Raw genomic sequence first — 72,089 nt, 5'->3', positions numbered from 1 at the left:
CATAGTGCTGTTGAGGGCTTTAGAAAGCTGGAGATGAATCTCCTAGCCTTTCTGTCCCAGTACTCTAATTATAGAGGCTAACAGTTTTTTACCTTGTTGATCTTCTTTTGTAGCGATCTGACATTTCAGGGAGCTGTATAGGTTGGACTGTTAGATTTCTTTGGACCTTTACTATTCCTAGATTTAAATAACACCACCTATCAATTCCTTTTGGTCTGAAATAGAGCAGCTTACAATTACCCACACTGAGACACTGTATTGCCCATTTACTTAATCGATCAATATCTCTTTGAATTTAATGTTCCTGTTTACACTCTTACTTATGGTACCACCAATCTATGTGTCATTGGTAAACTGGGATTAATGCCTTGCCTTTGTGTTTTCTCAATCATTAATAAACACGGTGAATCATTGTGAACTCAGCATACATCCTTCTCTGTTACACCAATCACTTCTTTTCAATTCCTTCACAAACCTGGCCTCTGTTCTATGGCCTCACCAATCTTCACATCAGGTCAATAATCAGTTTTCAATTCCATAAGTTTTCATTTGAATGGACAACCTCACTGAATGACTTCTGATTGTTTAGCAATAAACTGTCTTCGATAATAATGATTGGATTCAAATGATAGGTGATGATCCAAAATTTTAAATCCATTTCTCTTTACACTGATGTGTGTGTTTTTCCAGCAGTTACTCATTTTATTTCAGCTTTCCACAACCAAAATTTTACTTTGCATAAACTATATCTATAGACAAGCCTTTCTACAACTTTAGAGCAACACAGAGACACAGGTTGGCATTACTGCCTCAAAGCGCCAGAGAGCCAGGTTCAATTCCACCCTTGGGTGACTGTGTGGAGTTTGCATGTTCTCCCCATGTCTGTGTGGGTTTCCTCTTGGTACTGTAGTTTTCTTCCACAGTGTAAAGATGTGCAGGTTAGGGTGGATTGGCCATGTTAAATTGCCCATAGTGTCCAGGGATCTACAGGCTAGATGGATTAGCCTGGAAAATGCAAGGTTACAGGGATGGGGTGGGTCTGGCTGGGAGCTGGTTGGAGGGTGTGTGTGGACTCAATGGGCCAAATAGCCTCCTTCCTCATTCTATGAGGACTCTGAGGAAATTGAGGTCAATTTGTAAGGGTGAAAGATACAGGATAGGTTCTGATTGAACATTTTCTAAAAAGGCCAGGATGAATGGACAATGAGACTGGGAGATAGTGAGGACTGCAGATGCTGGAGATCAGAGTGGATTAAGAGTGAAGCTGGAAAAAGCACAGCAGGTCAAGCAGCATCAGAGGAGAAGGGGAATCGACATTTCAGATCAGAACCTTTCATCAGAACTGTGTTGACAGAGCATGGAATCAATGGAAAATGCAATCAGTTGCATTAAAATTTAAAATAAGGACAATCAATGAGTCAAAATAAAATGGATACCTAAGTTGGTCTGATAGACAGTGGCAGACAAAAAGATCATCTTTTGAAAAATTAGATGGTGGAGTTTGAAGATTGGAGAGTGTTGAAAGAGGTTGAAAGTGCATCCTGTAGATAATATACCCTGCTGCTCCTGAGCATCGGTGGTGGAGGGAGTGGATGTTTATGGATGTAATGCCAATCAAGCAGGTTGCTTTGTCCTGGATGATCTCAAGCTTCTTGAGCGTTGTTGGAGCTGCATTCATCCAGGCCTGTGGGGAGTATTCCATTACACACCTGACTATTGCCTTGCAGATGGTGGAGTGACTCAGGGAATCAGGAGGTGACTTCAACGTTCCTAATCTCTAACTTGCTTTTACAGCCACAGTACTTTTATGACCAGTTCAGTTGAGTGCCTGGTCAATGATAACCTCCAGGATGATAGTGATGGGTCAAATGATGGTAATGTCACTGAATGTCAAGGGAGGGGTAGTTACATTCTGTCTCTTTGGAGATGGTCATTACCTGACATTTGTATGGCATGTATGTTATAAAACATGTTTCAGTCCAAGTCTGGATATTTTTCAGGTTTTGCTGCAAATGAGCATGACTGTTTCAGGATCTGAGGAATCATGAATGTTACAATTGTACATTCATCAGCAAACATCACAAAATCTGACCTTCTGATGGAGGGAAGGTCTTTGATGAAGCAGCTAAAGATGGTTGGATCGAGGACACTACCCAGAGGAACTTTTGCAGTGCTGCGATGACTGACATCCAACTTCCTATGTGTCATGTATGATTTCAACTAGTGGACATTTTCTCTTGATTCCTATTGACTTCAATTTTGCTCGGGCTCCTTGATTGCACACTCAGTCAAATGTAGTTTTGATGTCAAGGGCTGTTGCTCTCAGCTAAGCTCACGAATTAAGCTCTTTTGTGCCGGTAGGGACCAAAGCTATTGTCATAGCAGAATATGTGTCTTCCCTTTCCTGCCTGTGTTCAGTGTGATCGGTGTGTAAAAGGTGCACCTTTCTTAACCTCAAAATGTGTGGAATACACACAGATACACGATCTTGCACACAGGCATAGAAACAAACACACACAGACGGAAACAGACACACAGACACAGATGAACAAAGACAGACACACACTCACAGATAGATACACAAGTACACAGACACACACACACAGGAACAGACACATGCGCACACACATGAACACACAGATACAAACATGCTCTTGTACAGAAACACATATATATATAACACACACACATACAAAAGCACACTACCTGGTTAGGTCTCTGGTTTGCAAGGTTCACCTCTCTCATACCATTTCCTGCTTCCTTGATTGAAGTCGATGCTTTACAGTTGAAGCAAAGGTCTCGTAAGGCAAAGGATTGTCAGCGAGCTGTGAGGTTTCCTTTAGTTGAATATCTCGGAGGTTGGTTCTCACTGACTGGAACAGGTTGGGGTGACCTGCTCTCTCCTGTTTTCAAGGCAACATTTTTAATTGCGTCGGCTGCTTGAATCACAGTTAATTTGATGGTTTGGGAGGAAATGTCCAAGAAGGACTTCTAGATGATTTCAAAATCAGACAACAACATGACCATTCTGAAAACGACCATCTGCCATACCAGCTGAGTTTTCCTAGAAATTTCTGGTTTTGTTTCAACAATATGGCTCCCTCATCGTGTGACTTTTTAGATATTTATAGAAGATTTTACAATCTGTCTTTGTTGCTTTACCATTTTACCTTTATATTCTGTTCTCTCAGTCTTTATCAATTTCTTTGTCCTCCTTTGCTGAATTCTAAACTTGCCCCAATCTTCAGTTAAGTTGGAAATAGCTTTAGGATTTTAGCCAGCGTTGGAGATAATATTTAGGGATGGGGTTAGGAATATGATTAGGATTGGGGAATATGGTTAGAGTTAGAGATATGGAGATACGGATACATAGTTAATAAGGTTCAACTTATCAACATTTTTAGCACACGATCTCAGTGATGAAAAATCTTAAAGACAGCATCTCTTTAAATGTCAGGCAGTGTAATTTAACTTTAAAATGAACTGGTGAAGTAAACCAGAGTAATACCTGGGACACATTTGTATATTTGGGCTCCTTGATGTCCAAAGATGTGCAGGTTAGGTGGATTGACCATGCTAAATTACCCATCGTGTCCGGGGATATGCAGGCTAGGTGGGTTAGCCATGAGAAGCTCAGACTTATAGGGATAGGGTACAGGGGATGGGTCTGGGTGGGATGCTCTTTAGAGGGTCAGTATGGACTTGATTGGCCAATTGGTCTGCTTGCACAGTGTAGGAGGGGGTTCTATGATTCTCTGATTGAGTCCAGCTTAGAAGCAAACAGGTGTAAAAGGCTGCAAAGCCAATTGGCTAGAAGAATGGTTTGGGGACTAAGCGTTCTGACGAGAGATACAAATTAAAGTTAGAATTTTATGGAAAACATAAGAGCACTCTTTTCCTTCAGTCAAGAGTTGTGTATATTTGGTTAGAAGTTGTGGTGTTGAGTAAGTTGCACCTACTTGGGCTAACTATTGCATAAGTGTGTATTACCCAGCCCTATGCAGCTGCTAAAGGTTAATGCTTATCACTGGTTGCTATTAGAATCCAGGATTAGGGTCAGTTAGTGACTAAAATAATGGCCATAGGTTGAGGATTTCCGTAAGAATCCAGTATTAATGACCAGTGGATCTGACAGAGACAGGAATACCAAGACCAGAGGAATTACCTAAAGAGAGAGGCAAAAGTATAGAGCTGTGACTAAACAGGCAGCTGTGGTGGGTGTGACTTCAGAATATAAGATGGACTGGACATTCCAGTGGTTAAGGTAGACTGGAAAGGTGTGTGTTGAAAAAGGATCCACCAGAGTTGTAGTCTACATGCTGCAAAAGCATTAAATGTACATGTTAGAGTTTAGTTGGCTTAGAGACCAGGTTCAAGTATTCCTTGAAAGTGGAGTTGCAGGTAGATAGAATAGTGAAGAAGGGTTTTTGGTACACTTGCCTCTAATGGTCAGTGCATTGAGTATAGGAGTTGGGATATCATTTTGTGGCTGTACAGGATATTGGTTAGACCACTATGGGAATTCTGCATTCAATTCTGGTCTCCCTGATATAGGAAAGATGTTAAATTTGAAAGGATTCAGAAAAGATTTATGAGGATGTTGCCAGGGTTGGAGGGTTTGAGATACAGGGAGAGGCTAAATAGGCTGGGGCTATTTTCCCTGGAGCATCAGAGGCTGAGGGGTGACCTTATACAGGTTTATAAAATCATGAGAGGCATGGATAGGGTGAATAGCCAAGGTCTTTTTCCCAGGATAGGGAGTCCGAAACTAGAGGGCAGAGATTTAAGGTGAGAGGAAAAAGATTTAAAAAGGATCTGCATTTTCATGCAGAGGGTGGTGTGTGTATGGAATGAGCTGTCAGAGGAAGTGGTGGAGGCGGATACGATTACAACATTTAAAAGGCATCTGGATGGGTACATGAGTAAAAAAGGTTTAGCAGGATATGGACCAAATACTGGTAAATTGGACTAGATTAAATTAGGATATCAGGTTGGCATGGCTGAGTTGGATCGAAGCGTCTGTTCCATGCTGTACATCCCTATGACTCTATGATGAGAGGTACACGATTTGTATGTGCATACATACATATATAAAACATTAGCGTGTTTTGAGAAGATTTGTAGCTCAGATTGAGGTTCTGGATGTAGGTTTGCTTGCTGAGCTGGAAGGTTCATTTTCATATATAAAACATTTTTATCGTTTGGTTTTTAAAATAGTGCCGTATTGCTGGGTTATTTTTCTGAAGGCTTTAAACTAATAATTAAGGCAGACTGTCTATTAGAACAATGCCCTATTCCAATATGTGTCAGAGAGCAGTGACTCCATGAAATGTTGTGGTTTACAACCGATGGAGTATTTAACGCCGTTAGCTTGATCCTCATTCAGGATAATCAACTATCAATTTTAGTTTAGAAACCCCAGAAATTAATTGTTTAGAATAATCCAGATAAGACCTGATCTGACTGAAGACAAAAACAAATATATTTTCTTGCTTACAAAGGAGTACGGGCCAGTTCAGCAACAGCACAGCTCCTTCAGTGTAAACTCTCGGTTTGCGAAACTTCCAAACCAGGGGTGTTGGATTAGAAATGTGCAGGTTATTAAAAACCAAGAAAGTCTAAGCTTTCAGTTTTGAGAGTATTTAAGTAAGAGGACTTTACAGTTCACTGGAAAGAACTGGGGAGAATCAGACAAGTGGGTGGCACGGTGGCACAGTGGTTAGCACTGCTGCCTCACAGCGCCAGAGACCTGCGTTCAATTCCCGCCTCAGGCGACTGACTGTGTGGAGTTTGCACATTCTCCCTGTGTCTGCGTGGGTTTCCTCCGGGTGCTCCGGTTTCCTCCCACAGTCCAAAGATGTGCAGGTCAGGTGAATTGGCCATGCCAAATTGCCCGTAGTGTTAGGTAAGGGGTAGATGTAGGGGTATGGGTGGGTTGCGCTTCGGCGGGGCGGTGTGGACTTGTTGGGCCGAAGGGCCTGTTTCCACACTGTAAGTAATCTAAAAAAAAAATCTAATAAAGATTTGATATAGGGAGGAATTTCCCTGGATCTGAATCCCTGGAATGGATACTGTTGGGAAATGGGATGTGACTTTGTAAGTTGAGTAAATTTCAAATTGTAATCAAATTCAGACAGTTTGCTATTTTAATTGGTTTTCTTTTCTGCAATAAGCAATGGCTCTGTTCTTAAAGAGACCCTTTATCTGTAATCATATGTATTAATTATTGTGATTATTATTGTGACTATGTATCACTTACTGACCTTGATATTATCTATGAAGCAAGATGTCATCCTGGAATTTGACTCATTCAGTCGTACAGCCAGCTGGGCTCCTAACACAAGGAATCAAGATAAGGAAAGGCCAGAAAGAGTCATTCAATACGGAAACAGACCCTTTGGTCCATGTTGACCATAATTCCAAACTAGTCAAGTTTAGAAAAGTGCTGGAAAAGCACAGCTGGTCAGGAGGAGCAGGAAAATCAACATTTCAGGCAAAAGCCCTTCATCAAGAATGCTGGGGTGGCATGGTGGCTCAGTGGTTAGCACTGTTGCCTCACAGCGCAAGGGACCTGGGTTCAATTCCTGCTTTGGGCAACTGTCTGTGTGGAGTTTGCACATTCTCCCCATGGTAAAAACAATAACTGCAGATGCTGGAAACCAGATTCTGGATTAGTGGTGCTGGAAGAGCACAGCAGTTCAGGCAGCATCCAAGGAGCTTCGAAATCGATGTTTCGGGCAAAAGCCCTTCATCAGGAATAAAGGCAGTGAGCCTGAAGCGTGGAGAGATAAGCTAGAGGAGGGTGGGGGTGGGGAGAAAGTAGCATAGAGTACAATGGGTGAGTGGGGGAGGGGATGAAGGTGATAGGTCAGGGAGGAGAGGGTGCAGTGGATAGGTAGAAAAGGAGATAGGCAGGTAGGACAAGTCATGGGGACAGTGCTGAGCTGGATGTTTAGAACTAGGGTGAGGTGGGGGAAGGGGAAATGAGGAAACTGTTGAAGTCCACATTGATGCCCTGGAGTTGAAGTGTTCCGAGGCGAAAGATGAGGCGTTCTTCCTCCAGGCGTCTGGTGGTGAGGGAGCGGCGGTGAAGGAGGCCCAGGCCCTCCATGTCCTCGGCAGAGTGAGAGGGGGAGTTGAAATGTTGGGCCACGGGGCAGTGTGGTTGATTGGTGCGGGTGTCCCGGAGATGTTCCCGAAAGCGCTCTGCTAGGAGGCACCCAGTCTCCCCAATGTAGAGGAGACCGCATCGGGAGCAACGGATACAATAAATGATATTAGTGGATGTGTAAGTAAACCTTTGATGGATGTGGAAGACTCCTTTAGGGCCTTGGATAGAGGTGAGAGAGGAGGTGTGGGCGCAGGTTTTACAGTTCCTGCGGTGGCAGGGGAAAGTGCCAGGATGGGAGGGTGGGTTGTAGGGGGGCGTGGACCTGACCAGGTAGTCACAGAGGGAACGGTCTTTGAGGAAGGCGGAAAGGGGTGGGGAGGGAAATATATCCCTGGTGGTGGGGTCTGTTTGGAGGTGGCGGAAATGTCGGCGGATGATTTGGTTTATGCGAAGGTTGGTAGGGTGGAAGGTGAGCACCAGGGGCGTTCTGTCCTTGTTACGGTTGGAGGGGTGGGGTCTGAGGGCGGAGGTGCGGGATGTAGACGAGATGCATTGGAGGGCATCTTTAACCACGTGGGAAGGGAAATTGCGATCTCTAAAGAAGGAGGCCATCTGGTATGCTCTGTGGTGGAACTGGTCCTCCTGGGAGCAGATCCGGCGGAGGCGGAAGAATTGGGAATACGGGATGGCATTTTTGCAAGAGGTAGGGTGGGAAGAGGTGTAATCCAGGTAGCTGTGGGAATCGGTGGGTTTGTAAAAAATGTCAGTGTCAAGTCGGTTGTCATTAATGGAGATGGAGAGGTCCAGGAAGGGGAGGGAGGTGTCAGAGATGGTCCAGGTAAATTTAAGGTCAGTTGCATTTCTGAGGCTCTTTTGAATGATAATCAGCAATGGAATGGATTGTTTTATAGCACCTTTTTAATCACACAAATATTCTGACACAATCTGCCTTGATCACACAAGGCATGCAATCCCCTATGTGAGCTGTCCGGATGAATAAAGAGAGAATTCAGCTCCAAGGCTTTCACACTCCAAGTCTCGTGTTAAAGAGGTTTTACAAAGGCACAAATCAGCACAGCCTGGCACCACCCCCATCTTGAGGGCTCATGCTCCACCCAGTGGCTGGAGGTAGCAAGTGCAAAATGGTTCACCATCTCATGGCCACCTGGGATTCACAGCTCATGGAGATGGAGGTGTAATGACATCACTTCCTGACTCCAAGTAGCATGTTCCAAGACAGGTAGAGTCTCAATGTACCCATTCTCAGTGGGAAAGTGATTAGCATCTTCAATACCTGAATGAATGATTCCACATAGTGAGTCAAATATTTTTATTCCCATCTCAAATACATTTATGGGATTAAACAGAAGTGCTGGGTTTAAAAAAATAACCAATGATATATTTTCTGGATTACTCAAACAGTGGCCTGAAGATTATATTTGACCAAGTTCTTCTTATCATGTTCTTGTTAGGCAAGGGAATTAGGTGTTATTGGGAAAATGGAATTTGGAACTTAAACAGGTATCCATGATCAAATTGCCTAATTCTCCTCCTCATTTTTGAAGTCATTCACTCATACAGCTCAGAAATAGACCCCTCCCTTCTACTTGTCCATACCAATCAAGTTTCCCAAACTAAACCAGTCCCACTTGAATGTGTTTGGCCCGTATCCCTCTAAACCTTTCCTATCCATGTACCTAGCTACATGTCTTTTAAATGTTCAAAGTTAAAAATCATGCAACACCAGATTATAGTCCAACAGGTTTAACTGGAAGCACTAGCTTTTGGAGCACTTCTTCATCAGGCGGTTGTGGAGTATAAGATTATAAGACACAAAATTTATAGCAAAAGTTCACAGTGTGATGTAACTGAAATTATTTCATATGTAAACCACAAAACTTTTTAAAAAGTTATATTGACAAGTGAACGTTAATAATTGGTTTCATGTTGGTCTAGATAATGTATTGAAGGTGTGTGCCACAATGGTCAGACTGATTCTCATCTAAAAAATGGATTTATAGAATCTTACATGGATTCATGCAGTTTTTGAGCAAAGTAAAATGTAATTCTGCAAGTACAGATTCACCCCCAAACTTATGTGTATGTGTGCATGTGGGTATGTGTGTGTGTATGGGGGGGTGGGGTGCAGGTTATGCTTGTCTGCGAGAGTGTGTGTGTGAGTGTGACTGTAAAGGGGTGTAAGTGTGTGAGAGGGTGCATGTGGGAGTGTATGTATGAGCGTATGAAAGAGAGTCTGCATGAGTGTGTACGTGTCTGTGTGTGTATAGTGCAATGGGGTCCTTTTAAATGTTGTAACTGTACTGCATCTATCACTTCCTCTGGCACTTCATACCACATGCGAACCACTCTGTGTGAAAAGATTGCCCCTCAGGTCCCTTTTAAATCTTTCTCCTCTCATTTTAAAAACATGCCCCCTAGTCTTGAAATCCCCAACTCTAGGGAAAAGACACCTGCCATTCACCTTATCTATACCCCTTATGATTTTATAAACTTCTATAAGGTCGACCCTCAACATTCTACACTCCAATGAAAGATGTCCCAGCCTGTCCTTATAACTCAAACTTTCCAGCCCAGGGCAACATTCCAGTAAATCTTTTCTGAACCTTTCTAATTTAATAACATTCTCCCTATAGCAGGCTGACCAAATATGTACACAGTACTGCAAAAGAGGCCTCACCAACGCCCTGCATAACCTCAATATGATGCACCAACTCCTGTACTCTATGGTGTCAGCAATGAAGGCAAGTGTGTGCTAAACACCTTCTTAACTATCCAGCCTACCTGTGATGCAACTTCCAAAGAACTACTGTATATACTCGTGCAAAAGTCAAACCTTTTAGACTATTTTTAAAGGCTCAATTTATCAGGTCGACTACTACACAGGCACTAGTTTTCATGGGCTAAGATTCATGCTGCAGGTTGAAATACTGTATTATTGGCAGAAATTGATTTGATCGCTCAAATAAGCTTGGGTAAAGAAGAAAAACAATGGATAAAAGCAAGAGAAACAAGAATGGATTACTGGGAGTAAAGTTTATTTATACATACCGGTACAAAAATTTAATATGTGAAAGATACATTCAAATCCTGCAAAATCACACTGCTCAAGCTATTCATGGCCTGGTATAATGGCACACTTAAAATGAAACATTTATTAAATTTGAATGTGTAAGTGTCTTGAACTTTCCCGCCAAATTCTTCTGTCTCCCTCCCGCATACTCTCATATGTAATGAACCTCAGCAACATTATCAAATTTGTCAAAGAATTAAAGAAATATGTAGCAAATATATCTCACATTTAATCAGACATAATGGCACAATTAAAATGATTAACTTTTTAACCACATTAACTTTTGGACATTTGGTGAACAAAGTGCGATAGGTACCGATAAACTTAGAGTCATAGAGATGTACAGCATGGAATCAGACCCTTCGGTCCAACCTGTCCAAACTGACCAGATATCCCATCCCAATCTAGTCCCACCTGCCAGCACCCGGCCCATATCCCTCCAAACCCTTCCTATTCATATACCCATCCAAATGCCTCTTAAATGTTGCAATTGTACCAGTCTCCACCACTTCCTCTGGCAGCTCATTCCATACACGTACCACCCTCTATGTGAAAAAGTTGCCCCTTAGGTCTCTTTTATATCTTTCCCCTCTCACCCTAAACCTATGCCCTCTAGTTGTGGACTCCCCGACCCCAGGGAAAAGACTTTGTCTATTTATCCTATCCATGCCCCTCATAATTTTGTAAACCTCTATAAGGTCACCCCTCAGCCTCTGATGCTCCAGGGAAAACAGCCCCAGCCTGTTCAGCCTCTCCCTATAGCTCAAATCCTCCGATTCTGGCAAAATCTTTGAACGACACAGTGGCTCAGTGGTTAGCACTGCAGCCTCACAACACCAGGGTCCTAGGTTCAATTCCAGCCTTGGGTTGTCTGTCTGTGTGGCGTTTGCACATTCTCCCTGTGTCTGTGTGGGTTTCCTCTGGGGCTTTGGTTTCCTCCCACAGGCCAATAGATGTGCAGGTTAGGTGAATTGGCCATGCCAAATTGCCTGTAGTGTTCGGTGCATTAGCCAGAGGGAAATGGGTCTGGGTGGGTTACTCTTCAGAGGGCAGATGTGGACTTATTGGGCTGAAGGGCCTGTGTCCACACTGTAGGGAATTGAATCTAAAAAAATTTGTTTGTGAACCCTTTCAAGTTTCACAACATCTTTCCAGTAGGAAGGAGACCAGAATTGCACGCAATATTCCAACAGTGGCCTAAACAATGTCTTGTACAGCCACAACATGACGTCCCAACTCCTGTACTCAATACTCTGACCAATAAAGGAAAGCATACCAAACGCCTTCTTCACTATCCTATCTACCTGTGACTCCACTTGCAAGGAGTAATGAACCTGCACTCCAAGGTCTCTTTGTTCTGCAACACTCTCTAGGACCTTACCATTAAGTGTATAAATCCTGCTAAGATTTGCTTTCCCAAAATGCAGCACCTCGTATTTATCTGAGTTAAACTCCATCTGCCACTTCTCAGCCCATTGGCCCATCTGATCAAGATCCTGTTGTAATCTGAGCTAATCTTCTTCACTGTCAACTACACCTTCAATTTTGGTGTCATCTGAAACTTACTAAATGTACCTCTTCTGCTCGCATCCAAATCATTTATTTAAATGACAAAAAGTAGACCCAGCACCAATCCTTGTGGCACTCCACTGGTCACTGGCCTCCAGTCTGAAAAACAACCATCCACCACCACCCTCTGTCTTCTACCTTTGAGCCAGTTCTGTATCCAAATGGCTAGTTCTCCCTGTATTCCATGAGATCTAACCTTGCTAATCAGTCTCCCCTGGGGAACCTTGTCGAATGCCTTACTGAAATCCATATAGATCACATCTACCACACTGCCCTCATCAATCCTCTTTGTTACTTCCTCAAAAAACTCAATCAAGTTTGTGAGACATGATTTCCCATGCACAAAGCCATATTGACTATCCCTAATCAGTCCTTGCCTTTCCAAATACACGTACATCCTGTCCCTTAGGATTCCCTCCAACAACTTGCCCACCACTGACATTAGACACCACTGACATAGACACCACTGGTCTATAGTTCCCTGACTTGTCCTTACTGCCCTTCTTAAACAGTGGCACCACGTTAGCCAACCTCCAGTCTTCCGGCACCTCACCTGTGACTATCGATGATACAGATATCTCAGCAAGATGCCCAGCAATCACTTCTCTAGCTTCCCACAGAGTTCTAGGGTACACATGGTCAGGTCCTCTGGATTTATCCACCTTTATGCATTTCAAGACATCCAGCACTTCCTCCTCTGTAATATGAACATTTTGCAATGTGACACCATCTATTTCGCTACTTTCTATATCTTCCACATCTTTTTCCACAGTAAATACTGATACAAAATACTCGTTTAGTATCTTCCCCCTTCTCCTGTGGCTCCACACAAAGGCCACCTTGCTGATCTTTGAGGGGCCCTATTCTCTCCCTAGTTATCCTTTTGTCCTTAAAGTATTTGAAAAACCCTTTGGATTCTCCTTAAATCTCTTTGCCAAAACTATCTCATGTCCCCTTTTTGCCCTCCTGATTTCCCTCTTAAGTATACTCCTACTTCTTTTATACTCTTCTAAGGATTCACTCAATCTATCCTGTCTATACCTGACATATGCTTCCTTTTTCTTAACCAAACCCTCAATTTCTTTAGTCACCTACCAGCCTTCCCTTTCATCCTGACAGGAATATACTTTCTCTGGATTCTTGTTATCTCATTTCTGAAGGCTTCCCATTTTCCAGCCGTCCCTTTACCTGTGAACATCTGCCCCCAATCAGCTTTCGAAAGTTCTTGCCTAATACCGTCAAAATTGGCCTTTCTCCAATTTAGAACTTCAACTTTTAGATCTGGTCTATCCTTTTCCATCATTATTTTAAATCTAATAGAATTATTGTTGCTGGCCCCAAAGTGCTCACCCACTGACACCTTAGTCACCTGCCCTGCCTTATTTCCCAAGAGTAGGTCAAGTTATGCACCTTTTCTCATGGGTACACCCACATACTGAATTTCCTTGTACACACTTAACAAATTCCTCTCCATCTAAACCCTTAACACCACAGCAGTCACAGTTTATGTTCGGAAAGTTAAAGTCCCCTTCCATGACCACCCTATTATTCTTACAGATATCTGAGATCTCCTTACAAGTATGTTTGTCAACTTTCCTTTGACTGTTAGGAGGTCTATAATACAATCTAAGGTGATCATCCCTTTCTTATTTCTCAGTTACACCCAAGTAACTTCCCTAGATGTATTTCTAGGAATATCCTCCCTCAGCACAGCTGTAATGCTATCCCTTATCAAAAACACCACTTTCCCCTCCCCCCCCGCCCCCCCCCCTTGCCTCCCTTTCTATCCTTCCCGTAGCATTTGTATCCTGTAACATTAAGCTGCCAGTCCTGCCCATCCCTGAGCCATGTTTCTGTAATTGCTATGATATCCCAGTCCCATGTTCCTAACCATGCCCTGAGTTCATCTGCCTTCCTTGTTAGACCCCTGGCATTGAAATAAATGCAGTTTAATTTATTAGTCCTACCTTGTCCCTGCCTGCCCTGACTGTTTGACTCACTTCTGTTCTCAACTGTATCAGTCTCAGATTGATCTCTTTCCTCACTATCTCCCTGGGTCCCACTCCCCCCACCCCCACCCCACCTTACTAGTTTAAATCCTCCTGAGCAGCTCTAACAAACCTCCCTGCCAGTATATTAGTCACCTTCCAATTTAGGTACAAACCATCCTTCTTGTACAGGTCACTTCTACCCCAAAAGAGATTCCAATGATCCAGAAATGTGAATCCTTCTCCCATACACCAGCTCCTCAGCCATGCATTCATCTGCTCTATCCTCCTATTCCTGCCCTCACTAGCTCATAGGATCGGGAGCAATCCAGATATTACTACCCTTAAGGACCTCCTTTTTAAATTTCTCCCTAACTCTCTGTAATCTCCCATCAGAGTCTCAACCTTTTCCCTTCCTATGTTGTTGGTTCCAATGTGGACTATGACCTCTTGCTGGCCCCTCTCCCCTGTGAGAACATTCTGCACCCTCTCTGAGACATCCTTGATCCTGGAATGGATGGATTGAAATGTTCTGTGGTAAACCAAATGGGCTAAGAAGAGTTACGATGAATGAATAGAGATACAATATAGTAAACAAAGAGCTATGAAGAAAGTTACCGGTATAAATGAATGAATGCGATTTCGTTTAAGTGGGTTACCCGGAACATGCAGTTTCCTTTGTAAGAGGTTTATAATGTGAAATAGTAGGGTCGACTTTTACATGGTTAAAAATCACACAACACCAGGTTATTGTCCAACAGGTTTAATTGGAAACACTAGGTTTTGGAACATTGCTCCTTCATCAGGCAACCACCTGATGAAGGAGCAATGCTCCGAAAGCTAGTGCTTATAATTAAACACATTGGACTATAATCTGGTGTTGTGTGATTTTTAACTTTTTACACTCCAGTCCAACACCAGCATTTCCAAATCATGACTTTTACATGAGTATATACAGCATGTACCTGGACCCCTAGGTCTCTCTGTTCAACAACACTACATGGAGCTTTACCATTAACAGTACACATCCTGTCCCTGTTCATTTTACCAAACTGCAATACCTCACATTTATCCAAATTAAACTCCAGGGAGGAACTGGTTAGAATGCAGCAGCTTATCAGTATTTCCTTGCTACTGTATCAGCTTGTTATTTCTTGTTAATACATGCCTCACCATGTTATGGACCAGGGCAGACCCCCTCAAAATATTTTAAGAAGCTAGCCTAGACCCTACCTTTTTCCTATTTTAAAGGCAGATGTGAAGTGGGTATTCCAGGTGTGATGCAGCTGGTCAAACCACTCAGCTTTAAGTAAAACCAAGTTTATTTAAACACTACAGTTGAAACACCTACAAAATAAAATGGAATTTAGAATAACTTAACTATTGGAAAATCCAGCCAACCTGATACAAGAACTTAACTAAGAAGCTGTTCCAATCCCATAAAAACACCCTTTGGGAAAAAGATAATATGAAACACAATTCTTAAGGCAGCGGGAAGAACTTCCAAAGAGATTTCAGAGAGAAAAGTCAGTCAAGGATCATCTGCTGAAGCTTGGAGCCTTTCCTGGACTCCACCATCTTCTGACTGCTACAGCTAAAACCAAACTGAACTGGGGGAACTGGCCACTCCCCTGTTATTGTTAAATTAGGCTCTTCCCAGACCCATCAGGACCTCTGTCTTTGGAACCTCTGTTAAAACAACCCAAATAACCATGTTAAAGTGACAGCATGGTCACAACTGTCACAAAGTTATTTAGACTATCTCTATTTTTTTTTGCTTCTGGCATCACAACCTTGATCTTCTGTTATCATTTAACTTAAATAGCACACATCTTTAGTTTGTGGTGAACACATAATGTTCGCAGAACACAGTGACAGGAGTATAAATTGTCATTTGAACTTCATCTACCTCTACATCTTTAGTTCAAATCCCTTAGCCTCCAGCACAACAAGACCATGACATACACGTGGGCTCTCACTGAATCACTTGTTTGTGACCTGAACAGTAACCTTAATCAATGCTTGATCTGATGGCCAACATCCCCATAATGGTTCTAAAAGAGATAACTGCCCTGGCTATGATCTTCCAACATTCCCTGAATTCTGGAGCACACTCAATAAGTTAACAAAAGTAGCACTTCTACTCAAGAAAGGAAGGAGAGAGTAACCAAGGTACTGGTTTAGTTTGGTATTATGGTCGGCATGGACTGGTTGGACCAAAGGATATGTTTCCGTGCTGTGTGACTCTATTACTCTATAAACGACAGGCCAGTTTACCTGACATTAGTCATCAATGGTATGTTAGAATCTTGCATTAAGAAATTCTTGAGAATGCGCTTAGAAAACCCCAGTGTGACCAGACAAAGACAACATGGTTTTATGAAAGAGAAATCATGTTTGACGTACATATGAGTCTTTTGAGGATGTAATTAATAGGGCTGATAGAGGAGACCCAGTAGATGTAGTACACCTAGATTTCAAAAGGGTGTTTGATAAGGTCCCACACAAAAGGCTAAGAATGCATGGAGCGTATTACCGTAGCTGCTGGAATCTGGATGGACAACAACAAATACAAGAGATCACAGCAGGTCAGGTGGGCATCCATGGAGAGGGAGCAAGCTGTGATGAAGAGTCATCTATACTCGAAATGTCACTTTCTCTCTCCATGGATGTTGCCTGACCCTCTGTGATCTCCAGCATTTGTTGTTTTCATTAAGAATGCATGGCATTGGTTGAGATGTATTGGCATGGACAGAGGACTGTTTAATGAACAGGAAACAGAGAGCAAGTACAAATGGGGCAAAGTTGGTAGACTATGACTCAGGAAGTGTTAAATGGATCAATGCTAGGGCCTCAGCTAATAACAATGTACATTCATTATTTGAATTGAATTGAATGTATTGTCATGTGTACTGAGGCACAGTGAAAGGCTTTGTATTGAGACCAATACAGGCAGATCACACAGTTAAGTGGCATAGATAAGTAACAGCGGCAAAAACAAAAACACAGGGACAGGCGAATGTTGAGAGTTTATGAGTCCATTCAGTATTCTAACAACAGTAGGGTAAAAACTGTTTCGAAATGGGCTGGTGCGTGTGTTCAGTACCTTCTCCCTGATGGTAGAGGTTGTAGAAAAACATTGCCAAGGTGGGATGGATCTTTGAGAATGTTGGTGGCCTTTCCTTGACAGCGGGCCTGGTAGATGGATTCTATAGATGGGAGGTTGGCCTTTGTCATTGTCCAGGCCAAGCTCACCACTCTCTGTAACCGTCTCCGATTTTAAATGGAACAGTTGCCATACCAGGGAGTGATACATCCAGACAGAATGCTCTTGATGGCACAGCTATAAAAGTTGGCAAGGGTGTTCGCCGTCATGCCAAATTTTCTCAGCTACCTGAGGAAGGAGAGACGTTGTTGGGCCTTTGTAACCAGTGTGTCCACATGAAGAGTCCAAGAAAGCTTGTTGTGGATGACCACTCCCAGGAGCTTGACACTCTCCACTCGTTCCAGCTCTGTGCTGTTAATGTGTAGGGGGAGATGAGTAACATCCCGCCAAAGTCAATAATGAGTTCCTTGGTTTTGCCGGCATTGAGAGCTGGGTTGTTCTCAGTGCACTATTTTTCCAGGTCTTGCACCTCCCGTCTGTAGTCTATTTTGTTGCCATCTGAGATTTGACCAACTATGGGTGGTGTCATCAGCAAACTTGTAAATGGCAATAATGTGGCATTTGGCAATGCAGTCATGGACAAAGTGACAGAAAGTAACCTATCTCCTTTTTGCTGGTTATACAAAGCTTGTTGGGAATGTAAAACTGTGGGGATGACACAAAGAGGTAGCAAAGAGATATAAACAGGTTCAGTGAGTGGGCAGCAATGTTAAATGGCGAATAATGTGGGCAAGTGTGAGGTTATTCACTTTATTCAGAACAATAATAAAGCAAAACATTTTCCATTGGCTGTGAAACTTCTAAAAGGTTATGTTCAGAGAGTCTTGGCATATTTGCACAAGGAAAACAATAAGTATGGATACAATAAACAATGAGGAAGGTAAATGGCTTGTTGACCTTTATTTCAAGAGGATTGGAGTACAGGAGTAAGGAGCTCCTGTCCATTGTGTGGGACAATGATGAGACCACATCTGGAATATTGTGTGAAGTTCTGGTCTCAGCAATTAAGGAAGAATATATTTGCTTTGGAGGCACGACAGAGAAGATTCACTGGATTGGTCCCTGCGATGGGAACGTGGTCCTATCATGAGAGGCCGGATAAATTGGGCTTGAGTATACGAAAGATGATCAATTAAAACATTCTGATGGGCCATGTTTTGGGCTGACACTAACAGGGTATTTCCCTTGGGTATAGAAACGAGAAAAAGGAGACACAGGCTTAGGATCATGGACAAATCATTTTGATCTGAGCTGAAGAGAAATGTCTTCACCAAGAGAGTTGTGAATCTTTGGAATTTTCTAGCCCAGAGGGTTGTGGATGCTCCAGCATTGAATATATTGAAGACTGAGATAGACACGTTTATAGTTTCTCAGTGATAAGGAGAGGGAGTAGGAGAGTAAAGTTGAAACTGAGGATCAGCCCTTATTAAGGCAGGCTTGATGATTTAAATGGTCTACTCCAGTTTCTGTATTTTATATTCTTCCTTGATCCAACCTGCTACTTAATCAATATTTCTTGATTCTCATAATCAACTAATTGACTATTCAATTATTTCTGATCCACCCAGCCACGAATCATCATTTTGTTGTTCATCTTTTCAACTAAGAAATATTTCCTGAAATAGCCAATTGTAAATCAGTATTTCCTGGTTCAGCCACTCAACCAATCAACGTGCCCTGAGACACCCTGACTCCCAATCAATCCTTTCTGAATCAATCTGTAAGCTAATCAACACTTCCAAATTCCCCCTGACTGAGTCAGTGCTTCCTGTTCCACCCTGGTACAAACTTGATACTGCCAAAGTCACCCAGAGTGAATACTTTAAGTCATCACTTGACTTTAGCATGAGAAGGGTCTTGTGGTGCGGTGTTCCTGCCTCAATCCTGGAGGATGGGGTTAACGTCCAACCTACTTCAGAGGTTTCTTCGTAACACCTCTGAACAGATTGATTATGAAAATATTATAAAGCGAAACATATTAACACAGGAGCTGAGTTGTAAACCTCTTTTGACTGGGTGCACAGAGATAAAATGGATTCTCTGTCTTCCTTTTCCTCATCTTACCGCAACAGGTTTTCATTTTGTTGAGAAAAAGTTATCTTTGTCGTTCCAGTGAATGCTTAGCTGTCTACACATTGCAATCAAGTAGAAAATCAATCAGACAAGATTTCTTGAGTTTAATAAAGAAGGAGGTTAATTGATTTATTTATTTTAAAAGAATTGAAAGCATATTTGGTTCACTGCATCTTGACTCAGCTGGCTTCAGAGTAAATTCACTTGATGCTTCCAGTTTAACAGCGTAGACACCAATGTTGGATATTCTCCTGGAGACACAGCTATGGAGTTAAATTCTTTCCTTACAGTCTGTTGGCTCATAGAGAAAGTTAGACCAGAACAGACAAGGCCCACCTTGCAAATTGTGGAGAAAGAGAGTGACAGAGAGAGATCAGATTTTTAGATTTAGATTTTGGTTTTATTGTCATTGTGTACTCAAGTACAAGAGTACAGTGATAAGTGTACAATGTTGCCATACACAGTGCCATCTTAGGTACAAAAGTTTAGTTACAGAAATAAAGAGATAGAGAAATAAGTTAAAAATTTCAGCACTACAGTTTTCTTAGCATAAAAGTAGAAAAATAAATAATAAGTTAAAAGTATCAAAAATTACAGTCCTTTCTTGAACCATGGGCCTGAAGATGCTCCAAGCTGGACTTCCCCAAGAGTGCTCACTCTCTCCCTCTCTGGGCTAAGTCCTGCCCAGGCATGGCAGGCTTTGCCACCACTTACAAAGCTTCAGCCCCAATCGCTGCTGACCGTCACTAGCATCCAGGCTCAAACTGGGCTCTAGCCACTGCCATGGTCTGTCAACACTGCTGCCTGCATGGCTCTTGCTTTATGAGTGATCAGAGGGACCACACTTAGCTTCTGAGCTTCTGGCACCATTTTGCTGGGGAAATGTATGCTCAAAAAAGCACAGAGGTGTTCGGCTCATTACGTTTATTATTATTATTTCACTCCAGCTTGCAGTAATTCAAATTTAATTTTATATTCTGGTTGTAACTTGATCAGGTCAGGTTTGGGATATCGTGTAAAAAGGGCAAGATGGAAGATCATTCACAATCCCCAGGGGGTCATTGTCTTTGTAGGGTTTTTTCAAACTGGCTGTGCACTCCATTGGGACTGGAATGGGTGATTTATATTAATGCAAATTAAGGTAATCCAACTTGAGCTGTGAGTTGAAGTCTCTGTTTCTGATTTCTAAAGTTTTAAAAAATGTAATTCCTGTTTACAGCTACTGTATTAAAAGTTAACATATGACAGAAGCATGTCTTCATATCAAAGTATACATGTATAAAGTGAATAAATCTTGTTCAATTTGTTGCTTAATGGTACAGAACTTCAGTGTTGCTAAATAAAGAGACATGCTAAAGATGTTTTTCGTGTAAAATTCATCAGGATAGAATTGCAAGAATGCCAAATTTCAAAGTAACAGCAATTTACACTGCTACTAATTGTTTGTTATGATAGTCATACAGCATACTATATGGAAATGGGCCCTTCAGCCCATCTCATCCATGTGGCCAGCTTTCCTAATATGAACTAGTCTCATTTGCTTGCATCTGGCCCTCTAAATCTTTTCTACTCATGTAACTCTCCAAATGTCACTTAAATGTTGCCTTTGTACCCATCTCTACCACTTCCTCTGGCAGTTCATTTCATATATGTACCATATGTTTACCTCACCCCCAAAAATATTCAGTGACTCAGCCCGCACCATTATCAGGGAAGAGAGTTCCACAGGCCCTGACATCAGACTAGCCACAATCCTACTACATCTCTGCACAAGTTGATCAGAAAATATCTAGATACTGGGAACAGGTCAGACTAGTGTGTGGAAGGAGCTATAAGATTGCATAGATAATAAACTATCCACAGGAAAAAAGGTTAGTTTCTTCAGCTTCAGATGTGTTAACGAGTCTTCGAGACTCAAAGCGTTAGAGTCCACTGATGCTGCCTGACTCACTGTGACCTCCAACATTTTTTGTTTTCAGTACAGATTCCAGTATCTGCTGTAATTTGTCCCCACATTGTGTCCTAGTTTCTGACTTACTTGGACCCATATTGACACTCCATGGCTTATTGCAAGCTTTCCATTAACTCATGACATTAACAAAGTTATTGCCCTGGATCTGAAGGTATGGGACAAAGGCAGTAGTACACTTGTAGACATAGCAACCGAATTTAGACTTTCTATAATTTTGTGTGGCAAGGTTATCTGGAATATTTAATGCCTACTATGTAACAGTGTTTATGAACGGGAGAATACTGAGAAAATATCAGTGGAGATGACCAAGGCAATGGATGGGAAAAGAATTGGACAGCAGGATGGACTGGCTATGGAAGCAGGTAAACCACCTGGTCCAGAGGGCTGGTATGCCAGGGAGCAGAGGTGGTTTACCAGACTGGTTCCGGGGATGAGACAGTAAGCTACATTGTTAGATCAGAGAAAATGGGGTGTTTTCCTTGACTTAAGGGAGATTGACATGGGAGCTTATTGAGGCGTACATGATTCTGACTGGTTTAGATAAGGTAGACAAAGAAATGTTGCTCCCATTAGTTGATGGTGCAAAGATGAGGAGACAACGATTTGGAAGTTCAACAAGAAATATGGGTTAGAATCATAGAATCCCTACAGTGTGGAAGCAGACCATTCAACCCATCAAGTCTGTACCGACCCTCCAAAGAGCATCCCACCCATACCCAACCCCTTACCCAATCCCTGTAACCTGCATTTTCCACATCTAATCTACCCATCTGCACATCCCTGGACACTATGGGAAATGTCGTATGGCCAATCCACCTAACATGCACATTTTCGACTGCATCAGGAAACCAGAGCACCCAGAAGAAACCCATGCAGATACGGGAGAATGTGCAACTCCACACAGACAGTTGCCCAAGGGTGGAATTGAACCTGAGTCCCTGGCACTGTGAGGCAGCAGTGCTAACCACTGAGATAGCATGCCACCCGTGGTTGGAAGTGATGAAGCAAGGTCTTGCAGAGTAATGGAAATGATTGGAACTCAATGCTCAGGAGGATGGTGAAAACAGAGACAGTAAATGATTTCAAAAGATAACTGAATGGGCACTTGAAGGACATCGATGTTCAGGGAAACATGATTAGAGAATGGAAATTGGAATAACTGGATTGCTCTACAGAGAGCTAGCACTGATGTCGTGGGGCTGAATAGACTCCTTTTGTGCCATAAGAACTCTGTTTCACACGGTCATTATAATCAGCACATTCTGACTCAACCAATCACTTCATCTATATTTCCGATCACGCTGGTCAATACTTCCTGATTCATCTTGTTCCATAATCAATATTTCCTGAATCATCCTGACAACAAATCAACATTTTCTGTTTTGTCCTGAGGTGAGGGTCACTCCCCTTGATGACAAGACCACATTTGACCAAGTCTGACCTTGAAGAACCCAAGTAAAACTTGACTCTGTGGCAATCAGAGGGAAAACTGTCCATTGGTTGGAGTCATACCTGGCACATAGGAAGATGGTCATGGTTGTTGGAGGTCAGTTATCCCAGCTCTAGGACATCTCTGTAGGAGTTCCTCAGGGTTGTGCCCGAGGCCCAACTATCTTTAGCTGCTTCATCAATGACCTTCCATCCAACATAAAGTCAGAAGTGGGACTTGCCTTTGATTGCACAATGTTCAGCACCAATTGCAATCTCTCAGATACCAAATGCATGTCCAATTTACAACAAGATTTGGAAAAAATGCAGTCTTTGGATGAAAAGTAGGAAGTAACATTTGTGTGACACTAGTCCGGGCAATGGTCACCTCCAACCAGAGAGAATCTAACCATTGCTCAATGACATAATCATTACTGAGGTCCCCCATGATCAACATTTTGGCAATTACCATTGACCAGAAACTCAACTGGACTCACCACATAAACACATAAGAGCAGGTCTGAGGCTAGGAATACTGCAGTACATAAATCACTTCCTGACTCCTCAAAGCCCGTCCATTTTCCACAAGGGACAAGTCAGGAGTGTAATGGAATACTCCCCACTTTTCTAGATGGGCACAGCCCCAACAACACTCAAGAAGCTTGACACCGTCCAGGACAAAGCAGCATGTTGATTGGCACTACATCCATAAACATCCACTCCCTCCACCACCGACGCTCAGTAGCAGCAGTGTGCTTCATCTATAAGATGCTCTGCAGAAATTCAACCACAGATCCTCAGCCAGCACCTTCCATTTCCATCTAGAAGGGCAAGGGCAGCAGATACATGGGAACACCACAACTTGCAAGTTCACTCACCATCCTGGTTGAGAAAAATATCGCCATTCCTTCACCATTTGCTGGGTCACAATCCTGGAGCTCCCTCCCTCAGGGCATTGTGGGTCTACCTAAAGCACATAGACTGCAGCGGTTCACCCTCACTTTCTCTGGCAAAATTAGGGATGAAGGCATGGAGATAGGGGACGGGGACCTAGTCCAGGTGCCCCTTCCTCACAAGGAGACAGGGCAGTGCTAGGGGATACCCAGCCAGAGAAGGGACCACACACCAGAATGTTCAGTCATTTTCACAGTGGACACTGCAGAGGGGGCAGGACCCTCCACTTCTACCCTGCCTGTCCCGGCCTCCCCTTTGGCAGTTCAAGCCAAGCATGCATCTGCAAGAAGACCCTCCGAATGGCTGGCCCATCCACACAGAGATAATGCCAGGAAAGTAATTTGTGAGTGGGATGTAATTGGCAGACGAAATGGTAGATGCAGGTACAGTTACAACATGTAAGGTAGTTGTCAAGAGTGTGTTGCTGGAAAAGCACAGCAGGTCAGGCAGCATCCGAGGAGCAGGACAATCAATGTTTCAGGCAAAAGCCCTTCATCAAGAATGAGGTTTGTGGGTCAGGGCTGAGAGATAAATGGGAGGGGGGTGGGGTTGTGGGTAAGGCAGCTGAGAAAGCCTCCCCCTCCCACACCATCAAGGACATGCAGGTCCTGGGCCTCCTCCACCGCCAAACCATTACCACCCGACGCCTGGTGGAAGAACGCCTCATATTCCGCCTTGGGACTCTACAACCACACGAGATAAATGTGGATTTCAACAGCTTCCTCATTTCCCCATCCCCCATATTATCCCAGTCCCAAGCCTCCAACTCGGCACTGCCCTCCGTACCTGTCCATCACTGCCACCTTGACCTATCACCTTTTCCCTCACCTTCATCCACCTATCACTTTCTCAGCTACCTTTCCCCAAACCCCACCCTCCTCCCATTTATCTCTTAGCCCCGACCCACAAAGCCTCATTCCTGATGAAGGGCTTATGTCTGAAACATTGATTCTCCTGCTGCTCGGATACTGCCTGACCTGTTGTGCTTTTCCAGCAACACACTCACGCCTCTGATCTTCAGCATCTGCAGTCCTCACTTTTTCCCATATAAGACATTTGTACATGTACAGGAATAAGAAAGGTTTAGAGGAATATGGGCCAAATGTAGGCAAATGGGACTAGTTTAGTTTGGGAAACATGGTCAGCATGGATGAGTTGGACCGAAGGGTCTGTTTCTGCGGCCTATGACTGTATCTTTGATTGAGAGATTGGACAGAGATTATCCACATCAGTCAATCAGTCTACAATTGGTTTTCCCCATGTTGTGAAGACCACATTTTAAGACAGAAACCACGAAATAAATGGAATTAAGTTGCTACTTTGATGGAATGTCAATGAAAATGGAGAAGGTAAAAGGGATAGTTTGCATCCCCTGTTTTTGCATAGAAAATTGCCAAAGGAAACAGGAGAAGTGTTTGGGTGACCCAGGAGCAGTTCACTTCAGTAACAAGTGAAAGGAACAATGCCTTTGGAATGCTGAAAGGGAACTAGAAGGTATGGTTAGTGGTTGAATCATAATGGAAGCGGCAAAAATAACAATGGACATCCATTGTCTGGTGGGGCAAAGGTTAGGATGAACAAAACTGCTGAATAATTCCTGATTCAATTGTCACGTCTAAGGGTGATAAATAGTTGGTAGCTATCAGAATGCAAAAGGAGAGCATCAAGTGAATGTCAGATAGTCACCTGTGGAACCTATGACATCATGGGCTTTGTAAAATGACTCAATTTGGTGACCTGGAAGTGAAACCCTTGAATGTAAGGTCAAGGCTACCTGATGGAATGATACTCATCCCTCCGAGACAATAAACTAAGCTGCAAGCCCAATGCAATGGAAATAATCAGGATCTGGAGTACATATTGGTAAAAATCCACTTCTCTCAGCTGAAACAGGTCTAAGGCTGGTGACCCTGCATGTGTTAGAAGAGATTTGCAGAAACAAAAACAGAAATTGCTAGAAACACTCAGCAACATCTGTGGAGATAATGCAGAGTTAACATTTCAGGTCCAGTGACCCTTCTTCAGAACTGATGGTAGCTAGGGAAAGGTGAGTATATATGATGAATGTGGGGTGTGGGGAGGGGTAAGAATTAATGATACGTGGAGGTGGAGCCCAGAGAGAGAGAGAGAGAGAGAGAGAGACAACACATTTTGGCAGACATTGGAATGGGTAACAGTCAACCTGGTAGAATGAATAGGGACCATTTGTGTCTGACATGGTAGCAGCCCATGTGATGACAAGGCCTTGTGTGTGGGGGTTGGAGTAAGGACATGGGAGAAGGTGCTCAAGCCCTAAGATTATTATACTGGATATTGAGCCCTGAAGTCTGTAGAATTTCCAAGCGGAAAATGAGGTGCTATCCTTCAGCTTGCACTGAGCTTCACTGGAGCACTGCAGCAAGCCTGAGAGAGAGATCTTGGTCAGAGTACAGGGTGGGGTGTTGAAGTGGCAGGCAACTGGAAGCTCAGGGTTAATTTTTGTGGACAGGACATAGGTGTTCTGCAAAGCAGTCACTCAGTCTGTGCTTCATTTCCCTAATATAGAGGAGACCACCAATGTTGCATTGTTTTCTATGGTATTGAGCCATAGAACAGATCCAGTTGCCCTCAAGTCTGGCCTGAAAGGCGAGAGAGAGAGAGAGAGAGAGAAAGAAAGAGGGAGAGAGAGGGAGAGACAGCAGCTGGGAATAATTAAGAAAGTGACAGCTCCTCCAGATTGGATTAGCAGCATGGGAGCAGTGAAAACCAAAACTCTCTGGAAAACTCAGGGTGAACATAGTCCAAAAGGATCCCGGTAAAGCTCTGTAGAGATGTCACTACTCCTATTAAAGAAATGACACAAGTTGCAAAAGCAAAGTTCTTTATCCCACTGGATGTGAAAGGTGTTGACTGAATAGTGAAGCAGCAGTTTCCTAACAACATTCTGGACACTATTCAGGAGATACAGATGGTTATTATGTGCCATTTGGCTTTTCCACTGCTCCAGAAGAGTATCATTGCAGAACAGAAGAAGAATGTGCACGATGAGAAAGAAAGAACTGAATTTAAAAAAATGCAATTGAAGATGCCATAAGTCAAGTACATCGATCATTTAAATGTAATTCACACCCAGATCCCTACAAGGAGAAAGTTGTAGCAGAAACCGGCAGATATGAAGGCAATGCAACAATTTGTTGGATTTGTGATCTATTTAGCAAACTTCTTAAATGTGTCACTAGAGTGTGATCTTCTATGTGATGTCGCTGCTAAGAATGTGCAGTGGTATTAGAGCACAGCAGCTTGAATCAAAAACCCAACAATGTCAGCTCAACTCACACTGGAAGTCTTGAACCCAGCAGGGAGATTGAATCTGAAAGACAAGCATCCTGCTCTGATCCAGCATTCACCACAGGAATGACAGAGACGGAACATCATCCTTGGAATGTACAGATACATTCCTGAAAAACAGACAACTCCCGTGTATGTCATGAAAATAGCTGTACACTTTGGGGATGATGGGTCAAATATATGTGTCAGGACTGATAAAAGCGGGACTGATTAGAATTAACAGTTTTTGTTTATGAATCTCATTGATCATGTATATTTGGTAACTTATACCTGCAAATAAGAGTGAATGCAGTTTTTTTGATAAAGTGGGGATGTTTGGAATAATGCATTTGCACCGTGTACAGCTGTAGTTTGCCAGATGTCTGTTGTAACTTGTCTTATTTTTAAAGTAGTAGCTATTAAAACACAATACTTGAAACATTTGCTCCCCCTAGAGTCGACTATTCCAATGTACTCCTGAATACTGCCCCTGCTCCTAACCTCCTTGAGGTTGACTCAAGCTGGGTGATGATGGCATTGCGGTGTTGTCACTGGACTAGGAGTCCAGAGCATCAGGCTAACATTCTGGTGAAATTTGAATCAACAAAAATCTGGAATTAAAAGCTAGCCTAATGGTCACCGTTGTTGATTGTTGAGAACGCCCATCTGGATAACAAATGTCCTTTCGGGAAGGAAATCTCCAGCTGGTCTGGCCTACATATAACTCCATGTGATATATGACTTCTAATTGCCCTCTGAAACGGCACTGGCAAACCTCTCAGTTCGAAGGCAGTTAGATGTGGATAATACAACACTGACCCAGCCAATGATGGTCATATTCCATAAATGAACTTTTAAAAAAGCTCTATTGTCCGTGACTTAACTCACATTAGGTCTTGCTCCCTTCTCACCTCCACTTGACCTTGAATGACCTTTGCTGCCAGACCAGCAGTAGCTCCACGTTTAAATTCTCGTCCTGGTTTTCAAATCCCTTCTTCCACTGCCATTCTCTGCCTCCATAATCTCCAACTCCACAATCCTCAAAGATCTCTGAATTCTGCATCTTCCGGATCCCTCATTTTAATCTGGTTTACATTAGCAGTGATGCTATCAGCTGCTAGGCTCCAAACACTGAAATTCTCCTCACTATACCTCATCATCTCTCTACCTCACTTTACTCTCGTAGCACAATCTTTAAAACCTCCAAACTTTGACTATGTGACCTAACAATAGTCTCATCTCAGGTACAGGAAAAAGGTAGATGAGTTACTATTGGGGAACGGAAAGGGAACAGGCAGATAACGTAGGGATCCCTTGTGGCCGTTCCCCTCAATAATGAGTAGACTGTTTTGGATACTTGGGGCAGGGGGACCTACCAGGGGAAAGCCATTGTGGCCAGGTCTCTGGCACTGAGCCTGACTCTGTTGCTCAGAAGGGAAGGGGGAAGAATAGAAAAGCACTAGTGGTAGGAGACTCAATAGTTGAGGAACGGACAGGAGATGCTGTTGTTGTGAACAGAACTCCCGGAAGGTATGTCGCCTCCCAGGTGCCAGGGTTCGGGATGTCTCTGATCAAGTCTACAAGATTCTGAAGGGGGAGGATGAGCAGCCAGAAGTCATGGTGCACACTGGCACCAATGACATAGCCAGGAAAAGGGGTGAGGATCTAAGAAGTGATTTCAGGGAGTTGGGTGGGAAGCTAAAAAGCAAGATGAGTAGAGCATTAATGTCAGGATTACTACTGGTGCCATGTGCTAGTGAGGTGAGGAACAGGAAGTGAGTGCAGCTAAACATGTGGCTACAGGGCAGGTGCTGGAGGGAGGGCTTCAGGTACTTAGATCATTGGGGAAGGTGGGACCTGTACATGAAGGACAGGTTGCGCTTAAACTGGAGGGGCACCAATGTCCTAGGCAGTTGATTTGCTCAAGCATTTCAGGAGGGTTTAAACTAGTTTGGCAGGGGGATGGGAACAGAAGCTACAAGTCAGACAAGAGGGTAGTTGTTGAATGGACAGAAATAGAATGCAGAGAGTCTGTCAGGAAGGATACAAAGTTGGTAGGGCAAAGGGATGGGTTAAAGTGTGTCTATTTCAATGCAAGGAGTGTCAGGAATAAGAGTGATGAACTTAGAGTATGGATCAGTACTTGGATCTACAATGTTGTGGCCATAACGGAGACATGGATTTCACATGGGCAGGAATGGTTGCTGGGTGTTCCTGGGTTTAGAAGTTTTAAAAAGAACAGGAAGCAGGGTGAAAGAGGAGAGGGTGTAGGATTGTTAATTAGTGAGTGCATCACAGTTGCAGAAAAGGAAGTGTTGAGGAGGGTTTGTCTACTGAGTCAGTATGGGTGGGAGTCAGTAACAGGAAAGGAGCAGGCAGTGTATTGGGTGTTTTCTATAGACCTCTCAATAGCAACAGAGAGATGGAAGAACAGATCTTGCAAATGTAACAGAGTTGTTATTGTGGGTGACTTCAACTTCCCCAATATTGGTTGGAACCTCATTAGTGCAGATAGTCTGGATGGGCCAATTTTGTCAGGTATGTCCGGGAAGGATTCCTGACTCAATGTATGGATAGGTTGACGAGGGAGGAGGCCATATTGGATTTGGTGTGAGGCAACAAGCCAGGCCAGATATCAGCTCTCTCAATGGGAGAGCATTTCAGTGATAGTGACCACAACTGCCTCACCTTTATCATAGCCACAGAGAAGGATCGGAACAGACAGTATGGGAAGGTGTTTAATTGGGGGAGCGAAAATTATGCTGGTATTAGACAGGAGCTGTGGAGTATAAACTTGGAACAATTGTTCTATGGGAAATGCACAACAGAAATGCGGAGGCTGTTTAAGGAGCACTTATTGTAAGTGTTGGATAACTTTGTCCAACTGAGACAGGCAAGGAATGGTAAGGTGAAGGAGTCTTGGATGACAAGAGAAGAGGAGCTTCTCATTGAGAGGAAGAAGGAAGCTTACTTATGATTAAAGAAGCAAGGATTTGGCACAGCTTTAGAGGATTACAGGGTAGCTAAGAAAGAACTCAAAATGGACTGAGAGAGCTGGGACGGGGCATGAAAAAGCCTTGGTGGGAAGGATTAGGGAAAACGCAAAGGCGTTCTACATGTATATGAGGAATAAGAGGCCAATCAGGGATAGTGGAGGGAACTTGTGCCTGGAGTCAGAGGAGGTAGGGGAGGCCCTAAATGAGTTTTTTGCTTCAGTATTAACTAGAGAGAGGGACCTCGTTGATAGTGACAACATCGTGGACTAGGTTAATAGGCTTGAACAGATTAATGTTAAGAAAGTGGATGTGCAGGAAATTCTGGGAAGCATCAAGATGGATAACTTCCCAGGGCTGGACCAGATATCTCCAAGGTTACTACAGGAAGTGAGGAATGAGATTGCTGCACCTCTGGTGATGATTTTTGCATCCTCACTCTCCACGGGAGTAGTACCGGATAATTGGGGGGAGGTGAATGTTGTTCCTCTGTTCAAGAAAGGGAATTACAGAACCAGTCAGTCTTACATCTGTGGGAAGCAATGTACTGGAAAGGATTCTGAGAGATAGGATTTATGACCATTTGGAGAAACACAGTTTGATTAAAGATAATCAGCATGGCTTTGTTAGGCGCAGGTCATGCCTCACAAACCTTATTGAGTTCTTTGAGGATGTATCAAGACAAGTTGATGAAGGTCGAGCAGTGGATGACGTGTATATGGATTTCAGGTAGGCATTTGATAAGGTTCCCCACAGTAGGCTCATTCAGAAAGTTAGGAGGTATGGGATACAGGGAAATTTGGCTGTCTGGATGCAGAATTGACTGGCCGAAAGAAGACAGCGTGTGGTAGTGGATGGAAAGTATTTCTCCTGGAAGTTGGTGACCAGTGGTGTCCCACAGGGATTTGTTGTTGTGCCTCTGCTCTTTGTACTTTTTATAAAGGACTTGGATGAAGAAGTGGAAAGGTCGGTTAGTAAGTTTGCTGATGACACAAAGGTCGGATGTGTTGTAGATAGTGTTGAGGGCTGTTGGAGGCTACAACAAAACATTGACAGGATGCAGAACTGGGCTGAAAAGTGGCAGATAGAGTTCAACCTGGATAAATGAGAAGTGTTTCATTTGGAAGGTTGACTTTGAACGCAGATTACTGGGTTAAAGGCAGGACTCTTGACATTGTGAAGGAACAGAGGGATCTTGAGGTCCACATTCATTATTCCCTCATAACTGATAGGGTTGTTAAGAAGGCTTATGGTGTTTTGGCTTCCACTAACAGCGGGATTGAGTTTAAGAGCCACAAGGTTTTGCTGCAGCTCTATTAAACCCAGGTTAGAACACACTTGGAATATTGTGTCCAGTTCTGGTCACCTCATTATAGGAAGGAGGTAGATACTTTAGATATGATGCAGAGGAGATTTACCAGGATGCTGCCTGGACTGGAGGGTATGTCTTATGAAGAGAGTTTGTGTGAACGAGGGCTTTTCACACTGGAGAAAAGGAGGAAGAGAGGTGACTGGATAGAGGTGTACAAGATGATGAGAGGCATAGATAGAGTTGATAGCCAGAGACTTTTCCCCAGGGCAGAACTGGCTGTCACAAGGGGTTGTAATTTTAAGGTGATTGGAGGAAGGTTTAGAGGAGATGTCAGAGGTAGGTTCTTTACACAGAGTGTGGAGGGTGCACTGCCAGCGGTGGTAGAAGAGGCAGAGACATTAGGGACATTTAAGCAACTGCGGGATAAGCGCAATGATGGCAGTAAACTGAAGGGTGTGTAGGTTCAGTTGACCTTAGATTAAGATAAATTTGGGAGATCATGTTTTGGTTTTACAGGATTTTGGTTAGACCACTGTTGGAATATTGCGTGCAGTTCTGGTCTCATTCCTATTGGAAAAATGTTGTGAAACGTGAAAGGGTTCAGAAAAGATTGACAAGGACGTTGCCAAGGTTGGAGGATTTGAGCTTTCGGGAGAGGTTGAATTGGCTGGAGCTGTTTTCCCTGGAACGTCGGAGGTTGAGGGGTGACCTTATAGAGGTTTATAAAATCATGAGGAGCATGGATAGGATAAATAGACAAAGTCTTTTCCCTGGGTCGGGGAGTCCAGAACGAAAGGGTGAGAGGGGAAAGGTATATGGGGGAACTTTTTCACGCAGACGGTGGTACGTGTGTGGAATGGGCTGCCAGATGAAGTGGTGGAGGATAGTACAATTACAGCATTTAAAAGGCATCTGGATGGGTATACGAACAGGAAGGGTTTGAAGGGATATGGACCGGGTGCTGGCAGGTGGGACTAGATTGGGTTGGGATATCTGGTCGGCATGGACGAGTTGGACCGAAGGGTCTGTTTCCCTGCTGTATATCTCTTTGACTGACTCTAGCCCAGACATCCCAATCTAACTTAGTCCCACTTGCTAGCATTTGGCCCATAATTCTATTCATGTACCCAACGAGACGTTATTGGGATCAGCTGCTCAGTCCAATGGTAGGAATTGGGCACACACTGGATTCCACACAGACCGTTGAAAGGTGGATGAATCTGGAGGTGGTAGTACTTGATCGTGATGGGTCATAGATTGGAGGTAGCTAATGAAAGGATCCGAACCTAATCAACAACATCGCTCATCTCCACACGTTGTTAACTGACTGTATCGTTGTAACCCATCAGCAGTGAAAATATCAGCAAGATTGATGTTTGCCTTGAGGCGAGGGAGCTGGTGCACATCTGTAAAACAGCAGGACATCCCACTGTTAGTAGATAGAGCCTGCTGAGAGGCAACTTTCAGCTCTGTTAATCACTGCGGCTGAGAATGAATGGGCAGTGTCAAAAAAAGAATTAGCATTAGCTTTATTGTTACATGTACACACATGAGTACAGTGAAAAGTTTTCAAGTCATCACTTACAGTGCCATCTTAGGTATCTAGGTACAGATTTTTAAGTACAAATTCTTAGAGGGGAAAAATTTGAAAAATAAAGAAATAAAATATCCAACAATAAATTAGAAAAATAGTGAAATAAGTGTTCAGAATAACAGTCCTTCCAACTACATGGGCTTCACCTCGAGGCCAGGAGTCCAGGATCACACTGAGGCTGGGAGTGCGGGTCCGCGCTGAGGCCAGGAGCTTGAGTCCACACCGAGGCTGGGAGTGCGGGTCCACACTGAGGCCAGGAGTCTGGGCCCATGCTGAGGCCGGGAGTCAGAGTCCACACTGAGGCTGGGAGACCCCAGATGTCAGCGATACTGCTGAATGATGGGAGGGAGAAAGAAACAGAAAATAAAATCGCAAAGAGAAATAAAGAAAGAAAAGAAATGGATGGAGTGGATGAGCTCCTGCTCAGGAGTCACATTCCGCTGCTCTCTTGGAGAAAAAAATAATGTGGAGAGACCTGCAAATAAAATCATGCCAAAGTAAATTGGAGATGTAAAATTACATGGATTCCCTAAAGCCTCATTCATAAGATTGTTGAAAGAAACACTGACTTCAATTTGTGTGGAATTGTGCAGATCTCTAAAAGTCTTTTGAAGGCAGAGATAGATTCTTGATGACCAAGGGGATGAAAGCTTATTTGGGATATGCAGGAGTGTAAGCTGAGGTTAAAATCAGATCAGCCATGATTTTATTGAGTGGGGTAGCAGGCTGGAAGGGCCGAATGGCCTATTCTTGTTACCTTTTGTCATACATTAATAAAAATGGAAGCCAGAACTGGATCTGGATCCCAGCCCTATTTCTGACATTTAATTTTAATGGGGGGGAGGGGGGGTTGAAGGGAGAAGGGGGGAATGGCGTGTTGGGAGGAGTTGGGGTGATGGTGTGGATGGGAGAGGGAGGAAGGATGTGTGTTGGGGTAGGGTAGTGGGTGAGGAAGGAATGGGTGTGGGGGAGAGTGGGAGTGTGGATAGGGAAAGGTAGGAGTGTGGGTGGGGGTGTTGGTGGGAGTGGGGGAGAGTAGGAGTGTGGGGGGGTGGGGAGGGTTGGGAGAATGGGTGGGTATGTGGTTGTGGTTGGGGGAGATGAGAGTGTGGCTGGGATAGGGGACTGTAGCTGAGGAGGATAGAAGGGTGAGTTTATGGATGAGGGAGAGGTGGTTTTGCGGGAGTATGGTTGGTGGGTGTAAGGGAGTATTGGTGGAGGTGGGGTTGGGGAATGGATGGAGGAGTGTTGATGGGGGTGTGACAGTGTGGGTGGGGATAGGGGGGTGGAAGTGTGGATGTGTGGGTGGGGGAGTGGAGTGTGTGTGTTGGGGAGTGGGTGGATGAGTGTGGGTGGGGGTAGGGGAGTGGTTGAAGAGGTTGGGCGGGGGAGTGGGTGGAGAACATGGTTGTGGAGGATAATGGGTGGAGGTGTGGGAGTGTGGGTGAGGAGACTGGCTGCGGGGTGGGTGGTGAGGGTGGGTAGTAAGGATGCAGGATACAACATTTAAAAAACCTTTGTGATTTTCTCTGGTCACCTTTGGACTGATTTTCTTCATTCTCACAAACTCATATATGAGATGATGCAACCGTGTAGCAGTATTGTCTTTGTGTTGATGTGTGCGATATTCAGACTTTGACAGAGGTAAATTGGAAATAATCCATCAACATCCTCAATTATCAAACCACTGTTAATGTTAAAATCAGAACACACTGGGGAAAAAATTCCATCTCCTACACACGGTGTTTAAATTGGCACAGGAAAATAGGCATAAATTAGCGTCAAACATTTATTTTCAAAACCCACTGACATTTACTTTGACACACACACAAATCCTGTCGATACCTTCCACATTCTGGTGAGGTCACAGCAACTGCATTTCAATTATATTCACACAAAGCTGGAACACTTTCACAGGTACTGAGTCCCCTTTATGAAGGGGAAGGATTCATAAATGAGCTTGACCATGATAACAGAGGGAAATGACCTGAGCCTGACAATTTAAAATAGTGTTGAAATTACGATGGAGAATGTGGAAAGATCTATAAGCATGTACACACAGGGATTAGCAGCAGGAGATGGTGATTTATAGCTTTGAATCCTGCTCCACTATTCATGGCTGATCTGACTACCCTATTAGCCCAATAACCTTTTATTGCCTTGATTTATCAAGAATTGATTCACCTCTGCCTGGAAAAATATTCAGAAACTTTGCTTTTGTGGAAGAGAGTTTCAAAGACTCAAGTCTCTCTGTGAGAAAATAAAATTCTCTTCACTGTGTCTGAATTGGGTAACCCCTGATTTTTAAACAGTGACCCCCCCCCCAGTTCTAGCTTCTCCCAGATCCCTCTCCACATCCACTTGGTCAAGACCTGTCGAGGAATTTATATGTTTCAATCTTATTCTTCTAAACCCCAGCAGATATAAACCAAGTCTGTCCAACCTTTCTTCATAAGACAACCCATCCATCCCAGGATGACTCCAGCAAACATTCCCATTCAGCTTCCAATTCATTGACGTTCTTCGTTCAATCAATCAAGTCGCCATAGTCTTACAAGACTCTCGTTAGAGAGAGACAACTAATGGTGAGTTAACCCGGGACCACCAGACCTCAGGCGAACACACAGTTGAGAAGGAGAGTCCTTCATGATAACCTCAGTTGGTGCCGGAATTGATCCATGCTGTTGTATCACACTACTTTGCAAATCGACTGTCCAGCCAACTGAGCTATTCTACAAAAAACTCTAGATGTGGTCTGATCAATGCATTGTACAACTGAAACATGCTACCCCTACTTGTGCGTTCAATTCCCTTCGTAATAAAACATAATGTTCTATTAGCTTCCTAATTACTTGCTGTAGCTGCACAGCAACCATCTTATTAGATACCCTGTGCCTTTTTCACAACTCACTTTCCTACCTAGTTTTGTACCATCAGCAAATTTAGCTATCATTCCTTTGATCTCTTCACCAAAATTATTTGCATAAATTGTAAAGATTTGATGCTTCAGCACTGACCCTTGAGCACTCGTGCCTATCTGAAAAAATGGCACTTATTCCTACTCTCTGCTTCCTGCTAGCCAGCCAATCTTCTACACATGTCAGTAGGTTCGCCCTAGCATATGATTTTCCACCAATCCTTTGAGATTGCACCCTATCAAATGCCTACTGGAAATCTGAAGTACATCCGCATTTTCCTACATTGCCATTCCATGTGTTATCAAAGAATTTCATGAAACACAACATCATCAACTCAGTCTGATTACCTTCAACTAATCCAAGTGCCCTGCTATTACATCTTTAATAAAATCTTCTAACACTGTCCCTATGACAAATATTAAGCTAACTGGTCTGTAGTTTCCTGCTTTCTATCTCCTCCCCTTCTTGAATAACGGAGTTACATTTGCTTTTTTTTGAATCTAGTGGAACCTTACCCAAGTCTACAAAAGTTTGGAAAATTAAAACCAACACATTGACTATTTCATTAGTCAATTTTCCTAATACCCTCAGAAGAGGTTCATCAGAACCTGGGCATGTGTCAGCCCACTGCTCCAACAAGTTACTCAATACCACTTCCCTGCTGGTTGTAATTTTCTTGAGTTCCTCCTTCCCTTCCATTTCCTGATTTACAGATCTTTCAAGGATGTTATTTGTATCTTCTATAATGAAGTAGAATGCAAAAAAACTTCATCACTTCATCAGCTGTCTCCTTACTTGCAATTATTAATTCCTCAGATTTATTTCTACAGGATCAACACCACTTTTTTTTTTAAATACAAACTGTTACTACCTGTTTTTATTTCCTTTTTAACTTTCCCTTATACCGTAATTTGTCCTAATTTTTCTTTTAGTTACTGCTCTATATTTTTATACATTATTCAATCCTTTGACTTGCCATCAACCTTTGTTTGATTTCCTTTTGATGCTGGCTTTAATATTTATTTTAGTGATCTTCAGTTGGTGGATCCTTCCCTCGAGTCTTTCTTTGTCATTAGCACGTATCTACTCTGTGCATTCTGGACGATCACCTAAAATATCTGCTGCTGATTCTCTTGCGACCCATCCCCAACCCTATTTGCCAGTTCACTTCAGTTAGCTCTGCTTTCATGCCTTTCTAATTTCCCTTATTTAAGTTTAAAATACTAGTCTCAGACTCACTCTTCTGTCCCTCAAACTGAATGTAAAATTGAATTATGTAATGATCGTTAGGGCCATATGGGGTCATATCACAGTAGCATCAAGAGTGTGTTGTTGGGAAAGCACAGCAGGTCAGGCAGCATCCATGAAGCAGGAAAATCGACGTTCTGGGCATAAGCCCTTGATCAGGATGAAGGGCTTATGCCCGAAATGTCGATTCTCCTGTTCCCTGACCTGCTGTGCTTTCCCAGTAACACACTCTCGACTCTGATCTCTAGCATCTGCAGTCCTTATTCTCTCTGATAATCACAATAGCATGTCTAGAATAGGTTGTTCTGTGTTTGGCTTCAGAATGAGCTATTCTAAGGAATGATTCCTAAAATATTCTAGTTCTTCTCATTTTTGCTATCTTCACCCAACTGATTTCTGATTATTTCTTTCTATTAAATCCATCCTCCAAACAGTTACTGTTAGGGAACCTGTGCACCATTCTCACAGGTGACTTCTTTCCTTTATAATTTCACATCGCTACCCAAACTGTTTCCATATCTTGGTTCTCCAGTTTCCTCATTTCCCCTCCCCCCACCTTGTCTCAGTCCCAACCCTCGAACTCAGCACCACCTTCCTAACCTGCAATCTTCTTCCTGACCTCTCCGCCCCCACACCCACTCCGGCCTATCACCCTCACCTTAACCTCCTTCCACCTATCGCATTCCCAACGCCCCTCCCCCATGTCCCTCCTCCCTACCTTTTATCTTAGCCTGCTTGGCACACTTTCCTCATTCCTGAAGAAGGGCTCATGCCAGAAACATCGATTCCCCGGCTCCTTGGATGCTGCCTGACCTGCTGCGCTTTTCCAGCAACACATTTTCAGCTCTGATCTCCAGCATCTGCAGTCCTCACTTTCTCCTTGCTGAACTTAGTTGACCCCTCACATTTACACTGATATGACCATTAATTAACAGAGCTAATCTTCACCTTTACCTAGTTTACTGTCCACCCTAAATGTCCTGTGCCTTTCAATATTTAAGCCCTAATAATAGACTTATACAGCATGGAAACAGGCGCTTTGGTCCAACCAGTCCATGCCGACCACAATCCCAAACTAGTGGGGTGGCACAGTGGCTCAGTGGCTAGCACTGCTGCCTCACCTTACCAACAACCTGGGTTCAATTCCACCCTCAGGCGACTAGAGTCATAGGGCTCTATAGCTCGGAGGCCCAAACTGGTCCATACTGACAAAAATGGATACTAACTCCATTTCCCTGCACTTGGCTCATATCCTTCTAATTCTTTCTTATCCATGTATTTGTCCAAATGTTGTTAATGTACCCGCCTCAACCACTTCCGCTGGCAGCTTATTCTATATGCGTACCACCCTCTGTGTAAAAACGTTGCCCCTCAGGTTCCCTTTTATTCTTTCCCCCTCACCTTAAACTGATGCCTTCTAGTCCTTGATTCCCCAACCCTGGGAAGAAGATTGAGTGAATTTATCCTATCCATGCCTCTCATGATCTTATAAACCGAAAAAAGGTCCCCCCTCAGTCTCCTAACTTGTCCAACATCTCCCTATAACTCAGACTCTTGAGTCCTGGCAACATTCTTGTAAGTTTCTTCTGCACTTATACCAGTTTAATAACATCCTTCCTATAGCAGGGTGACCAAAACTGAACACAATACTCCAAGTGCGGCTTCACCAATGTCCTGTACAACTGCAACACAATTTCCTAATTCGATACTCAATGCCCTGAGTGATGAAGGCCAGTGTACCAAAGGCCTTCTTCACTGCCCTGTCTACCTGTGACTCCACTGTCAGAGAACTATGCACCTGAACTCCAAAGTCTCTCTGACTATCTGTGTGGAGTTTGTATATTCTCCCTGGGTCTGCATGGGTTTCTTCTGGTTGCTCTGGTTTCCTTTTAGAATCAAAAGATATGCAGGTTAGGCAGATTGGCCATGGGAAATGCAGCGTTACAGGGGTAGGTGACGGTTTTGGGTTTTCGGGAGAGGGGGGTATAAACTTGAAGGGTTGAGTGGCCTGCTTCCACATTGTAGGCATTCTATGACTGTCCTTGTCCCACTTGCCTGCGCTTGGCCCACATACCTCTAGACATTTCTTATTCCTGTACATATCCAAACATCTTTTAGACATTGTAATTGTACCTGCATCCACCACTTCCTCTGAAAGTTCATTCCACGTTATGAACGTATAAAAAATAGTTGCCCCTCATGTCTTTTTTAAATCTTTCTCCTCTCACCTTAAAAATTTGTCCCCTAGTTTTGAAATCCCCCACCCAAGGGAAAAGACATCTGCCATTCACCTTATCTGCATCCATCATGATTTTATAAACCTCTGTAAGGTGACCTCTCAACCCCTTCTGCTTGAGTGAATAAAGTCCCAGCCTTTCGTTCTAACTCACATTTCAAATCAAAGTTATCTTGTAGCCATGTCTCTGGAACAGATATCATTTTCCACATTCTTATTTCTGTTTATTCATCTGCTCTGCTTTGAACGTTATCTGTGTTCAGATGTGGAGCCTCCTGTTTAGTCCCTTTATTATTTTTGTAACCTCTATCTGTTAATCTTGTCGTAGATTTGTTCTGTGTATACTTTCATGTTACAGTCTGTTTATCATTTCCCATATTAATACTTTTCCGTCTTGCCTGTCTTGAGCCTGATTTACCACATCTTCAGAAAGTTGATTCCTGAAACCAGACTGCTATTTTACAATATGTCTTCAGAGATGATTCAGGCTTTAGATAAAGCAAGCATCGCTGAATTCGGTCTGTTGTACAGGTGTAATGTCTAAAGGAAGAACAATTCTGCTGTCATGAGACTGTCAAAAAGATCAAGGCAAATAATAGCTGTGTGCCACATTTTGTCAGTGAGTCATAGATTTCAAATCCTACTGAGGGTAGGTAGGGAGTAATAAGTAGTCTTTTTAGAAATAAGAAAACAGTTGGAAAATAAATCAGGAAAACATACAACAGTTTTATACCTGGCAAAGGAACCACAGAAGAATTAGAATTAGGTTTATTGTCATGTGGACTCAAGGAGTACAGTGAAACATTTACAGTATCGTCCCTCACGACACCATCTTAAGTACAAGGTACCCAGATACAAATCTTAAATACAAAATAGAGAATTAAGAAAATAAATTACATTACCTTACAGTGATTCATAGAATAAGTTGGAAAATAATAAATAAAGTTAAAGGATAAACATTACAATCAGATAAACAGATTACAGGTAAACTTTACACAAAGGACAACATAAAGAGGAGAACACAAGGTAAGATGTTGGGGTTGATATGTTGGTCTGAATAGGAGATTGCTTAATAGAGTGAAAGCAGGGAGTACTCACAAATGGTGCATTTTCAAGTTAGCAGGCAGTGACTAGTGGAGTGTAGCAAGGATCAGAGCTGGAGCCTCAACTATTTGCAATGTATATTAATGACTTTGGCAAGGAGATTAAGTTTGTTGACGGTCCAAAGCTGTGTTGAAAATGTAAGTCATGAGGAAGACTAGAAGAAGCTGCAAGAAGATATGGCCAGGTGAAATCCGCGGGCAACAGGGTATCAGGTGGAGTGTACTGAGGGGAGGCGTGAGGTTATTCACCTCAGTGGTGAGAATGGAAAACAGGCTATTTTTGAAATGCATGAAAATTGCAGATGTTCAGAGGGAATTGGGTTTGCTTGTGCAAGTAACTATAAAATGTTACATATGTTAACACATCCTTGCTTTCTCGCTGTATACAGAAGCTATATTGGCTATCCACCTGCAAAGACTTCACAGTCTCTGGCTGAATTTTTTACCAACATTCAGCTAAATGTCAATTTTCAGGAGTTTCGCTGACCTGTGAGCTGCAGTGAATTATCTCTCACTAGTTGGGCACCTCATTATGTATGCACTGCTGTCATGAGCTGGCAGAAATACTCACGGTTGTCAGGACCTTCTGAGATTCACACTGCATTTAAAGCCCATCCACAAGTAGCCCTTCATAGTGCATATTAGGTGAGGGCGCAAAGGTAATGCAGATAATTTCATCAGAAATAGAAACCCACATTTGTAAATGCATTACCTCTTCACATCATCCCCCGTCTGATCGATTATTAATGTAACTGCAGCTACAGGAATGAAGACACAGAGACTACTGTCCTCAGCATTGTACTATATTAGATCTCTGTCTAAGGGAGTGCTACTGTTTCCCTAAAACCCAGTGTAGCACAGCATCTTCTCATTGTTCAATGCTCACAATGTGGTCTCCTGTACATTGGAAAAAGGGCGGTAACCAATTTGCCAAACACCTACGTTTCCAGTTACTTGCCACTTCCACGCACCACTGTGTTGCCATGCCAACATCTTTGCCTCAGGCCTGCTGCCATGCTCCCAGTGAGGATCAATGCAATTTGGAGAAATGTAACCTTACCTTCCACCTCGGTACCTTACAGCCCTCAGGACTCAACATTGAGTTTAACAAATTTTAGAACATGAACATCCTCCTCCATGTTTGCTACTCTCCCCCTACACCGCCCAGATCCTGCCCTGTATGGGGGCTGCTCCCAGCACAGCCAACCGCATTTTGGGTTTATACCTCGCTTGTATCCTACGCAGCTGTTATCTCACGCAGCTTATCATCACCAAACCTTTTGTTTGCCTCTCGATTTTCTCTCTCTCGTTTTCTGACTGTCTTTTTGGTTGCTGTCTCCGTCCCTTTTGATCTGATTTGATTTATTATGGTTGCATGTACCTAGGTACAGTGAAAAGTTTTGTTCTGTGTGCAGGACAGGCAGATCAGACCATACAAAGTACATTAGGGTAATAGAACAGACTAAGGAATACAAAGTTACGGCCACAAGATCAACATTAGATTTGAAATTTGAGAGGTCCATTCAGAAGTCTAATAACAGCGGGGAAGAAGCTGTTCTTGAACCTGGTGGTATGTGTGTTTAAGATTTTGTATGTTCTGCTTGACAGAAAAGGTTGGAAGAGAATACAACTGGGTTTGGAAGGATCTTTGATGACTTGACTGCCTTTCCAAGGCAGCGAGAAGTGTAGATAGAGCCAATGGATGGAAGGTTGGCTTCCATTCTCTCCCCTCCGAAATACCACCATTTTCTGATTATCTCCAGTTATAATGAAAGATTTGAATGAGGTGTGTGTGTTCAGGGGATTGGGCCATAGTTAACGCAGCAGGTTCGGGTGGTGGGGGAGGGAGGGGCAAGGTTTAAGAGGTTGGGAATCCATGGTCAATCAGCTGGGAAGGCTGCACAGAGGTCAGCCTGGGGTCTGATCACTCGTCTGTTGGGGCTGTCTGGCCAGGTCCAGCCACTTCCACGGTCAGTCTTGGGGTAGGGGGGGGGGGTGGTATCTATTGTGGGAGGGGGTTTGTGGAAGTCAGCAGAGGGGACTAAAGGCACCGTGCACGAGTGCAGAGGGGACAATAATTGTGAAGTGAGAAAATGTGTCTGGATTGGAGAAGCAAGGGAATTGGAGCAAATGGTAACTGTGATGGCGGGGGGGGGGGGGGGGGGGGGTGGCATTGATGCCCTCTCTGGTTATACACTTCTGGTTTTGAGACAGTGTCAGTGCAGCACAATGATTTGGGCAAGATTTAAACTGGCTACCCCAAACGGTAGCTGAGCTTCTGGATTAATAGGTGGACCAACTGTAGTGGCACTATGCCATTACCTCTCCGTGTCATACAAGTGTCAGGAAATGACCATCTCCAAAAAGAGAGACCTTATCTGATGCACCTTGACGTTCAATGGTGTTACCATAACTGAATCCCCCACTATCAACACCGGAGGGTTATCATTGAACAGAAATTCAATTGGACTCACCATATAAATACAGTGGTTGAAAGAGCAAGTCAGAGGCGATGAATTCTGCAATGAGTCACTCACCTCCTGACTCTCAAAGCTTGCTCATCATCTACAAGGCACAAGTCAGAAATGTGTTGGAATACTCCCCAGTTGTCTTGGTGGGTGCAATTTCAACAACACTCAAGAAGCTTGACACCATCCAGTCCAAAGCAGCCACCTTGACTGGCACCACATCCAGAAACATTCATTCTCTCCACCACTGACACTCAGTAACAGCAGTATTTACGACCTACACGATAGAAATTCACCAAAATTCCTGGACAGTATCTTCCAAACCCACAATCTCTACTGCCGAGAAGGACAAGGACAGCAGATATATGGAAATACCATCTCCTGCAGGTTCCCCTCCAAGGTACGCAACGTCAATTTGGAAGTATGTCACTGTTCATTCAGTGTCATTGGGTCAAAGTCATGGAATCTCGCATTATGGATGGCAGTGGTGAAGAAGGCAATGCAACATCACCATCTTAAGGGCAAATATGATGGGCAATAAACATTGGTCCAGTCACAGAAGTGTACATCTCCTGACTGAAGAAAAAATATTAATTTACGGAGATATTTGTTTATGGCAAGTCATTGCTTTTTGAAAACATGATTGATTGGAGGTATTACCAGTCAGGGACAAGATACAGATTGATAGATATTGTTAATTGTTGGGTATGTCATTGATCAAATCTATTATTTGATCGGAGATATAAGTGATTATTGGGTGGGTTATTGATGTAAGACATGACTGATTATGAGGGTATATTATGGATCTGAGCTGTTATTGATTATTGGAGATATGATTGATTATTGGAGATATGATTGATTATTGGAGATATGAATGGTTATTGGGTGTATTATTGATACTGGTGTGGTGGGACTGACATGTTTGATAGTGGTCTGACTGTGTGAATGTTGCTGAGCTGAAGGATGAGTGAACAGGCGGGGAATCAGCTGACGGCGCTCCCCGGGACATCCATCCCCCGGGTAATGGGGTCGGAACAAAAACACAGACCACAACTACACCCGGACACCGAGGAACGGACGAGCCTCCGGCGGAAATCACATCCAAGGGGAAGGAGCGGCAGAAAAGTGAAAGGTGCAAAGTGAGAAAGCGGTCAGTAAACCTGTCACTGTGTAACACAGCGGGACAGTACCGGTGGGGACACGTCTGTCTCTGTATAACACTGGGGGACAGTACTGGTGGGGACACGTCTGTCTCTGTATAACACTGGGGGACAGTACTGGTGGGGACAGGTCTGTCTCTGTATAACACTGGGGGACAGTACTGGTGGGGACACGTCTGTCTCTGTATAACACTGGGGGACAGTACTGGTGGGGACAGGTCTGTCTCTGTATAACACTGGGGGACAGTACTGGTGGGGACAGGTCTGTCTCTGTATAACACTGGGGTACAGTACTGGTGGGGACACGTCTGTCTCTGTATAACACTGGGGGACAGTACTGGTGGGGACACGTCTGTCTCTGTATAACACTGGTGTACAGTACTGGTGGGGACACGTCTGTCTCTGTATAACACTGGGGGACAGTACCGGTGGGGACACGTCTGTCTCTGTATAACACTGGGGGACAGTACTGGTGGGGACAGGTCTGTCTCTGTATAACACTGGGGTACAGTACCGGTGGGGACACGTCTGTCTCTGTATAACACTGGGGGACAGTACCGGTGGGGACACGTCTGTCTCTGTATAACACTGGGGGACAGTACCGGTGGGGACACGTCTGTCTCTGTATAACACTGGGGAACAGTACTGGTGGGGACACGTCTGTCTCTGTATAACACTGGGGGACAGTACTGGTGGGGACACGTCTGTCTCTGTATAACACTGGGGGACAGTACCGGTGGGGACACGTCTGTCTCTGTATAACACTGGGGGACAGTACTGGTGGGGACTGGTCTGTCACTGTATACCACTGGGGGACAGTACTGGTGGGGACAGGTCTGTCTCTGTATACCACTGGGGGACAGTACTGGTGGGGACAGGTCTGTCTCTGTATAACACTGGGGGACAGTACCGGTGGGGACACGTCTGTCTCTGTATAACACTGGGGGACAGTACTGGTGGGGACACGTCTGTCTCTGTATAACACTGGGGGACAGTACCGGTGGGGACACGTCTGTCTCTGTATAACACTGGGGGACAGTACTGGTGGGGACACGTCTGTCTCTGTATAACACTGGGGGACAGTACTGGTGGGGACACGTCTGTCTCTGTATAACACTGGGGGACAGTACCGGTGGGGACACGTCTGTCTCTGTATAACACTGGGGGACAGTACCGGTGGGGACTGGTCTGTCACTGTATACCACTGGGGGACAGTACTGGTGGGGACAGGTCTGTCTCTGTATACCACTGGGGGACAGTACTGGTGGGGACAGGTCTGTCTCTGTATAACACTGGGGTACAGTACTGGTGGGGACACGTCTGTCTCTGTATAACACTGGGGGACAGTACTGGTGGGGACAGGTCTGTCTCTGTATAACACTGGGGTACAGTACCGGTGGGGACAGGTCTGTCTCTGTATACCACTGGGGGACAGTACTGGTGGGGACACGTCTGTCTCTGTATAACACTGGGGTACAGTACTGGTCGGGACAGGTCTGTCTCTGTATAACACTGGGATACAGTACTGGTGGGGACAGGTCTGTCTCTGTATAACACTGGGATATAGTACTGGTGGGGACAGGTCTGTCTCTGTATAACACTGGGGGACAGTACTGGTGGGGACAGGTCTGTCATTGTATAACACTGGGGTACAGTACTGGTGGGGACACGTCTGTCTCTGTATAACACTGGGGTACAGTACTGGTGGGGACACGTCTGTCTCTGTATAACACTGGGGGACAGTACTGGTGGGGACAGGTCTGTCATTCTATAACACTGGGGGACAGTACTGGTGGGGACAGGTCTGTCATTGTATAACACTGGGGTACAGTAGTGGTGGGGACAGGTCTGTCTCTGTATAACACTGGGGGACAGTACTGGTGGGGACAGGTCTGTCATTGTATAACACTGGGGTACAGTACTGGTGGGGACACGTCTGTCTCTGTATAACACTGGGGTACAGTACTGGTGGGGACACGTCTGTCTCTGTATAACACTGGGGTACAGTACTGGTCGGGACAGGTCTGTCTCTGTATAACACTGGGATACAGTACAGGTGGGGACAGGTCTGTCTCTGTATAAGACTGGGATACAGTACTGGTGGGGACAGGTCTGTCTCTGTATAACACTGGGATATAGTACTGGTGGGGACAGGTCTGTCTCTGTATAACACTGGGGTACAGTACTGGTGGGGACAGGTCTGTCTCTGTATAACACTGGGGTACAGTACTGGTCGGGACAGGTCTGTCTCTGTATAACACTGGGATACAGTACTGGTGGGGACAGGTCTGTCTCTGTATAACACTGGGATACAGTACTGGTGGGGACAGGTCTGTCTCTGTATAACACTGGGATACAGTACTGGTGGGGACAGGTCTGTCTCTGTATAACACTGGGATATAGTACTGGTGGGGACAGGTCTGTCTCTGTATAACACTTGGGTACAGTACTGGTGGGGACAGGTCTGTCACTGTATAACACTGGGGTACAGAACTGGTGGGGACAGGTCTGTCATTCTATAACACTGGGGTACAGTATCGGTGGGGACAGGTCTGTCTCTGTATAGCACTTGGGTACAGTACCAGGGGGGACAGGTCTGTCTCTGTATAACACTGGGGAACAGTACTGCTGGGGACACGTCTGTCTCTGTATAACACTGGGGTACAGTACTGGTGGGGACAGGTCTGTCTCTGTATAACACTGGGGTACAGTACTGGTGGGGACAGGTCTGTCTCTGTATAACGCTGGGATACAGTACCGGTGGGGACAGGTCTGTCTCTGTATAACACTGGGGGACAGTACCGGTGGGGACAGGTCTGTCTCTGTATAACACTGGGGGACAGTACTGGTGGGGACAGGTCTGTCTCTGTATAACACTGGGGTACAGTACTAGTCGGGACAGGTCTGTCTCTGTATAACACTGGGGTACAGTACTGGTGGGGACAGGTCTGTCTCTGTATAACACTGGGATACAGTACCGGTGGGGACAGGTCTGTCTCTGTATAACACTGGGGAACAGTACTGCTGGGGACACGTCTGTCTCTGTATAACACTGGGGGACAGTACTGGTGGGGACAGGTCTGTCTCTGTATAACACTGGGGGACAGTACCGGTGGGGACAGGTCTGTCTCTGTATACCACTGGGGTACAGTACTGGTGGGGACAGGTCTGTCTCTGTATAACACTGGGGTACAGTACTGGTGGGGACAGGTCTGTCTCTGTATAACACTGGGGTACAGTACTAATGGGGACAGGTCTGTCTCTGTATAACACTGGGGGACAGTACTGGTGGGGACAGGTCTGTCTCTGTATAACACTGGGGGACAGTACCGGTGGGGACAGGTCTGTCTCTGTATAACACTGGGGTACAGTACTAATGGGGACAGGTCTGTCTCTGTATAACACTGGGGTACAGTACTGGTGGTGACAGGTCTGTCTCTGTATAACACTGGGATACAGTACCGGTCGGGACAGGTCTGTCTCTGTATAACACTGGGATACAGTACTGGTGGGGACAGGTCTGTCTCTGTATAACACTGGGATACAGTACCGGTGGGGACAGGTCTGTCTCTGTATAACACTGGGGTACAGTACTGGTGGGGACAGGTCTGTCTCTGTATAACACTGGGGTACAGTACCGGTGGGGACAGGTCTGTCTCTGTATAACACTGGGATACAGTACTGGTGGGGACAGGTCTGTCTCTGTATAACACTGGGGGACAGTACCGGTGGGGACAGGTCTGTCTCTGTATAACACTGGGGTACAGTACCGGTGGGGACAGGTCTGTCTCTGTATAACACTGGGGTACAGTACTGGTGGGGACAGGTCTGTCTCTGTATAACACTGGGGTACGATACCGGTGGGGGACAGGTCTGTCTCTGTATAACACTGGGGTACAGTACTGGTGGGGACAGGTCTGTCTCTGTATAACACTGGGATACAGTACTGGTGGGGACAGGTCTGTCTCTGTATAACACTGGGATACAGTACTGGTGGGGACAGGTCTGTCTCTGTATAACACTGGGGTACAGTACTAGTCGGGACAGGTCTGTCTCTGTATAACACTGGGGTACAGTACTGGTGGGGACAGGTCTGTCTCTGTATAACACTGGGATACAGTACCGGTGGGGACAGGTCTGTCTCTGTATAACACTGGGGAACAGTACTGCTGGGGACACGTCTGTCTCTGTATAACACTGGGGTACAGTACTGGTGGGGACAGGTCTGTCTCTGTATAACACTGTGGTACAGTACTGGTGGGGACAGGTCTGTCTCTGTATAACACTGGGATACAGTACCGGTGGGGACAGGTCTGTCTCTGTATAACACTGGGGGACAGTACCGGTGGGGACAGGTCTGTCTCTGTATAACACTGGGGGACAGTACCGGTGGGGACAGGTCTGTCTCTGTATACCACTGGGGTACAGTACTGGTGGGGACAGGTCTGTCTCTGTATAACACTGGGGTACAGTACTGGTGGGGACAGGTCTGTCTCTGTATAACACTGGGGTACAGTACTAATGGGGACAGGTCTGTCTCTGTATAACACTGGGGGACAGTACTGGTGGGGACAGGTCTGTCTCTGTATAACACTGGGGGACAGTACCGGTGGGGACAGGTCTGTCTCTGTATAACACTGGGGTACAGTACTGGTGGTGACAGGTCTGTCTCTGTATAACACTGGGATACAGTACCGGTCGGGACAGGTCTGTCTCTGTATAACACTGGGATACAGTACTGGTGGGGACAGGTCTGTCTCTGTATAACACTGGGGTACAGTACCGGTGGGGACAGGTCTGTCTCTGTATAACACTGGGGTACAGTACTGGTGGGGACAGGTCTGTCTCTGTATAACACTGGGGTACAGTACCGGTGGGGACAGGTCTGTCTCTGTATAACACTGGGATACAGTACTGGTGGGGACAGGTCTGTCTCTGTATAACACTGGGGGACAGTACCGGTGGGGACAGGTCTGTCTCTGTATAATACTGGGGTACAGTACTGGTGGGGACAGGTCTGTCTCTGTATAACACTGGGGTACGATACCGGTGGGGGACAGGTCTGTCTCTGTATAACACTGGGGTACAGTACTGGTGGGGACAGGTCTGTCTCTGTATAACACTGGGATACAGTACTGGTGGGGACAGGTCTGTCTCTGTATAACACTGGGATACAGTACTGGTGGGGACAGGTCTGTCTCTGTATAACACTGGGGTACAGTACTAGTGGGGACAGGTCTGTCTCTGTATAACACTGGGGTACAGTACTGGTGGGGACAGGTCTGTCTCTGTATAACACTGGGGTACAGTACTGGTGGGGACAGGTCTGTCTCTGTGTAACACTGGGGTCCAGTACTAGTGGGGACAGGTCTGTCTCTGTATAACACTGGGGTACAGTACTGGTGGGGACAGGTCTGTCATTGTATAACACTGGGATACAGTACAGGTGGGGTCAGGTCTGTCACTGTATAACACTGGGATACAGTACCGGTGGGGACAGGTCTGTCTCTGTGTAACACTGGGGTACAGTACTGGTGGGGACAGGCCAGTCTCTGTATAACACTGGGGTACAGTACTGGTGGGGACAGGTCTGTCTCTGTATAACACTGGGGTACAGTACTGGTGGGGACAGGTCTGTCTCTGTATAACACTGGGATACAGTACCGGTGGGGACAGGTCTGTCTCTGTATAACACTGGGATACAGTACCGGTGGGGACAGGTCTGTCTCTGTATAACACTGGGGTACAGTACTGGTGGGGACAGGTCTGTCTCTGTATAACACTGGGGTACAGTACTGGTGGGGACAGGTCTGTCTCTGTATAACACTGGGGTACAGTACTGGTGGGTACAGACCTGTCCCCGTATAACACTGGGATACAGTACCGGTGGGGACAGGTCTGTCTCTGTATAACACTGGGGTGCAGTACTGCTGGGGACAGGTCTGTCACTGTATAACACTGGGATACAGTACCGGTGGGGACAGGTCTGTCTCTGTATAACACTGGGGTACAGAACTGGTGGGGACAGGTCTGTCTCTGTGTAACACTGGGGTCCAGTACTAGGGACAGGTCTGTCTCTGTGTAACACTGGGGTACAGTACTGGTGGGGACAGGTCTGTCATTGTGTAACACTGGGGTACAGTATCGGTGGGGACAGGTCTGTCTCTGTATAACACTGGGGTACAGTATCGGTGGGGACAAGTCTATCTCTGTATAACACTGGGGTACAGTACTGCTGGGGACAGTTCTGTCTCTGTGTAACGCTGGGGTACAGTACCGGTGGGGACAGGTCTGTCTCTGTATAACACTGGGGTACAGTACTGCTGGGGACAGTTCTGTCTCTGTATAAAACTGGGGTACAGTACTGGTGGGGACAGGTCTGTCTTTGTATAACACTGGGATACAGTACCAGTGGGGACAGGTCTGTCTCTGTATAACACTGGGGTACAGTACCGGTGGGGACAGGTCTGTCTCTGTATAACCCTGGGATACAGTACTGGTGGGGACAGGTCTGTCATTGTATAACCCTGGGGTACAGTACTGGTGGGGACAGGTCTGTCTCTGTATAACACTGGGGTACAGTACTGGTGGGGACACGTCTGTCTCTGTATAAAACTGGGGTACAGTACTGGTGGGGACAGTTCTGTCTCTGTATAACACTGGGATACAGTAGTGGTGGGGACAGTTCTGTCATTGTATAACACTGGGGTACAGTATCGGTAGGGGACAGGTCTGTCTCTGTATAACACTGGGGTACAGTATCGGTGGGGACAAGTCTATCTCTGTATAACACTGGGGTACAGTACTGCTGGGGACAGTTCTGTCTCTGTGTAACGCTGGGGTACAGTACTGGTTGGGACAGTTCTATCTCTGTGTAACGCTGGGGTACAGTACTGGTGGGGACAGGTCTGTCACTGTATAACACTGGGGTACAGAACTGGTGGGGACAGGTCTGTCATTGTATAAAACTGGGGTACAGTACTGGTGGGGGCAGGTCTGTCTCTGTATAACACTGGGATACAGTACTGGTGGGGACAGGTCTGTCTCTGTATAACACTTGGGTACAGTACTGGTGGGGACAGGTCTGTCACTGTATAACACTTGGGTACAGTACCAGTGGGGACAGGTCTGTCTCTGTATAACACTGGGGAGCGGTACCGGTGGGGACAGGTCTGTCATTGTATAACACTGGGACACAGTACTGGTGGGGACAGGTCTGTCTCTGTATAACACTCGGGTACAGTACTGGTGGGGACAGGTCTGTCTCTGTATAAAACTGGGGTACAGTACTGGTGGGGACAGGTCTGTCACTGTATAACACTGGGGCACAGTACTGGTGGGGACAGGTCTGTCTCTGTATAAAACTGGGGTACAGTACTGGTGGGGACAGGTCTGTCTTTGTATAACACTGGGATACAGTACCAGTGGGGACAGGTCTGTCTCTGTATAACACTGGGGTACAGTATCGGTAGGGGACAGGTCTGTCTCTGTATAACACTGGGGTACAGTATCGGTGGGGACAAGTCTATCTCTGTATAACACTGGGGTACAGTACTGCTGGGGACAGTTCTGTCTCTGTGTAACGCTGGGGTACAGTACTGGTTGGGACAGTTCTGTCTCTGTGTAACGCTGGTGTACAGTACTGGTGGGGACAGGTCTGTCTCTGTATAACGCTGGGGTACAGTACTGGTGGGGACAGGTCTGTCTCTGTGTAACGCTGGGGTACAGTACTGGTGGGGACAGGTCTGTCACTGTATAACACTGGGATACAGTACTGGTGGGGACAGGTCTGTCTCTGTATAACACTTGGGTACAGTACTGGTGGGGACAGGTCTGTCACTGTATAACACTGGGGTACAGAACTGGTGGGGACAGGTCTGTCATTGTATAACACTGGGGTACAGTATCGGTGGGGACAGGTCTGTCTCTGTATAGCACTTGGGTACAGTACCAGTGGGGACAGGTCTGTCTCTGTATAACACTGGGGAGCGGTACCGGTGCGGACAGGTCTGTCATTGTATAACACTGGGACACAGTACTGGTGGGGACAGGTCTGTCTCTGTATAACACTGGGGTACAGTACTGGTGGGGATAGGTCTGTCTCTGTGTAACGCTGGGGTACAGTACTGGTGGGGACAGGTCTGTCTCTGTATAAAACTGGGGTACAGTACTGGTGGGGATAGGTCTGTCTGTATAACACTGGGGTACAGTACTGGTGGGGACAGGTCTGTCTCTGTATAACACTGGGGTACAGTACTGGTGGGGACCGGTCTGTCACTGTATAACACTGGGATACAGTACTGGTGGGCACAGGTCTGTCTCTTTATAACACTGGGATACAGTACTGGTGGGCACAGGTCCGTCTCTTTATAACACTTGGGTACAGTACTGGTGGGGACAGGTCTGTCTCTGTATAACACTGGGGTACAGTACTGGTGGGGACAGGTCTGTCACTGTATAACACTGGGGTACAGTACCGGTGGGGACAGGTCTGTCTCTGTATAACACTGGGGAGCGGTACCGGTGGGGACAGGTCTGTCATTGTATAACACTGGGACACAGTACTGGTGGGGACAGGTCTGTCTCTGTATAACACTGGGGTACAGTACTGGTGGGGACAGGTCTGTCTCTGTATAAAACTGGGGTACAGTACTGGTGGGGACAGGTCTGTCTCTGTGTAACGCTGGGGTACAGTACTGGTGGGGACAGGTCTGTCTCTGTATAAAACTGGGGTACAGTACTGGTGGGGATAGGTCTGTCTGTATAACACTGGGGTACAGTACTGCTGGGGACACGTCTGTCTCTGTATAACACTGGGGTACAGTACTGGTGGGGACAGGTCTGTCTCTGTATAACACTGCGGTACAGTACAGGTGGGGACAGGTCTGTCTCTGTATAACACTGGGGTACAGTACTGCTGGGGACACGTCTGTCTCTGTATAACACTGGGGTACAGTACTGGTGGGGACAGGTCTGTCTCTGTATAACACTGCGGTACAGTACTGGTGGGGACAGGTCTGTCTCTGTATAACACTGGGATACAGTACTGGTCGGGGCAGGTCTGTCTCTGTATAACACTGGGATACAGTACTGGTGGGCACAGGTCTGTCTCTTTATAACACTGGGATACAGTACTGCTGGGGACAGGTCTGTCTCTGTATAACACTTGGGTACAGTACTGGTGGGGACAGGTCTGTCACTGTATAACACTGGGGTACAGAACTGGTGGGGACAGGTCTATCATTGTATAACACTGGGGTACAGAACTGGTGGGGACAGGTCTGTCACTGTATAACACTGGGGTACAGTACAGGTGGAGACAGGTCTGTCTCTGTATAACACTGGGGTACAGAACTGGTGGGGACAGGTCTGTCATTGTATAACACTGGGGTACAGTATCGGTGGGGACAGGTCTGTCTCTGTATAACACTGGGGAGCGGTACCGGTGGGGACAGGTCTGTCATTGTATAACACTGGGACACAGTACTGGTGGGGACAGGTCTGTCTCTGTATAACACTGGGGTACAGTACTGGTGGGGACAGGTCTGTCTCTGTATAACACTGGGGTACAGTACTGGTGGGGACAGGTCTGTCACTGTATAACACTGGGGCACAGTACTGGTGGGGACAGGTCTGTCTCTGTATAAAACTGGGGTACAGTACTGGTGGGGACAGGTCTGTCTCTTTATAACACTGGGATACAGTACTGGTGGGGACAAGTCTATCTCTGTATAACACTGGGGTACAGTACTGCTGGGGACAGTTCTGTCTCTGTGTAACGCTGGGGTACAGTACCGGTGGGGACAGGTCTGTCTCTGTATAACACTGGGGTACAGTACTGCTGGGGACAGTTCTGTCTCTGTATAAAACTGGGGTACAGTACTGGTGGGGACAGGTCTGTCTTTGTATAACACTGGGATTCAGTACCAGTGGGGACAGGTCTGTCTCTGTATAACACTGGGGTACAGTACCGGTGGGGACAGGTCTGTCTCTGTATAACCCTGGGATACAGTACTGGTGGGGACAGGTCTGTCATTGTATAACCCTGGGGTACAGTACTGGTGGGGACAGGTCTGTCTCTGTATAACACTGGGGTACAGTACTGGTGGGGACACGTCTGTCTCTGTATAAAACTGGGGTACAGTACTGGTGGGGACAGTTCTGTCTCTGTATAACACTGGGATACAGTAGTGGTGGGGACAGTTCTGTCATTGTATAACACTGGGGTACAGTATCGGTAGGGGACAGGTCTGTCTCTGTATAACACTGGGGTACAGTATCGGTGGGGACAAGTCTATCTCTGTATAACACTGGGGTACAGTACTGCTGGGGACAGTTCTGTCTCTGTGTAACGCTGGGGTACAGTACTGGTTGGGACAGTTCTGTCTCTGTGTAACGCTGGTGTACAGTACTGGTGGGGACAGGTCTGTCTCTGTGTAACGCTGGGGTACAGTACTGGTGGGGACAGGTCTGTCACTGTATAACACTGGGGTACAGAACTGGTGGGGACAGGTCTGTCATTGTATAAAACTGGGGTACAGTACTGGTGGGGGCAGGTCTGTCTCTGTATAACACTGGGATACAGTACTGGTGGGGACAGGTCTGTCTCTGTATAACACTTGGGTACAGTACTGGTGGGGACAGGTCTGTCACTGTATAACACTTGGGTACAGTACCAGTGGGGACAGGTCTGTCTCTGTATAACACTGGGGAGCGGTACCGGTGGGGACAGGTCTGTCATTGTATAACACTGGGACACAGTACTGGTGGGGACAGTTCTGTCTCTGTATAACACTCGGGTACAGTACTGGTGGGGACAGGTCTGTCTCTGTATAAAACTGGGGTACAGTACTGGTGGGGACAGGTCTGTCACTGTATAACACTGGGGCACAGTACTGGTGGGGACAGGTCTGTCTCTGTATAAAACTGGGGTACAGTACTGGTGGGGACAGGTCTGTCTTTGTATAACACTGGGATACAGTACCAGTGGGGACAGGTCTGTCTCTGTATAACACTGGGGTACAGTACCGGTGGGGACAGGTCTGTCTCTGTATAACCCTGGGATACAGTACTGGTGGGGACAGGTCTGTCATTGTATAACACTGGGACACAGTACTGGTGGGGACAGGTCTGTCTCTGTATAACACTGGGGTACAGTACTGGTGGGGACACGTCTGTCTCTGTATAAAACTGGGGTACAGCACTGGTGGGGACAGGTCTGTCTCTGTATAACACTGGTGTACAGTACTGCTGGGGACAGTTCTGTCTCTGTATAACACTGGGATACAGTAGTGGTGGGGACAGTTCTGTCATTGTATAACACTGGGGTACAGTATCGGTAGGGGACAGGTCTGTCTCTGTATAACACTGGGGTACAGTATCGGTGGGGACAAGTCTATCTCTGTATAACACTGGGGTACAGTACTGCTGGGGACAGTTCTGTCTCTGTGTAACGCTGGGGTACAGTACTGGTTGGGACAGTTCTGTCTCTGTGTAACGCTGGTGTACAGTACTGGTGGGGACAGGTCTGTCTCTGTATAACGCTGGGGTACAGTACTGGTGGGGACAGGTCTGTCACTGTATAACACTGGGATACAGTACTGGTGGGGACAGGTCTGTCTCTGTATAACACTTGGGTACAGTACTGGTGGGGACAGGTCTGTCACTGTATAACACTGGGGTACAGAACTGGTGGGGACAGGTCTGTCATTGTATAACACTGGGGTACAGTATCGGTGGGGACAGGTCTGTCTCTGTATAGCACTTGGGTACAGTACCAGTGGGGACAGGTCTGTCTCTGTATAACACTGGGGAGCGGTACCGGTGGGGACAGGTCTGTCATTGTATAACACTGGGACACAGTACTGGTGGGGACAGGTCTGTCTCTGTATAACACTGGGGTACAGTACTGGTGGGGACCGGTCTGTCACTGTATAACACTGGGATGCAGTACTGGTGGGCACAGGTCTGTCTCTTTATAACGCTGGGGTACAGTACTGGTGGGGACAGGTCTGTCTCTGTGTAACGCTGGGGTACAGTACTGGTGGGGACAGGTCTGTCTCTGTATAAAACTGGGGTACAGTACTGGTGGGGATAGGTCTGTCTGTATAACACTGGGGTACAGTACTGCTGGGGACAGGTCTGTCTCTGTATAACACTGGGGTACAGTACTGGTGGGGACAGGTCTGTCTCTGTATAACACTGGGGTACAGTACTGGTGGGGACCGGTCTGTCACTGTATAACACTGGGATACAGTACTGGTGGGCACAGGTCTGTCTCTTTATAACACTGGGATACAGTACTGGTGGGCACAGGTCCGTCTCTTTATAACACTTGGGTACAGTACTGGTGGGGACAGGTCTGTCTCTGTATAACACTGGGGTACAGTACTGGTGGGGACAGGTCTGTCACTGTATAACACTGGGGTACAGTACCGGTGGGGACAGGTCTGTCTCTGTATAACACTGGGGAGCGGTACCGGTGGGGACAGGTCTGTCATTGTATAACACTGGGACACAGTACTGGTGGGGACAGGTCTGTCTCTGTATAACACTGGGGTACAGTACTGGTGGGGACAGGTCTGTCTCTGTATAAAACTGGGGTACAGTACTGGTGGGGACAGGTCTGTCTCTGTGTAACGCTGGGGTACAGTACTGGTGGGGACAGGTCTGTCTCTGTATAAAACTGGGGTACAGTACTGGTGGGGATAGGTCTGTCTGTATAACACTGGGGTACAGTACTGCTGGGGACACGTCTGTCTCTGTATAACACTGGGGTACAGTACTGGTGGGGACAGGTCTGTCTCTGTATAACACTGCGGTACAGTACAGGTGGGGACAGGTCTGTCTCTGTATAACACTGGGGTACAGTACTGGTGGGGACAGGCCAGTCTCTGTAACACTGGGGTACAGTACTGGTGGGGACAGGTCTGTCTCTGTATAACACTGGGATACAGTACTGGTCGGGGCAGGTCTGTCTCTGTATAACACTGGGATACAGTACTGGTGGGCACAGGTCTGTCTCTTTATAACACTGGGATACAGTACTGCTGGGGACAGGTCTGTCTCTGTATAACACTTGGGTACAGTACTGGTGGGGACAGGTCTGTCACTGTATAACACTGGGGTACAGAACTGGTGGGGACAGGTCTGTCATTGTATAACACTGGGGTACAGAACTGGTGGGGACAGGTCTGTCACTGTATAACACTGGGGTACAGTACAGGTGGAGACAGGTCTGTCTCTGTATAACACTGGGGTACAGAACTGGTGGGGACAGGTCTGTCATTGTATAACACTGGGGTACAGTATCGGTGGGGACAGGTCTGTCTCTGTATAGCACTTGGGTACAGTACCGGTGGGGACAGGTCTGTCTCTGTATAACACTGGGGAGCGGTACCGGTGGGGACAGGTCTGTCATTGTATAACACTGGGACACAGTACTGGTGGGGACAGGTCTGTCTCTGTATAACACTGGGGTACAGTACTGGTGGGGACAGGTCTGTCTCTGTATAACACTGGGGTACAGTACTGGTGGGGACAGGTCTGTCACTGTATAACACTGGGGCACAGTACTGGTGGGGACAGGTCTGTCTCTGTATAAAACTGGGGTACAGTACTGGTGGGGACAGGTCTGTCTTTGTATAACACTGGGATACAGTACTGGTGGGCACAGGTCTGTCTCTTTATAACACTGGGATACAGTACTGGTGGGGACAGGTCTGTCTCTGTATAACACTTGGGTACAGTACTGGTGGGGACAGGTCTGTCACTGTATAACACTGGGGTACAGTATCGATGGGGACAGGTCTGTCTCTGTATAGCACTTGGGTACAGTACCGGTGCGGACAGGTCTGTCTCTGTATAACACTGGTGTACAGTACTGCTGGGGACAGTTCTGTCTCTGTATAACACTGGGATACAGTAGTGGTGGGGACAGGTCTGTCATTGTATAACACTGGGGTACAGTATCGGTGGGGACAGGTCTGTCTCTGTATAACACTGGGGTACAGTATCGGTGGGGACAGGTCTATCTCTGTATAACACTGGGCTACAGTACTGCTGGGGACAGTTCTATCTCTGTGTAACGCTGGGGTACAGTACTGCTGGGGACAGTTCTGTCTCTGTATAACGCTGGGGTACAGTACTGGTGGGGACAGGTCTGTCTCTGTATAACGCTGGGGTACAGTACCGGTGGGGACAGGTCTGTCTCTGTGTAACGCTGGGGTACAGTACTGCTGGGGACAGTTCTGTCTCTGTGTAACGCTGGGGTACAGTACTGGTGGGGACAGGTCTGTCTCTGTGTAACGCTGGGGTACAGTACTGGTGGGGACAGGTTTGTCACTGTATAACACTGGGGTACAGTACTGGTGGGGACAGGTCTGTCTCTGTATAACACTGGGGTACAGTACTGGTGGGGACAGGTCTGTCTCTGTATAACACTGGGGTACAGTACTGCTGGGGACAGGTCTGTCTCTGTATAACACTGGGGTACAGTACTGGGGACAGTTCTGTCTCTGTATAACACTGGGATACAGTACTGGTGGGGACAGGTCTGTCATTGTATAACACTGGGGTACAGTATCGGTGGGGACAGGTCTGTCTCTGTATAACACTGGGGTACAGTATCAGTGGGGACAAGTCTATCTCTGTATAATTCTGGGGTACAGTACTGGTGGGGACAGGTCTATCTCTGTATAACACTGGTGTACAGTACTGCTGGGGACAGGTCTGTCTCTGTGTAACGCTGGGGTACAGTACCGGTGGGGACAGGTCTGTCACTGTATCACACTGGGGTACAGTACCATTGGGGACAGGTCTGTCTCTGTATAACACTGGGGTACAGTACTGCTGGGGACAGTTCTGTCTCTGCGTAAGGTTGGGGTACAGTACTGGTGGGGACAGCTCTGTCTCTGTATAACACTGGGGTACAGTACTGGTGGGGACAGGTCTGTCTCTGTATAACACTGGGATACAGTACCGGTGGGGACAGGTCTGTCTCTGTGTAACACTGGGGTACAGTACCGGTGGGGACAGGTCTGTCTCTGTGTAACACTGGGGTACAGTACCGGTGGGGACAGGTCTGTCTCTGTGTAACACTGGGGTACAGTACCGGTGGGGACAGGTCTGTCTCTGTGTAACGCTGGGGTACAGTACTGCTGGGGACAGTTCTGTCTCTGTGTAACGCTGGGGTACAGTACTGGTGGGGACAGGTCTGTATCTGTATAACATTGGGGTACAGTACTGGTGGGGACAGGTCTGTCTCTGTATAACATTGGGGTACAGTACTGGTGGGGACAGGTCTGTCTCTGTTTAACACTGGGGTACAGTACCGGTGGGGACGGGTCTGTCTCTGTGTAACACTGGGGTACAGTACCGGTGGGGACGGGTCTGTCTCTGTATAACACTGGGGTACAGTACCGGTGGGGACGGGTCTGTCTCTGTATAACACTGGGGGACAGTACCGGTGGGGACGGGTCTGTCTCTGTATAACACTGGGGGACAGTACCGGTGGGGACGGGTCTGTCTCTGTATAACACTGGGGGACAGTACCGGTGGGGACGGGTCTGTCTCTGTATCACACTGGGGGACAGTACCGGTGGGGACGGGTCTGTCTCTGTCTCTGTATAACACTGGGGTACAGTACCGGTGGGGACAGGTCTGTCTCTGTATAACACTGGGGAGCGGTACTGGTGGGGACAGGTCTGTCTCTGTATAACGCTGGGGTACAGTACTGGTGGGGACAGGTCTGTCTCTGTATAACACTGGGGAGCGGTACTGGTGGGGACAGGTCTGTCTCTGTATAACACTGGGGTACAGTACTGCTGGGGACAGTTCTGTCCCTGTATAACACTGGGGTATAGTACAGGTGGGGACAGGTGTGTCTCTGTATAACACTGGAAATCAGTACTGGAGGGACAGGTCTGTCACTGTAATACTGGGGTACAGTACTGTTGGGGACAGGTCTGTCTCTGTATAACACTGGGGTATAGTACTGGTGGGGACAGGTCTGTCTCTATAACAGTGTTGTACTGTACTGGTGGGGGCAGGTCTGTCTCTGTATAACACTGGGATACAGTACTGGTGGGTACAGGTCTGTTTCTATAACAGTGTTGTACTGTACTGGTGGGGGCAGGTCTGTCTCTGTATAACACTGGGATACAGTACTGGTGGGGACACATCTCTCTCTCTGTAACACTGGGGTACAGTACTGGTGGGGACAGGTTTGTCTCTTTATAACACTTGGGTACAGTGCTGTTGGGGACAGGTCTGTCACTGTGTAACACTGGTGTACAGTACTGGTGGAGACAGGTCTGTCTCTGTATAACACTGGGGCACAGTACTCTTGGGGACATGTCTGTCTTTGTATAACACTGGGGTACAGTACTGGTGGGGACATGTCTGTCTTTGTATAACAATGGGGTACAGTACTGGTGGGGGCACGTCTGTCTCTGTGTTACACTGGGATACAGAACTGGTGGGGACAGGTCTGTTAGTGTATGACACTGGAAATCAGTACTGGAGGGACAGGTCTGTCACTGTAATACTGGGGTACAGTACTGGTGGGGACCGGTCTGTCTCTGTATAACACTGGGGTACGGTACAGGTGGGGACAGGTCTGTCTCTGTATAACACTGGGGTATAGTACTGGTGGGGACAGGGCTGTCACTGTATAACACTGGGGTACAGTACTGGTGGGGACAGGTCTGTCTCTATAACAGTGTTGTACTGTACTGGTGGGGGCAGGTCTGTCTCTGTATAACACTGGGATACAGTACTGGTGGGTACAGGTCTGTCTCTATAACAGTGTTGTACTGTACTGGTGGGGGCAGGTCTGTCTCTGTATAACACTGGGATACAGTACTGGTGGGGACACATCTCTCTCTCTGTAACACTGGTGTACAGTACTGGTGGAGACAGGTCTGTCTCTGTATAACACTGGGGCACAGTACTCTTGGGGACAGGTCTGTCTCTGTATAACACTGGGGCACAGTACTCTTGGGGACAGGTCTGTCTCTGTATAACACTGGGGTACAGTACTGTTGGGAACTGGTCTGTCACTGTATAATACTGGGGTACAGTACCGATGGGGACAGGTAACACTGGGGCACAGTACTCTTGGGGACAGGTCTGTCTCTGTATAACACTAGGGTGCAGTACTGGTGGGGACAGGTCTGTCTCTGTATAACACTGGGGTACAGTGTTGGTGGGGACAGGTCTGTCTCTGTGTACCACTGGGGTGCAGTACTGGTGTGGACAGGTCCCTCACTGTCAGACACTGAGGTGTAGTATTGGCATAGATATTTCCATTACCATTGTCTTGTTATTTTTCCTGCAGTTGCTGCCTTCTGTCATCTTGGTCAAGCTTCCATGTCAACGTTATCCACTTATGCACGGCGTATGATGCGCCTGAGCTCGCGGATCTTTCAGGAGGTTGTGCGACCTACTGATGAGCGTTCGATGAAGGTGGTGAAACTGTTCAGCGAGCAGCCCCTTGCACTGCAAAAACAAGTCTATGACTGGTACCCTCAGCACAACCAGTACTATGCACTCATGAAGAAACTACGATTGTTCGGTTTGTACAGGTACTCACACTCCCACTGAGTCACTTTCTCAATTCAGCTCTACCCACCCATGGATTGTTACAATGCTCTGCTTGGTATCTTGCAGCAGATGTCAGGGTAACACGATGGCTCAGCGGTTACCACGGCTGCCTGATTGTGCCACAATTGAAATTGCTTCCACCACAGTCTGGGCAGGGTGTACCAGATCGAAGCTATGCACTGCCGTGCAAGTCTTACTTTGTGTCACCACCTATTTGGTTTTTTTTGTCATTCACCTTAAATCAGTGCTGTCTTGTTCTCAACCCTTCTATCAATAGAAACAAGCTCTGTCAATCCACTCTGTTCTCGTGATCCTCAACACCTTTGTTAAATCTTCTCATAACCTTCTCTTCTAGGTGTAGATAGTGTTCTCCAATCTCTTCACGTAACTGAATTCCTTCATCTCTAGTGTCATTCATGACAATCTTTTCATCACCCTGTTTTATGGTCGTCACACCCTTCCTAAAGTATGATGCCGAGAACCTGATGGAATATTCCAGCTGAGGCCTAACTTTTATTTTAGAAATAATTCATTACAACCTTCTTGCTTTTGTGCTTTCTGCCTATTTACGAAGCCTAGGATCATTCATGTCTTATTCACAATCAACTAGACATACCACTAACAGCAGTGTGTGCACGTACCCCCAGGTACCTCAGCTCCTACACTCCTTTTTAAAAGTATCCTTCAGGTTATATTGTCACTCTTTATTATTCCAACTCAGCGGTTGCATGTTAACCTTCATCTGCCACCTGACTGCTTATGTTTACTTGAAGTCTATTGACATCTTCCTCCAGTTCATAATACTTCCAAGTTATGTGCCATCTGTAAGTGCAGTCTGTATTGGGAGAGGTGTTACCATGGAAAATACACAAGTTAGGTAATAACTGATGGTTAATTGCCGTGCTTGTCGAGAAACTAAACAAGACATTATTCCAAGAAATGAAAAGAGGGGCTGAGAATTGCTGAGTTGATTGGTTAGAATGTGTATAAGTTATTTTAGCATGCAAAGCGCAAGGCCCTATGTATTAATATAGGTAACCTCCAAGGCATGCAAAGACACAACACTGTGAGCCCAAATGACAATCCTAAATTTCAGCTTAATTCATGACACACTCAGGGCTATTTGGCAAATTGCAGAAACACATCGAATGTTAGACATTGGAGTTTGGAAAGCACAGGCTGGGTGGGTATGGTCAAGTGCTTTGTTTGTTGTGAGCTGTGAAACATTTCAGTAAAAGCTGTAGATCAGGATGTGAGGGTACAGTCACCAGGAAAGTGTTACTGATAAAACTGATGGAAGTACTTGCTGATAGGTTCCTGGGTCCTGATGGACTTCTTCCTGGAGTTTTAAAAGAGATTAATGATTAGATTGAGGATGTAGAGAGTTATGCAGGATGGCAGTAGTTCCTTAGGTTCAACTCATTCATGCTGACTGGATATCTTAAATCAGTCTAGTCCCATTTGCCTTCATTTCGCCCATATCTCTCTACACCCTTTTCATTTACTCATCCAGATGCCTTTTAAATGCTGTCATTGTACCAGCCTCCACCACTTCCTCTCGCAGCTCATTCCCCTCTAACCTTAAACCTATGCTGTCTAGGTTTGGACTCCCCTAACCTAGAGAAAAGGATCTTGGCTATTCACCCAATCTATACCTGCCATGATTTTATAAACCTCTGTAAAGTCATGCCTCAGCTTCTGTCACTTCAGGGAAAACAGCCCCAGCCTATTTAGCCTCTCCCTGTAGTTCAAATCCTTATAAATCTTTGTGCTCCCTTTCAAGTTTAACAATGTCTTTCCTATAGCAGGGAGACTGTCCTGTACAGCCACAACATGACATCCCAACTCCTATACTCAGTGCACTGACCAATAACGGCAAGCATGCCAAACAACGCCTTCACCACCCTGTGATCCCCCCTTCATTAACTATGGACCTGCACTCCAAGGTTTGCATAATTTTCCAAAATTCCTGAGATTCAGGAAAGGGTCCATCTGGACGTAGCATCTCTCTATTCAAGAAGTGAGGAATCAGATAATAGGAAATGGTAGGTCACTGAGCATGATGTCAGTCACGGGGATGGTGAATTCATCATTAAAGGTGTTATAGTTATGAACTTAGAAAAACTCCGGGTAATCAGGAAGAGTCAGCCTGACTTTGTGAAAAGGAAATGATGTTTCATTAATTTATTGACATTGTTTGAAGGAGTAATGTGCGGTGGATTAAGTGGAGTCAGTTGATGTTTAGGTAAGTACATGAAAAGGATAGGTTTGGAGTGATATGGGCCAGGAGCGGGCAAGTGGGACTAGTTTAGTTTGGGATTATGTTCGGCATGGACTAGTTGGAGTGAAGGATCTGTTTCTGTGCTGTATGACTGTATGCCCTCCATTTGGAATTCCAGAAGTTGTTTGACAAGGTGCCACATTAACTGTTGTTTAGTGAAGTGGGAGCTCACAGTATGGGGAGAGACGTTAGTAGTGTGGTCAGAAGATCCACTTGCCAACCAATCTACACACCCCTCTCATATGTTTTCTCCCTCACATTAGCATTTCTTGTGTTCTGAGGAAGGGTCACTGGACCCGAAATGTTAACTCTGACTTCTCTCCACAGATGCTGTCAGATCTGCTAAGATTTTCTAGCAATTTCTGTTTTTGTTTTGAATTGAATTATCCTGATGAGTTCAAAAGGCAAAGCTTGGGCATTTTAAGTTTTGTTAGTACCACGCTTTCTGCATTTACAAACAAGCACCGAGTACATAACTGAAACATTACTGCATTTCCCTCTTTTCTGACCCTACCTGGTACCATTTACTCGCTATACTTATCTTTTGAAATGTTTTGTACAACTTGCCTGTCCTTCTGGTTCCCAAGTTAGTTTAAACAGTTACAGAAAAGGGAATGGAGGTGAATGTAAAGAATGATTGCTTTCTCCTCATAAGTTCGAAACAGCAAAGTATTATTTGCTTTACCCCTGGTGCTTGCTGAGCTAGGCTGAAGGGTGTTCCCCAAACGCTGCTTTTCGGATTCCAAGTTTTAAAATAAATACACTGGGGAACAGCCCCGCTTCTTCCATCTAGAAGAGAAAATTTAACATAAAGTTCACATTGAAGGTAGTGACCAGTCTAGATACAGCAAAACCCTTTGAGAATTGATGAACAAATGTTCAAAATGCAGGAATTAGAACATAGAACATAGAAGAATACAGCGCAGTACAGGCCCTTCAGCCCTCGATGTTGCGCCGATCAAAGCCCACCTAACCTACACTAACCCACTATCCTCCATATACCTATCCAATGCCCGCTTAAATACCCATAAAGAGGGAGAGTCCACTACTGCTACTGGCAGGGCATTCCATGAACTTAGGACTCGCTGAGTGAAGAACCTACCCCTAACATCAGTCCTATATCTACCCCCCCTTAATTTAAAGCTATGCCCCCTTGTAATAGCTGACTCCATACGTGGAAAAAGGTTCTCACTGTCAACCCTATCTAACCCCCTAATCATCTTGTACACCTCTATCAAATCACCCCTAAACCTTCTTTTCTCCAATGAAAACAACCCCAAGTGCCTCAGCCTTTCCTCATAGGATTTTCCTACCATACCAGGCAACATCCTGGTAAACTTCCTCTGCACCCGTTCCAGTGCCTCCACATCCTTCCTATAGTATGGCGACCAAAACTGCACACAATATTCCAGATGCGGCCGCACCAGAGTCTTATACAACTGCAGCATGACCTCAGGACTCCGGAACTCAATTCCTCTACCAATAAAAGCCAGTACGCCATATGCCTTCTTCACTGCACTATTTACCTGGGTGGCAACTTTCAGAGATCTGTGTACATGGACACCAAGATCCCTCTGCTCTTCCACACTACCAAGTAGTCTACCATTAGCCCAGTAATCCATCTTTTTATTACTCTTACCAAAGTGAATCACTTCACACTTAGCTACATTGAACTCCATTTGCCACCTTTCTGCCCAGCTCTGCAGCTTCTCTATATCCCGCTGTAACCTGCCACATCCTTCCTCACTGTCTACAACTCCTCCGACTTTCGTATCATCCGCAAACTTGCTCACCCAACCTTCTAACCCTTCCTCCAGGTCATTTATAAAAATGACAAACAGCAATGGTCCCAAAACAGATCCTTGCGGAACACCGCTAGTGACGGCACTCCAAGATGAACCTTTGCCATCAACTACTACCCTCTGTCTTCTTCCAGCCAGCCAATTCCTAATCCAAACCTCCAACTCACCCTCAATGCCATATCTCTGTATTTTCTGCAGTAGCCTACCATGGGGGACCTTATCAAACGCCTTACTAAAATCCATATATACCACATCTACCGCTTTCCCCTCATCTACCTCCTTAGTCACCTTCTCAAAGAATTCAATAAGGTTTGTGAGGCACGACCTGCCTGCTGACTATCCTTGATCACATCATTCTTATCCAGATGTGCATAAATCCTATCCCTTACAATTCTCTCTAAGACTTTGCCCACAACAGAAGTGAGACTCACTGGCCTATAGTTACTAGGATTATCCCTACTCCCCTTCTTGAACAAGGGAACCACGTTTGCTAGCCTCCAGTCCTCTGGCACTACTCCTGTAGACAAAGAGGACACAAAAATCAAGGCCAATGGCTCTGCAATCTCGTCCCTTGCTTCCCAGAGAATCCTAGGATAAATGCCATCAGGCCCAGGGGACTTATCTATTTTCACCCTTGCCAGAATTTCCAACACCTCTTCTCTACATATCTCAAAGCCATCCATTCTACTTATTCCTGCCTCAGTACTCATATCGACAACAATGTCCTGTTCCTGAGTGAATACTGACGAAAAGTATTCATTCAGCGCCTCCCCAATCTCTTCAGTCTCCACACGCAACTTCCCATTACTATCCTTGATTGGACCTATTCCTTCCCTAGTCATTCTTTTATTCCTAACATACCTATAGAAAGCCTTAGGGTTTTCCCTAATCCTACCAACTAAGGACCTTTCATGTCCCCTCCTTGCTGCTCTTAGCTCTCTCTTCAGGTCCTTCCGGGCTACCTTATAACTCTCAATTGCCCCTATTGAACCTTCACGCCTCATCTTTACAAAGGTCGCCCTCTTCCATTTAACAAGGGATTCCAACTCCTTATTAAACCACGGCTCCCTCACACGACCCTTTCCTCCCTGCCTGATAGGTACGTACTTATCAAGGACACTCAATAGTTGTTCCTTGAACAAGTTCCACATATCAATTACGCTCTTGCCTTGGAATCTACTTTTCCAATCCACACATCCTAAGTCATGCCTCAACGCATCATAATTTCCCTGCCCCCAGCTATAACTCTTGCCCTGTAGTACACACTTATCCCTCTCCATCACTAGAGTAAAAATCACCGAATTGTGGTCACTGTCCCCAAAGTGCTCACCTACCTCTAGTTCTAATACCTGGCCTGGTTCGCTATTTCATTCATCTACGAAACCATACAAGGTAGGACGAAAGAGGAACGGAAGAAAGGAAGTTCAGAGAATCACTACAGTGTAGGAGCATGACTTTCGGCCCATCATGTCCGCACCAACTCTCCAAAGAGCATCTCACCCCGGCCACCCACCCCCCACCATATCCCTGTAAACCTGTATTTCCCATGGCTAATCCACCCAGCCTGCACACCTCTGGACACTATGGGCAATTTAGCGTGACCATTCCACCTAACCTGCACATCTTTGGATTGTGGGAGAAAATCGGAGCACCCGGAGGAAACCCACATAGACATGGAGAGGATGTACAAACTACACACAGTTGGTCGAGGGTGGAATTGAATCTGGGTCTGTGGTGCTGTTAACCACTGACCCACGATGCCAACCAAGTTGCAATTTGTGAATTTCTAAAAGGAAAATCAAAGTTGGCATTAATTTGTGTGACTTAGAATCCAGTGAATTTGAGGATGAACTTGCCGTAGAGGTACAGGCACACATCTTCCATGCAGTGCCCTGATCTGGGCCTTGGTCTTCAGAGCAGACTCCAGGGAAAGGTTTAGGATCTTCCTAAATATAAGGGTTGAGATTCCTGATGAAGGGCTTTTGTCCGAAACGTCGATTCCCCTGCTCCTAGGATACTGCCTGACTTGCTGTGCTTTTCCAGCACCACATTCTCAACTCAAATCTCCAGCATCTGCAGTCCACACTTTTGCCTGAGGATTGTGTACTCCCATTGCCAATGGTTCAAGCAATAGACCTGATTACTTTCAGGGAGGGGTACGGGGACACTTTCTGTGAAGCCTAAACTTGAGCTTCCTGGGAATTTGCCTGGCTTGGCCACACACTGGGAAAGCTCTCCCGTGTAAGAGGGATCTGCAGCAGGATTCCCTGTTGAGTCTTCTCTCTGGAACGATCCACTGGATCATTATAATCTTAATTCCACATTTTCAATGTATTCAAATTCCACCATCTGCCGTGCTGGGGCTGGAAGCTGGGTCTTCAGAACATTACTTGGGTTTCTGAGTTAATAGGCCAGCGATGATACCATGAGGGCATCGCCTCCCTGATGGGCCTTCTGAATAGCAAGCAGCACTGGTCATGTGAACTGGAGGTGCTGGAGATCACAGTGTTGGCCGTGTTGTGCTCCATTTCAATGTTCACCATGTTGCCAGTGGAGTGCTTTGAATTGATCTTCAGCTGGGCACAAAACGCAGCAACGAATTTGTTTGTTACTCTTTCACTCTGCTTCTTCCACCCAACGAGTGCTGAGCACTGCAATCATACAACTAACCCCGTAACAAAAAATAATATTCACAAGGGAACAATGAAACCAAGCTGACAGTGGCATTTTATGCTGAAAAGCCTTCTGCCAGAGGTTTGTGTCCTTATGAAAAGTCTGAGTCTTCAATGGAGGCACTGAAAACAGATTATGATTTGCCAGCTATATCTATGCTTGCCTCTGTTTGGTATCCCCCACCCCACTCTCTGCCCTGTTGACAGAATACCTGAGCGAAGCAGAATCTGCTGTTTGTCAGATGTGCCTCCTTTTATAGGAACAGCACTTCCTGCATTGTTGCTGCCCTCATAGAATGCCCTGAGCTGGAGACTTCCTGCTGGTCTGACTTGGCCACTGGGACATGAGGCAAACCTGTCACCTCCATGGGAAGCAATTGGAATGACCACGCTTCATTTTATTTCTGCTAAATGGCAAGGAAATGAAATGTGGCGCACACTGAGTGCAGCTTTTGTGTTTCTGGATGAATTTACAGGCTGGTTGTGCCATGTGGACTGTGATTTGACACAGAAGGTGGATTCAGCGACATGACCAGGCTGTAATAAAACAAGCAAAAGCCTGTGGATGCTGGAAATCTGGAGAGGTTTAGCAAGTCTGACAGAATCTGCACAGGGAAACACCTTTTCAAGTCTAGTAAATTGCTGCATGTAAAAAGATCAAGGTTCACTTCATTCACCCTCTGTCCTCTTGGTAATCGCATGGTGCACAGTCATGGAGTTAGTGAATTAATGGGGTATTTGGGAAGAAACTATTCCCTCTGGTGGCAGCATCCCTGAGCACGAGGGCAGACCCTCGAAGAGGGAATCTGGTGATCCTGGGGTGAAGGCTAGAAGTACAGCTTCACAGAAATGATCGCAGAAAATCCCCCAGAATGTAACTGAGGATGAGTTGAAAGCTGCAGCTGATGGAGGTTTGTGAGGTAATGGTATTGAGTTAACATGCTGATTGGTCATGCAGCGATTGATGGAGACAACTGAAGGGCCCAACCAGCTTCTCTTGTTCCTATGAACCCAAGTGATGTCACCCCCTCACCCCCCCCCCCCCCCCCCCCCCAGTTAGGCAGCCAGTGTTTCTGCAAGGGAATTGTGGGCCTGGAAAGGTGTACAAAGGGAGTGTAACCAGACTCTAACCTGGTGAATGTCTGTCTGTCTGTCTGCCTGGGATTGTGCTAAACGATCAGAGTGAAATGGTGCTGCTCTGCTCAGATCGCCTGCCAACTCTCTCTCTCTCTCGTCTTTTTGTCTCTGCAGGGATGAGCATGAGGATTTCAAAGAGGAAATGAGGCGACTCAGGAAGTTGCGAGGCAAAGGGAAGCCAAAGAAAGGAGAGGGCAAGCGAGCCCTGAAGAAGAAATAGAGGTGGATTGGATCAGGCTGCAGACTCACCCTCTGACTGGTCAGCTACAGCTGGCAATCTCTCCCTCAACTGCCCCTTTCTTTCTGAGTACTTTTATTTTAAAATAAATGTGAATGTGTCTTTGTGTTTCTGCCCTTCCACCTTTCCCTCTCCTCTCTCCTCACATCACTTCAGCTGTTCTAAAGGTCTGTATCAAACCTTGGCTTCAGGGGAGCAAGTCAAGCCAAGCTACTCAATTACTCCCTCTCCCCAGTCCCTGATGATTAGTTGGGTGCAGGTATTAACCCATCGAGTGTGGATCCAGCTAGCTAATATGCCAGGTTACCTGATGTGCCCCCAGTTAACTTGGCTTCATTCGTGATACCACGACTGGGGCAGTCTCGCCTTGGGACTGGGATGTGCACAAATCGTTTAGAGGTCATTCCCTTGATTACTAACCAGTGACCAGTATTGGATAGAGACAGAATTGGCAGGAGCTCTAATGCCTGCCTGTGATCGAATTGTCTACCCGTGTTGACTGTCCCTACTCCCTTGGTGCTAGTGATTATTAAGATGAGGCGGTGGATGGATGGCAAAGCCTGTGAAAGCAAACCCACTGGGACTGTTTTGGGAGAGATGAAAGGAAACTGAAACAGGCAGCTCGAAGCCTGTGCAGAAAGCAGCCGTTGATCACTGCATCTGCCTGAGGTGTGGAGTGCAGTGGTAACAAAAATGAAAGCTGTGTTTTGTTTCCTGAGACCTAACTGCACCACGGCCATTTCAACTCTGATCTAGTTCACCCGCTGAGCAGAAAACAAAATTTGTGTTCCTTTTTCCCGGTTGCCAGTCTCATTATCTGTGCTTTCCCCTCTTTCTCTCTCCATTTTTTCCTATTAATTAAGCATATCACATCAATTATGCCATGATATGCTAATACAAAAAGTGGAAGTCACCAACCCCAAGAGCTGGAACAAGGATTGAGTCCTCCCCTGTGGTGTAACTAAGGACTACACTCCAACCAATTGAGCTGACCTCAATGCAGGTCATTAGATAGCAGCCCATGTTCCTTGTTCAAGCCCAAGTGCCTGAGAGAAAGGGGTATTCTGCAGTCATTTGTGAACTATAGTTTCATTCCTCCTGTTGAATTCATGGAGTACCAGGCAGCCTGTGAACCAATAATTGGGTTGAATTGGAAGGTTTAACTACCTCAAGTCATTGAATGTTAGGACTGCATGTGTGGCCTGCGCTTGGTGGTGGTTTGTAACCACCATCCAGAGATGTCAGTGGAGTTAATTGATGAACTCTGACCCATTGTGACTACAGCACAGTGACCTGACCTGAATTGATGGCTGCCCTCAGTACAAATGCATTGTAATAAATACTGCACTGTAATGAATGCTGAATTGTCTGATTTTCCTTGAGTTTGTAAACTGAGACCTTTATGATCTGTTGGATGTAAGCTGAACAAAGTCTGGTAAAATCTGGGGAGCGATGGGTGAAGACCCGAGAAGTGTGATCTTTTGTGCAGTATGATTCCATGGTCACCAGCAGCCCTTTGCTGGAGTCAGCATTGTCTTCCTTTGAGCCAAAACCAAGTGTTGGCAAATTCAACCATGGCTGACGTCTCAACCAAACCCAGCCCTACCTCAACATCACCTTCCAGCAGGCAACTTTGAGTTCAGGAACAACTTAGCTTATTTCTCCCTTGGCCAAGCTCTTCCAACCTCAGCTGCTCAGATAAGGGTCAATCATAGTGTCACGGCTGCTGCCTCAAGTTAAGTCAATTATCTGGGGCCTAATCAGGATTTGAAGGCAGACCCTCTGCACTGAACAGCCTGGGGGGCTGCAATGACTGCACTAACCCTCTGGGTGTTTGGCTGAGCACCAGAATGTCCATTTTATTGTCTTTAATTGAATAATAAATTAATACCTTCAAGAAGTGGTGCGTGTATGGAATGAGCTGCCAGAGGACATGGTGGGGGCTGGTACAATTACAACATTTGAAATGCATCGGGATGGGTATTATGAATAGGAAGGGTTTAGAGGGATATGGGCCAAGTGCTGGCAAATGGGACTAGATTAGGTTAGGATATCTAGTCGGTATGGACAAGTTGGACTGAATGGTCTGTTTCCATGCTGTACATCTCTATGACTCTAAGTTCTATGAGATAGCTGCTTTGCTTCACCTATCACCTCATCCCTTTGAATATAGGACCCTGCACCTGACATCATCATGGAACTGGGTTAGATAAATTATACACAAGAACATGAATTCTCCCTTGGACCACTATTGCCATTTAGAAATTGCAGATAATGTGCGATTATAAGTGTATGGAAACGGGCAAAAGAAATGACCATCAGCCAGTATATGTGCTGTCTCCTCAACTACTTTTTCCAATGAGCTACAATGGAAGCTGCAGCCAATTCAGTTAAAACTGGAAACTTTCTCTTCCCAACCACACATGCTGCTGGAGGGGCTTTGTTCATGATTCCTTCAAGCCATTGTTAGCACACCATAGAATTTATCTAGTTCCACTTAATTACTCTACTTTTTTAATCTTCTTATTTATAACTTCTGTCACTAATTTAGGCACTCTGGTGACTTATAAAACTTTACGTTTTTTTGTAAAACTACATGTGACAATAAATTTCTATTGTATTCTATTCTACTTCATGCTCACTAGGCCAACTCCAGTGGATATGC

General features: G+C 45.7%; 1 protein-coding gene across 1 annotated transcript; it reads left to right on the top strand.

The window, feature by feature from the left end:
• The first annotated feature begins 43,565 nt into the window (after positions 1–43,565).
• On the top strand, positions 43,566–70,781 carry mrps33 (mitochondrial ribosomal protein S33). Its single transcript, XM_072552464.1, has 3 exons — positions 43,566–43,680; positions 61,029–61,275; positions 69,301–70,781. The coding sequence occupies exons 2-3, from the start codon at positions 61,061–61,063 to the stop codon at positions 69,404–69,406; spliced, it is 321 nt and encodes a 106-aa protein (XP_072408565.1). The 5' UTR covers positions 43,566–43,680; positions 61,029–61,060; the 3' UTR covers positions 69,407–70,781.
• Positions 70,782–72,089: the final 1,308 nt, after the last annotated feature.

The sequence above is a fragment of the Chiloscyllium punctatum genome, chromosome 32, assembly GCF_047496795.1.
Source record: "Chiloscyllium punctatum isolate Juve2018m chromosome 32, sChiPun1.3, whole genome shotgun sequence".
Lineage (NCBI taxonomy): Eukaryota > Metazoa > Chordata > Chondrichthyes > Orectolobiformes > Hemiscylliidae > Chiloscyllium > Chiloscyllium punctatum.
This window is presented reverse-complemented; position numbering and strand designations above follow the sequence as displayed.

Excerpts from the sequence above, each read along its gene's own strand:
- mrps33 (XM_072552464.1), top strand. The coding sequence starts at position 61,061 with ATGTCAACGTTATCCACTTATGCACGGCGTATGATGCGCCTGAGCTCG. Across the intron at positions 61,276-69,300 it reads CGATTGTTCGGTTTGTACAG|GGATGAGCATGAGGATTTCA; the intron begins GTACTCACACTC and ends TTGTCTCTGCAG.